A 72,089-nucleotide genomic window follows, 5' to 3' on the forward strand; every position below is an offset into this window, starting at 1 on the left:
ATGTAAGTTTCTCAACCATATTTATGTCTTTGATATTGTTTATTCAAAAATAGTTGACAACTAATTTGTATTGTCAGCTTATTTCGGTGCAAGCAAACATGTCTAGCGCTTGGTAGACAGGACCTACTACTGTCCCGGGGCTGAACTAAACTACGAGGAGCTAAGTCATTATGTTTCATGGCTTGAGGATCTTGATACCGTCAAGACAAATTTTCTTCCTGGACTTAGAAATCTTAATACTGAAAACGTGCGACCAATAGTGTTCGTCATGAACTACGGTCACATCTATTTAGGAAGGATGGTAAGATTTTTACTATTTGTCCTCAGTGCATCTTTTCCATACATTATTTGTGAAGCTAAACTTCATTGCTAAGTATGTGACCATACGATGTTCTTCAACAGGGACTCCCGATGAATGTTGTGCCTTATGGGATCGAGACTAAAGGTACCATGAGTATTATTAGCTTACGGCCAAGATATCCTACATGTTACTTTAGTGCATTCAAGATCAGCGATGAATGCTTAATAGTGCAAGACTGGACCAGATATGTGATAGGGGAGCGCAGACAAGTACTAGGGGGCAGCAAACAGATGTGCTACCCAAAATTAGGAGACAGGTTCATCTGCATGCTCCAACTTGATCAAGGAGGAGAGCTACACATGTTTTATGTTGTTTTACCTAAGAGAGAGCAGCAGGAGTGATTAGCTAGAAATGAGTTTGAGGATGATGATGTGCTACACTATTACTATGATGATAAAATAGCTAGTGTTGGTGGTAATGACTGATGATTATTATTAGCTAGTGTTAGTGGTGATTAAATAAATATTGTTGGTGCTAATGATTATGATGATGATTAAATAGCTTGTGCTGGCGGATTAGATTCAAGTGGAGGCAACACGTGGTGCACATCGAAAGTACTACTAGTCCAAACTAGATCAAGTTTGGATTAGTAGTATACTTTTGACATGCACCACATATTGCCTCCACTTGAACCTAATCCACCTTCATTTGACACACTGTTATGGACATAATGATGTAAACCTCATAACTGGTATTGTACCAATATTTGTACGATGGCGCATAAATACACTAAAAATAAAAAAATAAAAAAATAAAAAAACAATACTAGTAGCGATGGAAAGAAAACACGCTGCCAGTAGTTACATTAGCAGCAGCGTGGGAGTGAACAAGCGCTGCAGCTATTTGTCCTAGCAGTAGCGCGTGCGGCACGCGTTACTGCTAAGCAATAGCTGTAGCGCCTTATTAGTAGCGCGCCTACCCGCGCTACTAGTGAGCACAAAACTAGCGCTACTGCTAGGGTTTTCCCTAGTAGTGCATCCATCGGCTCGATTGATCGGGGTACTATTCATCTAGCGACAACGGCCTCTACTACCACTGGGTCCTGTTCACCCAGCACCCACTGGGAACTGTTCATCCAAACTCCCCAACAATGCTCACTGTTCATCCAGAGGCAGCATCGATCAGTTTCAGTTAGCAGTAGCAGTGAAGAAATCACTCAGGTTCAGTTAACAGCAAGGGATCGATCGATCGCTCGGGTTCAGTAACGCGTAGCCTGCAGTGCAATCGCTCGGGTTTAGTAACGCGTAGCCTGCAGTGCAATTGCTCGGGTTCAGTTAGAGCCCAACGCCTCGCTCGAGTTCAGTTAGAGCCCAATGCCTCGCACACACGCACGTATGTACGAGAGAAATGCGCATCGCTCGGCCCCCGACCACCCACCGTAACCAGGAACTCCTCGAAATTTTCCTCGCCCTCGCTTCTACCACGGTTTTTCCGTCATGGACAACCCAAAGAATGTCATGCAGCTGCGTCTCCGGCCCGCCCAGGACGAAAAGCCCATTTTTTGTCATGATTTTTTGTCATAGAAGTAGGACCCCACCACATCTATGATTATACTGGATTTTGTCACAATTATCGTCATAGAAGTGTCATAAGTATGACAGAATTTTTTTTCGTTCGGCCCAAAATGTCACGGATGTGTCTTTTTTTGTAGTGCATGTGTAATCCTAGTACCCCTGGTGTCTATATAAACCAGGGGGTTAGTCCGTAGAGGCTAGAACAACAACCATAATCCTACTAGCCTAGGGTTTAGTTCATCTGATCTCGTGGTAGATCGACTCTGTAACCATCTTATACACTTTAATATAATCGAGCAGGACGTAGGTTTACCTCCCCTAGAGGGCCTGAACCTGGGTAAACATTGTGTCCTTCATCCCTTGTTCCCCATTGATCCAAGATCCACAGCTCGGGACCCCCTACCCGAGATCCGCCGGTTTTGACACCGACACAGGGGGTAGGCGCACCATGGTGGCTCGTGGGGCCTATGAGGCTCTGTTTGACCTAACTCCTCCTCTATAAATTCTCAAAAATCATGAAACCAACAGGGAGTCCACGAAATACTTTTTCCGCCACCGCAAGTTCCAGAACCACGAGATCCCATCTGGAGGCCTTTTTCAGCACTCTGCCGGAGGAGGATTCGATCACGGAGGGGGCTCTACATCATCCTTGTTGTCCTCCAATGATGCGTGAGGAGTTTACCACGGACCTATGGGTCCATAGTTAGTAGCTAGACGGCTTCTTCTCTCTATTTGATCTTCAATACAATGTTCTCCTTGGTGTTCTTGGAGATCTATTTGATGTAATGACTTTTTGCGGTGTGTTTGTTGGGATCCGATGAATGTTGAGTTTATGATCAGATCTATCCATGAATATTATTTGAGTTTTCTCTGAACTCTTTTATGCATGATTGTTATAGCTTCATATTTCTTCTTCGATCTATTGATTTGGTTTGGCCAACTAGATTGATTTTTTTTGCCATGGGAAGAGGTGCTTTGTAATGGGTTCGATCTTATAGTGCTCAATCCCAGTGATAGAAAGGGACATGGCACATATGCATTGTTGCTATTAAGGGTAAAAATATGGGATTTATTTCACGCGTGAGTTTATCTTGTCTATCATGTCATCTTGCTTAAGGCGTTACTTCATTTTTTCATTAACTTAATACACTAGATGCATGCTGGATAGTGGTCGATGTGTGGAGTAATAGTAGTAGATGCAGAATCATTTCAGTCTACTTGTCTCGGACGTGATGCCTATATACATGATCATTGCCTTGGATATCGGCATAATTATTTTCTTTTCTATCAATTGCCCAACAATAATTTGTTTACCCACTGTATGCTATTTTCAAGAGAGAAGCCTCTAGTGAAAACTATGGCCCCCGGGTCTATCGTTTATCATATATCAAAACCAAAAATACCTTGCTGCAATTTTCTTTTATTTATTTATTTATTTATTTTTATCTGATCTATTAGTCAAAAACTATACAATTTAATCTTGCTCGTAACCGTCAAGGGATTGACAACCCCTTGTTTGCGTTGGGTGGCAAGTATTTGTTGTTTGTGTGCAGGTGTTGTTAACGAGTCGTTGTTTAGTTCTCCTACTGAATTGGTAACCTTGGTTTCATAACTGAGGGAAATACTTATCTCTACTATACTGCATCATCCTCTCCTCTTCGGGGAAATCCCAGCGCAGCTCACAAGAAGCACCAGGCACAACCAATAAATGCCAGACCTTAGGTTTTCACCCAGAAAATCACGACTCGATACTCAAAGGAGCACCACCAACAAAGAAGTCCTCCAGTGCTGCCGCCGCGAGTTGCAGAGGCTACTACTACAAGTCATGTACCACCAGGCTCACAAGAACTCGTGCTAGGTCTGGACGGGAACATATCCCGCAAGCCAAGTCTGAACAACTGCCTGTGAAGCAAATTCATCATCGCACCCAAGACCCCGTCCTCGTCATTGCAAGTCCTCCAATCACACGCCATGGCATTCTCCGCATGTGTTGATCCCTTGGAAATCTTGGTGCGGATATGTCCCAAGGTGTCAACAAAAAAGAGCTTTGCGATACCCGGGAAGCTAGTTATGCTGATGTTGCGGGTGCACACGACCGACCCCTATCCAATAAGGTATCCAAAGAGTGCCATATATGCTAGTCCTTGTTTTCCTTTCATGAATAGGTCCGGAACTCACCAATGGTCAGATCAAAGAGGGCTGATCACAGGTAGCCACGTGGTCTTGTTGGTCTGACCAAGAACAGGTGAGCCGGCAACCACCCCCATCCCTCCTGGATGGGTTGTACCAGCGAAGAAGCCCTATCCCTGGAGCAGAGAGAGTACCACATCCATCAAAGTTGTGATAACCCACAAGTATAGGGGATCACACCAGTTTTCGAAGGTAGAGTATTCAACCCAAATTTATTGATTCGACACAAGGGGAGCCAAAGAATATTCTCAAGTATTAGCAGCTGAGTTGTCAATTCAACCACACCTGGAAACTTAGTATCTGCAGCAAAGTGTTTAGTAGCAAAGTAATATGATAGTAGTGGTAATGGTAGCAAAAGGTAACGATAGCAAAAGTAATATTTTCGGTAAGTTATAGTGATGATAACCATAGCAACAGAAACGTAAATAAGCGAAGAACAATATATGGAAAGCTCGTAGGCAATGGATCGGTAATAGATAATTATGCCGGATGTGGTTCATCATGTAATAGTCATAACCTAGGGTGACATAGAACTAGCTCCAATTCATCAATGTAATGTAGGCATGTATTCCAAATATAGTCATACATGCTTATGGAAAAGAACTTGAATGACATCTTTTGTCCTACCCTCCCGTGGCGGCGGGGTCCTAGTGGAAACTAAGGGATATTAAGGCCTCTTTTTAATAGAGTAGCGGACCAAAGCTTTAACACATAGTGAATACATGAACTCCTCAAACTATGGTCATCACCGGAAGTGGTCTCGATTATTGTCACTTTGGGGTTGCCGGATCATAACACATAGTAGGTGACTATAGACTTGCAAGACAGGATCAAAAACTCACATATATTCATGAAAACATAATAGGTTCAAATCTGAAATCATGTCACTCGGGCCCTAGTGACAAGCATTAAGCATAGCAAAGTCATAGCAACATCAATCTCAGAATATAGTGGATACTAGGGATCAAACCCTAACAAAACTAACTCGATTACATGATAAATCTCATCCAACCCATCACCGTCCAGCAAGCCTACGATGAAATTACTCACGCACGGCGGTGAACATCATGAAATTGGTGATGGAGGATGGTTGATGATGATGACGGCGACGAATTCCCCTCTTCGGAGCCCCGAACAGACTCCAGATCAGCCCTCCCGAGAGAGTTTAGGGCTTGGCGGCGGCTCCATATCGTAAAACGCGACGAATCCTTCTTCTTTACTTTTTCTCCCCGAACACGAATATATGGAGTTGGAGTTGAGGTCGGTGGAGCTCCAGGGGGGCCACGAGGCAGGGGGGCACGCCCAGGGGGCAGGCGCGCCCCCCACCCTTGTGGCTAGGGTGTGGCCCCCCTGGCCTTGATTCTTTGCCAGTATTTTTTATTATTTCCAAAAATAATCTCCATGGAGTTTCAGGTCATTCCGAGAACTTTTGTTTCTGCACATAAATAACACCATGGCAATTCTGCTAAAAACAGCATCAGTCCGGGTTAGTTCCATTCAAATCATGCAAGTTAGAGTCCAAAACAAGGGCAAAAGTGTTTGGAAAAGTAGATACGACAAAGACGTATTAACTCCCCCAAGCTTAAACCTTTGCTTGTCCTCAAGCAATTCAGTTGACAAACTGAAAGTGATAAAGAAAAATTATTACAAACTCTGTTTGCTCTTGTTGTTGTAAATATGTAAAGCCAGCATTCAAGTTTTCAGCAAAGATTATGAACTAACCATATTCACAATAACTCTTAGGTCTCATGTTTACTCATATCAATGGCATAATCAACTAGCAAGCAATAATAATAAATCTCAGATGACAACACTTTCTCAAAACAATCATAATATGATATAACAAGATGGTATCTCGCTAGCCCTTTCTGAGACCGCAAAACATAAATGCAGAGCGCCTTTAAAGATCAAGGACTGACTAGACATTGTAATTCATGGTAAAAGAGATCCAGTCAAGTCATACTCAATGTAAACTAACAGTAATGAATGCAAATGACAGTGGTGCTCTCCAACTGGTGCTTTTTAATAACAAGATGATGACTCAACATAAAAGTAAATAGATAGGCCCTTCGCATAGGGAAGCAGGGATTTGTAGAGGTGCCAGAGCTCGATTTTGAAATAGAGGTGAATAATATTTTGAGCGGTATACTTTCATTGTCAACATAACAACCAAGAGATGGCGATATCTTCCATGCTACACACATTATAGGCGGTTCCCAAACATAATGGTAAAGTTTATACTCCCCTCCACCAACAAGCATCAATCCATGGCTTGCTTGAAACAACGAGTGCCTCCAACTAACAACAGTCCCAGGGGGAGTTTTGTTTGCAATTATTTTGATTTGATTTGCATAAAGCATGGGACTGGGCATCCCGGTGACCAGCCATTTTCTCATGAGTGAGGAGCGGAGTCCACTCCTCTTGAGAATAACCCGCCTAACATGGAAGATATGGACAACCCTAGTTGATACATGAGCTATTCGAGCATACAAAACAGAATGTTTATTTGAAGGTTTAGAGTTTGGCACATACAAATTTACTTGGAACGGCAGGTAGATATCGTATATAGGTAGGTATGGTGGACTCATATGGGACAACTTTGGGGTTTATGGGATTGGATGCACAAGTAGTATTCCCGCTTAGTACAGGTGAAGGCTAGAAAAAGACTGGGAAGCGACCAGCTAGAGAGCGACAACAGTCATGAACATGCATTAAAATTAATCAACACCGAATGCAAGCATGAGTAGGATATAATGCACCATGAACATAAATATCGTAGAGGCTATGTTGATTTTGTTTCAACTACATGCGTGAACATGTGCCAAGTCAAGCCACTTGAATCGTTCAAAAGAGGATACCACCCTATCATACCCCATCACAACCATTTTAATAGCATGTTGGCACGCAAGGTAAAGCATTATAAGCTCCTAGCTAATTAAGCATGGCATAAGCAACTATAATCTCTAATTGTCATTGCAAACATGTTTATTCATAATAGGCTGAATCAGGAACGATGAACTAATTATATTTACAAAAACAAGAGAGGTCGAGTTCATACCAGTTTCTCCCATCTCAATCAGTTCATCATATATTGTCATAATTGCCTTTCACTTGCACGGCCGAATGGTGTGGATAATAATAATAGTGCACGTGCATTGGACTAAGCTGGAATCGGCAAGCATTCAATAAACAGGAGAAGACAAGGCAATATGGGCTGTTTTGTCAGATCAACAATAATGCATATAAGAGCCACTTTAACAGTTTAATTAAAGTCTTCTCCTATCGACCCCCAAAGAAAAGAAAAGAAAAAAACTATTTACACGGGAAAGCTCCCAACAAGCAAAAAAAGAATAAGAAATCTTTTTGGGTTTTCTTTTTAATTACTACTACAAGCATGGAAATTAAAGCTAGCTAAAAGCTACAACTAATTTTTTGGTTTTTCTTAAGGTTTATTAAACACACAAGAAGAAAGTGTAAAAAGGAAATAAACTAGTATGGATATTACAATGAAAAATTATAAGCACCGACAGCTAGTAATGAGTGTGTGAATATGAATGTAATGTCGGTGAGAAGTACGTACTCCCCCAAGCTTAGGCTTTTGGCCTAAGTTGGTCTATTGCCACGGATGGCCTGGCGGATATCCAAAGTTGTAGTTGGGGTCGTACTAAGATGCAGCAGTCATTGCATCGTGGGCTGCAGGTTGAAGGCGAGCTATCTCAGCCCTCCTCTTATACTCTTTCGCCTCCTCTCTGGTTATAAAATATCTCCCTTTTTCCTGAAAGTCAAAGAAAGTAGAAGCAGGGAGAGCGACGTGATAGGTGTGTCGCCTGTCAAAGATTAGTCGGTACTGGAGGAACTGAATGTTCCTCTCAACAAAATGATGAAAAACCATAGCCTCATAATCCAAACAAGTAGGAGGCAACTCAATATCATCCTCACGTATGGTTATACCAAGAAAATTAGCTATACGGGTTGCATAAATTCCACCAAATAAATCTTCATTAAATCTATTGTGATGCAACCTACATGCAACAATGGCTCCCAAATTATAAGATTTATCTCCTAACACAGCACTCATAATAATACTGAGGTCAGGGACATACATGTGGCATGATTCATCTTTACCATTAATGCATCTACCTATGAAGAGAGCAAAATAATGTATAGCATGAAAATGAATGCTCCCTATGGTAGCTTGTGCTATATCTCTAGATTCCCCCACAGTTATACTAGCTAGAAAATCTCTAAACTCATATTTGCGAGGTTCACTAGCACTACCCCATTGTGGAAGTTTGCAAGCAGTGGTAAAATCCTCTAAGTCCATAGTATAAGAATTTTCATAAAGATCAAACAGGACAGTTTGAGAATTGCGTGGAGATGAAAATTCAAAGCTCCTCACAAAGGAACTAGGGAGATAGTGGTACTGACGACACTTTTCTGCCTTGAAGCTCACAAGATCAGCATTACGCAAATATGCGTTAAATTCTTCCTTAATTCCTGCTCGATCCATGAAGTCCTCTGAAGGCCATTCACAAGGCCACACTGGAGCGTCCCTTGGTGGCTCATCATCAGCATCACGCATTGCAAGCCTGGGTCCTTATTTCCTTGAAGAACCACCTTGGTATATTTTCCTAAACATATTTCTTCTTCTGAAAAATTTCTGAAATTTTTAGTAACTTCAAATAAAAGTGAACCAAACTCAACAAGATTGATAGCAACTACTCCTACAAGTGCCTAGAGCCTATATCATGCATTAGAACAACTTGGAACCATATAAATTTGACATGCAAGCTCAAGAATAGGGTCACCTAAGCAGCAAAAATATGCAATGAATAAAGCACTAGAACAAAAACTAATTGGACCATTGGAGGAGTCACATACCAAGGAACAATCCCCCAAAGCAGTTTTGTGAGAGGTGCTTTGAGCAAGGAGATCGAAAATCGTAGCAAAATGAGCTAGAACTCGTGCTTGAGCTGGATGGTGATTTTTTTGGGAGGAAGAAGAAGTGTGTGGGTGCAGGAATAAGTGGAGGGGAGCCACCATGGGCCCACGAGGCAGGGGCGCGCCCAGGGGGTGGGCGCGCCGTGGACCCTCGTGGCCAGGTGCTTGCTCCCCCTGATGTGTTCTCAGTGCCAGCTATTCTCAAATATTCCAGAAAAAATCATATTTAAATTTCAGGGCATTTGGAGAACTTTTGTTTTCGGGTTATTTTTATATTGCACGGATAATTCAGAAAATAGACAGAAATTACTATTTTTGCTTTATTTAATATAAATAACATAAAGTAAAAAGAGGGTACAGAGAGTTGTGTTTTCTAACTTCATCCATCTCATGCTCATCAAAAGGAATCCACTAACAAGGTTGATCAGGTCTTATTAACAAACTCATTTCGAATAACATGGAACCGGAGAATTTTCAAATAACACTAGGTTACCTCAACGGGGATATGGACATCCCCAATAATAAGAATATCATATTTCTTCTTGACAGTAGGAAGAGGAAATTCAAAACCTCCAAAAATAATCGATGGAATTTTTCCAATAGAATTGATACTGTGGACTTGAGGTTGTTTCCTCGGAAAGTGTATCGTATGCTCATTACCATTAACATGAAAAGTGACATTGCCTTTGGTGCAATCAATAACAGCCCCTGCAGTATTCAAAAAGGGTCTTCCAAGAATAATAGACATACTATCGTCCTTGGGAATATCAAGAAGAACAAAGTCCGTTAAAATAGTAACGTTTGCAACCACATCAGGCACATCCTCACAAATACCGATAGGTATAGCAGTTGATTTATCCGCCATTTGCAAAGATATTTCAGTAGGTGTCAACTTATTCAAATCAAGTCTATGATATAAAGAGAGAGGCATAACACCAACATCGGCTCCAGGATCACATAAAGCAATTTTAACATAGTTTCTTTTAATGTAGCACGGTATAGTTGGTACTCCTGGATCTCCTAGCTTCTTAGGTATTCCACCCTTGAAAGTATAATTAACAAGCATGGTGGAAATTTCAGCTTCCGGTATCTCTCTCTTATTAGTAACAATATATTTCATGTACTTAGCATAAGGATTCGTTTTGAGCATATCAGTCAAACGCATATGCAAAAGGATAGGTCTAATCATTTCAGCAAAGCACTCAAAATCCTCATCATCCTTTTTCTTGGATGGCTTAGGAGGAAAAGGCATGGGTTTCTGAACCCAAGGCTCTATTTCCTTACCATGTTTCCTAGCAACAAAGTCTCTTTTATCGTAACGTTGATTCTTTGATTGTGCGTTATCAAGATCAACAACAGGTTCAATTTCTATATCATTATCATTGCTAGGTTGAGCATCAACATGAACATTATCATTAACATTATCACTAGTTTCATGTTCATTACCAGATTGTGTTTCAGCATCAGAAATAGAGATATCATTTGGATTCTCAGGTGTTTCAATAACAGGTTCACTAGAAGCATGCAAAGTCATATCATTTTTCTTTTTCTTCCTTTTAGAAGGACTAGGTGCATCTATATTATTTCTCTGAGAATCTTGCTCAATTCTCTTAGGATGGCCCTCAGGATACAAAGGTTCCTGATACGTCTCCAACGTATCTATAGTTTTTGATTGTTCCATGCTATTATATTATCTGTTTTGGATGTTTATGGGCTTTATTATGCACTTTTATATTATTTTTGGGACTAACCTAGAGCCCAGTGCCAGTTTCTGTTTTTTCCTTGTTTTAGAGTATCGCAGAAAAAGAAAATCAAACGGAGTCCAATTTACCTAAAACTTCACGGAACTTATTTTTGGACCAGAAGAAGCCCACGGAGTATCGGAGATGGACCAGGAGAGTCCGGGGCTGCCCACGAGGGTGGGGGCGTGCCCACCCCCGGGGCGCGCCCCCCGGCCTCGTGGACAGCCTGGAGATCCACCGACGTACTTCTTCCTTCCATATATACCCATATACCCTAAGAACTTCGGGGAGCACAATAGATCGGGAGTTCCGCCGCCAGAAGCCTCTGTAGCCACCGAAAACCAATCTAGACCCATTCCGGCACCCTGCCGGAGGGGGAATCCCTCTCCGATGGCCATCTTCATCATCCTGGCACTCTCCATGACGAGGAGGGAGTAGTTCTCCCTCGGGGCTGAGGGTATGTACCAGTAGATATGTGTTTGATATCTCTCTGTCTCTCATGTTCTTGAGGTGATACGATCTTGATGTATCACGAGCTTTGCTACTATATTTGGATCCTATGATGTTTCTCCCCCTCTACTCTCTTGTAATGGACTGAGTTTTCCCTTTGAAGTTATCTTATCAGATTGAGGCTTTAAGGATTTGACAACACTTGATGTATGTCTTGTGTGGGATACCTGTGGTGACAATGGGGTATTCTATTGATCCACTTGATGTATGTTTTGGTGATCAACTTGTGGGTTCCGCCCATGAACCTATGCATAGGGGTTGGCACACGTTTTCGTCTTGACTCTCCGGTAGAATCTTTGGGGCACTCTTTGAAGTACTTTGTGTTGGTTTGAATAGATGAATCTGAGATTGTGTGATGCATATCGTATAATCATACCCACGGATAGTTGAGGTGACATTGGAGTATCTAGGTGACATTAGGTTTTTGGTTGATTTGCGTCTTAAGGTGTTATTTTACTATGAACTCTAGGGCTGTTTGTGACACTTATAGGAATAGCCCAACGGATTTATCGGAAAGAATAACTTTGAGGTGGTTTCGTACCCTGCAATAATCTCTTCGTTTGTTCTCCGCTATTAGTGACTTTGGAGTGACTCTTTATTGCATGTTGAGGGATAGTTATATGATCCAACTATGTTATTATTGTTGAGAGAACTTGCACTAGTGAAAGTATGAACCCTAGGCCTTGTTTCAACGCATTGCAATACCGTTTACGCTCACTTTTATCATTAGTTACCTTGTTGTTTTTATATTTTCAGATTACAAAAACCTTTATCTACCATCCATATACCACTTGTATCACCATCTCTTCGCCGAACTAGTGCACCTATACAATTTACCACTGTATTGGGTGTGTTGGGGACACAAGAGACTCTTTGTTATTTGGTTGCAGGGTTGCTTGAGAGAGACCATCTTCATCCTACGCCTCCCACGGATTGATAAACCTTAGGTCAGAAATTTGCTACTGTCCTACAAACCTCTGCACTTGGAGGCCCAACAATGTCTACAAGAAGAAGGTTGTGTAGTAGACATCAAGCTCTTTTCTGGCGCCGTTGCCGGGGAGGTTAATGCTTGAAGGTATATCTTTAGATCTTGCAATCGAATATTTTTGTTTATTTTTTTAGCACTAGTTTAGTTTATAAAAGAAAACTACAAAAAAATATGGAATTGAGTTTGCCTCATACGCTTCATCTTTTTAATGTCTTTCGTGAGAATAAGGATTCCGATAATTATGCCGAAGTGTTAGAAGAAGAATGCATTAAAATGTTTGGCACTAAATCATTGTATGATGAGCATGATTGCAATGTTGTTAGTATGAATTCCTTGAATATCCATGATGCTAATGATATGCAAAGCCACAAGTTTGGGGAAGCTATGTTTGATGAAGATGATATTTTTTGTCCTCCAAGCTTTGATGAGCAAATTTATTATGATGAAAGAATGCCTCCTATTTATAATTATTATATTGATGAAAGTGGAATTGGAGAGGTCATGACTTTATTTTGTGATGAGCCCACTATTTTGGAAGAGGTTCCAATTGATTATGAGAACAAAGTTGCTATCTATGATGATTATTGTGATGACTTGTATGCTATAAAGAATAACGATATCCATGAAACTTGTCATCATGATTTTAGTTTTCAATTGTATTATGCCTCACATGATAATTATTTTGTTGAGTTTATTCCCGCTATTCCGAAGGAGAAGAATCTTGCTTATGTGGAGAGTAGTAAATTTTCTATGCTTGTAGATCATGAAAAGAATGCTTTAGGTGCTGGTTATATTGTTGAATTCATTCATGATGCTACTGAAAATTATTATGAGGGAGGAACATATGCTTGTAGGAATTGTAATAATATCAAGTTTCCTCTCTATGTGCTTAAAGTTTTGAAGTTATGCTTGTTTTGCCCTCCTATGCTAGTTGATTATTGTTCCCATAAGTTGTTTGCTCCCAAAATACCTATGCATAGGAAGTGGGTTAGACTTAAATTTGTTATTCATACTCTTCATGATGCTCTCTTTATGTTTCAATTCTTATCCTTTATGTGAGCATCATTGAAATCATCATGCCTAGCTAGGGGCGTTAAATGATAGCGCTTGTTGGGAGGCAACCCAACTTTATTTTTGTCCCTTGCTTTTTGCTCATGTTTAGTAATAAATAATTTATATAGCCTATTTTATGATTGAATTTTTATGTTTTAATTAGTGTTTGTGCCAAGTAGAACCGTTGGGAAGACTTGGGGAAAGTCTTGTTGATCTTGCTGTAAAAAACAAAAACTTTAGCGCTCACGAGAATTGCTGCCATTTTTTATTGGAGAGTGCTATTTAGTTAATTCTTTTTGAAGATGATTAATAGATAAATTCCTCAGGTCCAGCGATATATTTTAGAATTTTTGGGGTTCCATAAGTATACGTTTGATCCAGATTACTACAGACTGTTCTGTTTTTGACAGATTCTGTTTTCTATGTGTTGTTTACTTATTTTGATGAATCTATGGCTAGTAAAAGAGTTTATAAACCATAGAGAAGTTGGAATACAGTAGGTTTAACACCAATATAAATCAATAATGAGTTCATTACAGTACCTTGAAGTGGTGTTTTCTTTTCTTTTGCTAACGGAGCTCACGAGATTTTCTATTTTGAGTTTTGTGTTGTGAAGTTTTCAAGTTTTGGGTAAAGATTCGATGGATTATGGAACAAGGAGTGGAAAGAGCCTAAGCTTGGGGATGACCAAGGCACCCCAAGGAAATATTCAAGGACAACCAAGAGCCTAAGCTTGGGGATGCCCCGGAAGGCATCCCCTCTTTCGTCTTCGTTCATCGGTAACTTTACTTGGAGCTATATTTTTATTTACCACATGATATGTGTTTTGCTAGGAGCGTCATTTTATTTTATTTTGCTTTGCTTTGCTTTCTGTTTGAATAAAATACCAAGATCTGAAATTATTAAATGTTAGAGAGTCTTCATATAGTTGCATAATTATTCGACTACTCATTGATCTTCACTTATATCTTTCGGAGTAGTTTGTTGTTGCTCTAGTGCTTCACTTATATCTTTTTAGAGCACGGTGGTTGTTTTATTTTATAGAAATTAATGAACTCTCATGCTTCACTTATATCATTTTGAGAGTCTTTAGAACAGCATGGTAGTTTGCTTTGGTTATGAAACTAGTCCTAATATGATGGGCATCCAAGAGGGATATAATAAAAACTTTCATATAAAGTGCATTGAATACTATGAGAAGTTTGGTACTTGATGATTGTTTTGAGACATGGAGATGGTGATATTAGAGTCATGCTAGTTGAGTAGTTGTGAATTTGAGAAATACTTGTGTTAAAGTTTATGATTCCCGTAGCATGCACATATGGTGAACCGTTATGTGATGAAGTCAGAGCATGATATATTTATTGATTGTCTTCCTTATGAGTGGCGGTCGGGGACGAGCGATGGTCTTTTCCTACCAATCTATCCCCATAGAAGCACGCGCGTAGTACTTTGTTTCGATAACTAATAGATTTTTGCAATAAGTATGTGAGTTCTTTATGACTAATGTTGAGTCCATGGACTATACGCACTCTCACCCTTCCACCATTGCTAGCCTCTCTAGTACCGTGCAACTTTCGCCGGTACCATAAACCCACCATATACCTTCCTCAAAACAGCCACCATACCTACCTATTATGGCATTTCCATAGCCATTCCGAGATATATTGCCATGCAACTTTCCACCGTTCCGTTTATTATGACACGCTCCATCATTGTCATATTGCTTTGTATGATCATGTAGTTGACATCGTATTTGTGGCAAAGCCACCGTTCATAATTCTTTCATACATGTCACTCATGATTCATTGCACATCCCGGTACACCGTCGGAGGCATTCATATAGTCATATTTTGTTCTAAGAATCGAGTTGTAATTCTTGAGTTGTAAGTAAATAAAAGTGTGATGATCATCATTATTAGAGCATTGTCCCAGTGAGGAAAGGATGATGGAGATTATGATTCCCCCACAAGTCGGGATGAGACACCGGACGAAAATAAATAAATAAAAGAGGCCAAAGAAGCCCATATAAAAAAAAGAAGAGAAAAGAGGCCATAAAAAAGAGAAGGCCCAAATAATAAATAAATAAATAAAAATGAGAGAAAAATAGAGAAGGGGCGATGCTACTATCCTTTTACCACACTTGTGCTTCAAAGTAGCACCATGATCTCCATGATAGAGAGTCTCCTATGTTGTCACTTTCATATACTAGTGGGAATTTTTCATTATAGAACTTGGACTTGTATATTTCAATGATGGGCTTCCTAATGCCCTAGGTTTTCGTGAGCAAGCGAGTTGGATGCACACCCACTTAGTTCTTTTTGTTGAGCTTTCATACATTTATAGCTCTAGTGCATCCGTTGCATGGCAATTTCTACTCACTCACATTGATATCTATTGATGGGCATCTCCATAGCCCGTTGATACGCCTAGTTGATGTGAGACTATCTTCTCCTTTTTTGTCTTCTCCACAACCACCCTTCTATTCCACATATAGTGCTATATCCATGGCTCACGCTCATATATTGCGTGAAGATTGAAAAAGTTTGAGAACATCAAAAGTATGAAACAATTGCTTGGCTTGTCATCGGGGTTGTGCATGATTTAAATATTTTGTGTGGTGAAGATAGAGCATAGCTAGACTATATGATTTTGTAGGGATAGCTTTCTTTGGCCATGCTATTTTGAGAAGACATAATTGCTTGGTTAGTATGCTTGAAGTATTATTATTTTTATGTCAGTATTAAACTTGTGTCTTGAATCTTATGGATCTGAATATTCTTGCCACAATAAAGAAAATTACAAGGATAAATATGTTAGGTAACATTCCACATCAAAAATTATGTTTTTAACATTTACCTACTCGAGGACGAGCAGGAATTAAGCTTGGGGATGTTGATACGTCTCCAACGTATCTATAATTTTTTATTGTTCCACGCTATTATATTATCTGTTTTGGATGTTTATGGGCTTTATTATGCACTTTTATATTATTTTTGGGACTAACCTATTAACCTAGAGCCCAGTGCCAGTTTTTGTTTTTTCCTTGTTTTAGAGTATCGCAGAAAAGAAAAATCAAACGGAGTCCAATTGACCTGAAACTTCACGGAACTTATTTTTGGACCAGAAGAAGCCCACGGAGTATCGGAGATGGACCAGGAGAGTCCCGGGCTGCCCACGAGGGTGGGGGCGCGCCCCCCTGCCTCGTGGACAGCCCGGAGATCCACCGACGTACTTCTTCCTTCCATATATACCCATATACCCTAAGAACTTCGGGGAGCACAATAGATCGGGAATTCCGTCGCCAGAAGCCTCCGTAGCTACCGAAAACCAATCTAGACCCGTTCTGGCACCCCGCCGGAGGGGGAATCCCTCTCCGGTGGCCATCTTCATCATCCCGGCGCTCTCCATGACGAGGAGGGAGTAGTTCTCCCTCGGGGCTGAGGGTATGTACCAGTAGCTATGTGTTTGATCTCTCTCTCTCTCTCGTGTTCTTGAGGTGATACGATCTTGATGTATCGCGAGCTTTGCTACTATATTTGGATCCTATGATGTTTCTCCCCCTCTACTCTCTTGTAATGGTTTGAGTTTTCCCTTTGAAGTTATCTTATCGGATTGAGTCTTTAAGGATTTGAGAACACTTGATGTATGTCTTGTGTGGGATACCCGTGGTGACAATGGGGTATTCTATTGATCCACTTGATGTATGTTTTGGTGATCAACTTGCGGGTTCCACCCATGAACCTATGCATAGGGGTTGGCACACGTTTTCGTCTTGACTCTCCGGTAGAATCTTTGGGGCACTCTTTGAAGTACTTTGTGTTGGTTTGAATAGATGAATCTGAGATTATGTGATGCATATCATATAATCATACCCATGGATACTTGAGGTGACATTGGAGTATCTAGGTGACATTAGGATTTTGGTTGATTTGCGTCTTAAGGTGTTATTTTACTACGAACTCTAGGGTTGTTTGTGACACTTATAAGAATAGCCCAACGGATTGATCGGACAGAATAACTTTGAGGTGGTTTCGTACCCTACAATAATCTCTTTGTTTGTTCTCCGCTATTAGTGACTTTGGAGTGACTCTTTGTTGCATGATGAGGGATATTTATATGATCCAACTATGTTATTATTGTTGAGAGAACTTGCACTAGAGAAAGTATGAACCCTAGGCCTTGTTTCAACGCATTGCAATACCGTTTACGTCACTTTTATCATTAGTTACCTTGTTGTTTTTATATTTTCAGATTACAAAAACCTTTATCTACCATCCATATACCACTTGTATCACCATCTCTTCGCCGAACTAGTGCATCTATACAATTTACCATTGTATTGGGTGTGTTGGGGACACAAGGGACTCTTTGTTATTTGGTTGCAGGGTTGCTTGAGAGAGACCATCTTCATCCTACGCCTCCCACGGATTGATAAACCTTAGGTCATCCACTTGAGGGAAATTTGCTACTGTCATACAAACCTCTGCACTTGGAGGCCCAACAACGTCTATAAGAAGAAGGTTGTGTAGTAGACATCAGTTCCTGGGTCATTTTACCACCTCTAGTCATAACTCTAACAACATTATCATTTTTCTTACTATTTAATTCATTGAGCAAATCATTCTGAGCTCTAAGTACTTGTTCTACTTGAGTTGCAACCATAGAAGCATGTTTACGAATGAGTTCAAGTTCACCTTTAACTCTAGACATATAATCACCCAAGTGTTCAATCATATAAGCATTTTGTTTTAATTGTCTACCAAAGTAAGCATTAAAGTCTTCTTGCCTAACCATAAAGTTATCAAACTCATCCAAACATTGGCTAGCAAACTTAGTAGGAGGGATTTCAACTTTATCATGTCTATAGAGAGAATTTACCTTTACTACCTGTGTCGGGTTATCAAGACCATGTGTTTCTTCAATAGGCGGTAAATTAAGACCATGTATTTCTTTAATAGGAGGTAAATTCTTAACATCTTCAGCTTTAATACCCTTTTCTTTCATAGATTTCTTTGCCTCTTGCATATCTTCAGGACTGAGAAATAGAGCACCTCTTTTCTTCGGAGTTGGTTTAGGAATAGGCTCAGGAGTTGGCTCACGAAGTGTCCAATTATTTTCATTTGTCAACATATTATTCAATAGAATTTCAGCTTCATCCGGTGTTCTTTCCCTGAAAACAGAACCAGCACAACTATTCAGGTAATCTCTGGAAGCATCGGTTAGTCCATTATAAAAGATATCAAGTATTTCATTTTTCTTAAGAGGATGATCAGGCAAATCATCAAGTAATTGGAGAAGCCTCCCCCAAGCTTGTGGGAGACTCTTTTCTTTAATTTGCACAAAATTATATATATCCCTTGAGGCAGCTTGTTTCTTATGAGCAGGAAAATATTTAGCAGAGAAGTAATAATTCATATCCTGGGAACTACGCACACAACCAGGATCAAGAGAATTAAACCATATCTTAGCATCACCCTTTAATGAGAACGGAAATATTTTAAGGATATAAAAGTAGCGAGTTCTCTCATCATTAGTGAACAGGGTGGCTATATCATTTAATTTAGTAAGATGTGCCACAACAGTTTCAGATTCATAACCATAAAAGGATCAGATTCAACTAAAGTAATTATATCAGGATCAATAGAGAATTCATAATCCTTATCAGTAACAAAGATAGGTAAAGTAGCATAAGCAGGATCATATTTCATTCTAGCATTCAGAGTTTTTTGTTTAAGCTTAGCTAATAATTTCTTAAGACCACTTCTATCATTGCAAGTAAGAAAGTCTCTTTTAGTTTCTTCATCCATAACATAGCCCTCAGGCACAACAGGCAATTCATATTTATTAGGAGAGCCTTCATCATCACTTTCATCAATATTATCAGTTTCAATAATTTCATTCTCTCTAAACCTAGCAAGTTGTTCATCAAGAAATTCACCAAGTGGCACAGTAGTGTCAAGCATAGAAGTAGTTTCATCATAAGTATCATGCATAGCAGAAGTGGCATCATCAATAATATGCGACATATCAGAATTAATAGCAGAAGCAGGTTTATGTATCACAAGCTTACTCAAAACAGAAGGTGAATCAAGTGTAGAGCTAGATGGCAGTTCCTTACCTCCCCTCGTAGTTGAGGGATAAATCTTGATTTTTGGATCTCTCAAGTTCTTCATAATGATAAGCAGATATAAATCCCAAGTGACTCAAAGAATAGAGCTATTCTCCCCGGCAACGGCGCCAGAAAATAGTCTTGATAACCCACAAGTATAGGGGATCGCAACAGTTTTTGAGGGTAGAGTATTCAACCCAAATTTATTGATTCGACACAAGGGGAGCCAAAGAATATTCTCAAGTATTAGCAGCTGAGTTGTCAATTCAACCACACCTGGAAACTTAGTATCTGCAGCAAAGTGTTTAGTAGCAAAGTAATATGATAGTAGTGGTAACGGTAGCAAAAGGTAATGATAGCAAAAGTAATATTTTTGATATTTTATAGTGATGATAACAATAGCAACGGAAAAGTAAATAAACGAAGAACAATATATGGAAAGCTCGTAGGCAATGGATCGGTAATAGATAATTATGCCGAATGTGGTTCATCATGTAACAGTCATAACCTAGGGTGACACAGAACTAGCTCCAATTCATCAATGTAATGTAGGCATGTATTCCGAATATAGTCATACGTGCTTATGGAAAATAACTTGCATGACATCTTTTGTCCTACCCTCCCGTGGCAGTGGGGTCCTAGTGGAAACTAAGGGATATTAAGGCCTCCTTTTAATAGAGTATCGGACCAAAGCATTAACACATAGTGAATACATGAACTCCTCAAACTATGATCATCACCGGAAGTGGTCCCGATTATTGTCACTTCGGAGTTGCCGGATCATAACACATAGTAGGTGACTATAGACTTGCAAGATAGGATCAAAAACTCACATATATTCATGAAAACATAATAGGTTCAGATCTGAAATCATGACACTCGGACCCTAGTGACAAGCATTAAGCATAGCAAAGTCATAGCAACATTAATCTCAGAACATAGTGGATACTAGGGATCAAACCCTAACAAAACTAACTCGACTACATGATAAATCTCATCCAACCCATCACCGTCCAGCAAGCCTACGATGGAATTACTCACGCACGGCGGTGAGCATCATGAAATTGGTGATGGAGGATGGTTGATGATGACGACGTCGACGGATTCCCCTCTCCGGAGCCCCGAACGGACTCCAGATCAGCCCTCCCGAGAGAGTTTAGGGCTTGGCGGCGGCTCCGTATTGTAAAACGCGATGAATTCTTCTTTATTTTTTTCTCCCCGAACACGAATATATGGAGTTGGAGTTGAGGTCGGTGGAGCTCCAGGGGGTCCACGAGGCAGGGGGCAGGCGCGCCCCCGCCCTCGTTGCTAGGGTGTGGGCCCCTGGCCTTGATTCTTTGCTAATATTTTTTATTATTTCAAAAATAATCTCCGTGGAGTTTCAGGTCATTCTGAGAACTTTTGTTTCTGTACATAAATAACACCATGGCAATTCTGCTGAAAGCAGCGTCAGTTCGGGTTAGTTCCATTCAAATCATGCAAGTTAGAGTCCAAAATAAGGGCAAAAGTGTTTGAAAAAGTAGATACGACGGAGACGTATCAAGCTGCAGTCTCTCTGGGTTAACAACCCTGACCTCTAGCGGATCTGGGCAGAGACAAACCCAAGGCCGGCAACCACCCGGTCTTAGACAGTAGCGACCATGGACGGGCGAAACAGATGCGACCTCACTGCAGATGGCGAGCTCCAGGCCGACGTCCACCCGATCTGGACAGTATGGAGCACCGGCAACGACGCATCACAAGCGCTAGGGTTCGGGAGGAGCAGAGTGGGGAGAGGAGATGGGAAGGAAGAAGGAGTGGAGTGGCCCCGCCGCCGCCAACCCACGTCGAGGCTTCGCTTGCTAGGGACTACCAGTGGTGGCGAGGGAAAGGGCGAGGGAGGGGGAGCCGGTGGCGGCAAGATTGGGGTCCTCCCGTGTCGCCCTGGGGACGACGCGGGGGCCAGGCGGGTCAGGCTGTCTGTGTTAGCCCTTAAAATACACATCTACCCATAGATTTTTCCATAGCCGGGTAAAATACATTTAATAATACTAGAATTTTTTAGTTATAAGGCTCAAGTAGTACAATACTGCCACTAGGTCCAGAACGCGCCCAGCAATTCATTAGAAAGGACATGGGTGAGTCCGCGAGTCAAGTGGGTACCATGCCTGTGTGAACGTAGCAGCGAAACGCGGACGGGGTGAGGAGGGTGGGGCTGGCGAGGCGGACGACGACGACCAACCCCCCGCACCCGCCCGCGCCGCGGAGCGGACCCGTACGGCCGTTGGAGTAAACCGGATTTGATAGCGGCCGATACGTCCGCCGCGGTGGCCGAGTAGGAGAGAGAAAACCAGCGGCCTCGTCGACGGGCTAGCCCACACGCACGCGGCGCAGCCCCCCAGGGGAGGAGAGAGAAAGAGAGAGAGAAAAACCAGCACCACGTCGGTACAAAACGAGGCCAGAGGAGAGAGAGGGGCGAAGAAGCAGAGGTGTGGGGGAGAGAGAGAGAAGGGAAGAGAAGAGACGAGGAAAGTGTTGGCGGTGTGCTCGCGCCATTCCATCCCCTCCCCTCCCCGCGACCCGGCCCCGCCGGATCTCGCCGCCGTCGGCGCCGGCTCCCCCTGGGCGGCGCCGCAGCCGCGCCCCCGATCGGCGGCCGCGCCCCCCGCCCATGGTCGTTGCGCCCGCGTGGGCGACTCGGAGCGCGTGAGTAGGCAGGCGCCACGTGCCACGGGGCGCGTGTACACTCGGCGGCGGCCATGGCGGACCTGGCTTCCTCCTGCAAGGTAGGCGCACACCCGCCCAGCCCGCCCCGCTGCCAATTCGCCCCGATCTCCCCCGATTTCTCCAGGAATTCGACGCGGGTGGGGGAATTCGAGCCCGTGCCCCCTCCTCCTCAATCGCTTTGACTGCGTTTACTGCTGGTGGTAGCGATGGATGTGGAACTGCCGGTACTTCGGAGTCTAGTTTTGGTGTTAATGAGGCAGTGGATTAGTTGGCGTCAGTAGCATCGAGTGGCGGGCGCCCATTCCTGCTGTCTGGGGTTGTCACAGGTGGGTGGGGGTTGAAGTTGAAGGTCGCTGCTGCCTGCCGATGCTCTGGCTGGGTGTTGTCGCAGGAGGGGGGTCAAGTTGAAGATTGCTGCTGCGCGCCAATGCTTCATATGGCATGTTTCTGTAATAATTTGGCTCCGTGTGTGTCTTGATGTTGCAGAGGTCGAGTGGTTCTGCATTTTTCTCTCTGCATTAATAAAGTGCCTGCGGTATAAAGGGAAGTATCTACCGATGGATTCAGCAGAGCCTTTAGCGTGTGCTTTTACTTGTTTGTACTCGCTTGACTCGTCACACATGGGTTGGTCCAGTGTCCACAATCATATAGGAGTGAGTTTTCAGGAGTCCTTTGTGTTGGCCTAGTCTTAAAGTTGACATGAGAAAATAGTTTGCTAGTTTGGATTAATGTATTCCATGACAATTGCATAAGTAGGATTAGTTGTACTAGTGGGTTGATATCTTAGTTTGGATCCATGACAATTACTTGAGCGAGATTAGCTGTACTATGCTCAAATCCACACACAATCATCTCTCTGTTAAGTACTGAAACATGCTAGGCCTACAAAGAATCTACATGGGCCCCTTCATCCCCCTATTATCATAATCCTCCATGTCAGCTTGCCTGTAAAAATTTTAAGTAACCTTTTGTAGATGTAGCATTACTCGTACGGAGATGCCCCCCAAGATTGGTATGCATGTCTTGCCAAAAATGAGTTGCCAAAAATGAGTTGCTTGTGCCACTTTAGCTTTGACCTTTTCCATTGTCCATCGCAGGATAAACTGGCATACTTTCGAATAAAGGAACTCAAAGATATCTTGCACCAGTTAGGCCTACCAAAGCAAGGAAAGAAGCAGGTTGGCAAATGTTGTTGCTCTCTTAATTATTTCCTGCACTTTGTTTTGCCATCTCTGTGAAGTTTGTTTTCAACTATATGGTGACCACATGGTGTAACTTCCTTTGCTGGGTGTTCATTATACTTCATAATACATATTCTTGTAATTCCTAAGGGCACTTGAGACTGGGAGCATGTCCTCGTGAGCAAAACGATAATTGTAGACATTAAAAAGATCCAAAAGACAAACAAATGTATATGCTGAAATATTTGATGCACACAATTTTATGCGAAAATATGTCCATTTACGTTCCTGAAAAATATACACATATAGTTTCTACATCACCCTTCATACATTGTATATGTAGTACACAAATGGTATCACACGCATGCCTGAGAATTCCAAATTAAAAGCAGTTGATTCAATTTTTTAAACCTCTCATAAGTACAGAATCCATACTCTGCAGAATATGTCCTTTGAATAATGCTATCAATTTTATATTTTCATTATCTAATTCAGTTTCCTCATCTGGTCACAGGATCTTATTGACAGGGTATTGGCACTGTTATCAGATGAGCAAGGTATGCATGTCTGTTGTTTGTATTTCCCTTCTCTGTATCTTGATTGATTGCATTTTACATTTTCACGGGATAGCCTTACATTTTATATTATGCTAAAGCCAAAGTTTCTTTTTGCACACTGCTGTTTCCATCTTAAGCCCCCTTTCTTAGTTTCCATTTTGGTATTTGATTAACCAATTCTGTTTTTTCGATCAGTAGACTGGCTAGTTAACTATTTGATGTTATCTTTGTCTCAATGTCATACATTTCTTCATCTCGAATGTTGTAATGATTTATACTTTCCTGAACTACCTGCTAAGTTTTTGTTCTGTTATCCTGTTGCAGGTCAAAGGCATCATGGGTGGGGAAGAAAAAATTCTTTCACAAAGGAGGCAGTGGCAAAAATTGTTGATGATATATACAGGTTCAATTATATTGTTTTATCAAATTATCTCTGTAACAGAGCAGTGCAGATATTTGAGATAAAATTATTGGTGCTTCTTTTTGAGGTATTTATGCTTTCATTAGCAGGAAAATGCAAATCCAATCTGCTCCCGATCTAGCCACCAGGTCGCACACTGGATCAGATTTGTTCCGGCCTAAAGATGAAGTCAACGACTCCTTCCAGCCACAGCCGGTGACTAAGGTCCGCTGCATTTGTGATAGCAAGTTGCTAAATGATAATATGATCCAGGTATTGTAGTTGTTTTCCTCTCTTTTTTTTCCCTTGAAAAGACGACTGTGACATGAAGCAAAGTTCTTATAGTTTCACAAGTTAGTTCAGTTTTTTGTGCTGCCCTCCCTTTTTGAGAATTTTACTGTGCCTTTTCTGCAGTGTGAGGATGATCGATGCCACGTGTGGCAACATATGAGTTGTGTGCTCGTTCCAGATAAGCCAACTGAGGGTGTTGGCCCTGAAGTTCCACCCCATTTCTACTGTGAATTATGCCGACTAAGTCGGGCAGACCCGTATGTCTTGCTTCTCCTGCTTGCTCTTTGTCTCTTTTAGCTCATTTTTTTATCTGATATACACTTTTATTTTATAGTGCATTTATGTTTCTTAATCATTATGTTAGTCACTACTCCCTCCGTTTCTAAATATAAGCCTTTTTAGAGATTTCAAACAGACTACATACGGAGCACAATGAGTTAATCTACACTGTAAAATATGTCTATATACATCCGTAGGTAGTTCGTATTGTAATCTCTAAAAAGTCTTATATTTAGAAACAGAGGGAGTAGAATTTAACAATGAATTCTAATTGGAACTTTGAAAGCGATTAACTCGCTCCAGATAGTACCTTCCATACAATTTAATTTATTAAATTGGAATGCCTGTTGTGGTAAATAAATCTGATCACTTTCTTTTTTTGTGTCTGATCAACCATAAGTTAGTGTCCTGATACAAATGCCATTGAACCTGCCATTTCATTCCTCTGGAGAATGGAGTACTTTTGGGAATGAAGTTATTCATGCATCAGGCCTTCTATATCTTTTCATTTATTATTTGAACTGCTATGCCCATTCTATAACTGGTTAAGTTAGGGGTTCCTAGAATGTTTCCATAAGTGTTGATTGGCTAAGTTCATGCTGTGCTTACTAAACACCAACTTATTGCTGCTGGGCTTTAATGTACAGGGTGTTTTATTTCTTGTTGTACTTTCTTCTTTTGTGTCTGATCAACTGTTAGTGTTCTGATACGAATACTATTGAACCTACCATTTCATTCCTCTGGAGAATGGAGTACTTTTGGGAATGAAGTTATCCATGCATCAAGCCTTCTATATCTGTTCATTTATTATTTGAACTGCTATGCCCTCTGTTCAAGTCAGGGGTTCCTAGAATGTTCCCATTAGTGTTAATTGGCTAAGTTCACGTTGTGCTTTATTTAAATAAATAAATCAGAATCTCGAACGAGTTGTCCCTTGAAGGAGTGTCGAACTTTGTAAATGTAATTAGGGCATCCGAAGTTGGAAACTCTGAATAGCATTATAGAAGTTGACCTCCATATCATGCACTGTTTATGTCCAGTAGAAAGCATTATTTAAGCTGAAGTACTTGTTTTGTTGTGTTGTGTTTTAGGTTGATGCACTTCCCCTGCTTTTTTTGTGTGGTCTGGAAAGTGGAATTTTCACTTGCTGAAGTTTCAGACTTCTAAATTTGCAGGTTTTGGGTCACTACAGGAAATCCATTACCACCTCTCAAATTCATGTCATCTGGTGTTGCAAATGATGGGTGAGTATAAGATGAAATCTTGTTACTAGTCGCCAGCATGTATACCATTATACATGATGTTTCCCTTCCCTCTTTCTGAAAGAAGAAAACAATTGGAAAGAGCTAAAAAGCACGGATACGGAGACATGGACATGGCAATATGCATACGGGGACATGGGATACGGCATTTTCCAAAAACAGCCAATCGGGGATACGACAAGCATATTTTTTTTAAATATACCATATAATAGAGTTAAAACAAAAAAATAGTGAGAAACTGAGATGACATCAGAATACTGCCCCATTTGTTGTCTCCCTTTTCAAGTGTTCAGTGATTGAATTAAATTAATTGTTCCTCCAGACCCGTGTCATTGCGATTGCAACTTGCAAAATACATCAAAAGCTAGTATTAGAGACTGAAGAGGATGCAGGTGCAACTTTCTGAACATAAGCCCACAGAGGATATTTCAGATCTACAAAACCAGGCTGCCTTTCACTCTCACCCACGTATGGTATGTTACAGGCGGTGGCGCTCCCAGATGCCATGCTACCTAACAGCAAGCAGCAACAACAATCAACACTCAGCAACAGCACGAAGCCAAGAACAGCAGGAAAGAGGAGAGCGGCTGGGCTTTGGGGGATGGCAGCATGGGGAAGCAAGAAGCATGTAGCACAAGAACAGCACGGGAAGCAAGCAGCAGCAGCTCGACAGCAAAAAATCGAGTCACAAAGAGATAAAGAGGTCGAGGTTACCTGCTCGAGCGTGGTTGCCGTTGAGAGGAGTGCTGCTGTGCTTGGGGGAAATGGCTGCGGTCGTGTCAAGGCGGTGGCGGTTGCAGCAGCGTCGAGTCCAGGCAGCGGCGGTGTGGTCAGCTGGATGCTGGATCAGCTCGTCCCTTTTCTGGTGCTTGTGTGTGCGTACCTGGCAACAATAGAGTTTCTATCGTGTCGTTACTGTGGTCCAAAGTCCCACCGCGTCCACAGCGTATCCCCATCTTATCCCTATTTTTTTTAATTCGGAAAAGGTGGGCTACTGTGGGATATGTGCATCCCGGTGTATCGCCGTGCCCCCCCTCCCCCCAATACTAGGATGCCAATTCGACTGTTTCTGCCTTGTCCATGCTTTGCTGGGAAAGAGCACATTCTCACCATATTTGATTCTACTTTTAGGACGAAATGCATGGTAGATTGTATTGCTTTGTTTATTTTCCCAGGGATGCCCGTTATGCTATTATTATAGACAAGTAAACACAGTTCATTTCTTCCAATTAATAAGTGCTGGTTCATCCAACACAATCATATATATTAGTGGGTTGCTCCAGTTGAATGACAGGCCTGGCGCAGTGGTGAAGTACTCCCCACCTGTGCCAAGAGGTCCTGGGTTCGACACAGCCTCCCTGCATTGCACTGTGCAGGGGCAAGACTTGCCTTGTATAATCCTCGTGTGAATAGTGTCTCTACTGTTTTCCCATGTTCCGAACGGGGCCTTGTATGTTGTACAATGCTTCTTAAATGTTAATTTCTCTTGCAATGTTAATCTGCCGTATATTACTAAGGGTAATATATAGGTACACCTTTATTGTAGGGTGATCGATTACTGCAAAGTAGGGATGCAAGCGGGGCGGGCTAACGAACAATACCATAGTTCAGACATAGTGTTAATTTTAGACAAGTAATGAGCAAATTATGAGCTTATTGATGAGTTTTGCGGGATGAAGCGGGATGCCACTTGCACCCCTACTGCATAGTGATGTGCTTCATTGTCTGGTTTAAGATTTTTGTGTTACTTGTGATATAAACTTGTCCTTATTGCATCCTCACATTGCCACTTATCTGTAGAACAAGTGTACTTCAAACCGTGGAGAAAACCTTCCAACTTTCTCGAGCGGATAGGGAAACAGTGCAGAGATCAGAATATGATCTCCAGGTATGCTCTCCTGAAAAGCTAATTTTTGCATTCCTGAGTTCTGAGTGAAATCGCCCTCATTACCGCGAGTGTAGTTTACAACTTGGTAAACACCTGTGTAGAGAAATTGGACAGTGACAACTTGATGTAGAATCTCGTACCTGAAGGTATGCACATATTGCGGTTGGAATAGATCTAGAATAGTTGGTGAAGACAAATGTCATAGCAGTACTTCAGTGACACTGCTTAATTCATGTTTTGCTTGATTAAGAATGTAAAATGCTAGTAGGTGTTGTATAGGACATATATTTGAGTGCTGTTACAACTCGCTGAGGATGAGCATCCACACCAAAGAGTTTCCTTAATTTTCTGGATTCATTCACTTTCTTCCTTTGCTTTTTACATAGATATATACACAAGCATACATGGACCACTTGGGTTAAACTACACAAACTCAACCGGATGGAAACTAAGAAAATCAATCTAATATTTAGCAACCGACAGTCAACCTGGCAATCTGGTCGGGTTTGGTCGGGTCAACCTCTACCAGACCCATACCCGAATACTAATCGGGTCGATCATCCACCCACAACCCTACCCATGGGTTTGATTCCAGACCCATGCCAAAACCCATCGGGTAACCTGACCCGATCGGGCACCCATTGGGTCTGAGCTGCACCAACATGCAGTCGAAGGGCCGACCACTGGCTGGAACTTCAGCCTCCCCTAAGCCTCCTATTATAGCGGTGCTCCTGCTTGAGTCCCACTGAGTTTACGAGGTGGTACTAAAACTACCGTGTACGCGCTGTTTGCTGCGGCTGTAGGTAGCAGCAATTAACATGGGCTGGCTGGCCCATGGCCTGCTGCATGTCTCACGGTCTTTCACAATTTTGTAATCACAAATTTGGTCGTTGAGAAAGTTTGAATGGGCTATGGGCTGCTGCCAATCTGTCATGGCCACATGACGTGGGATGCAACGTGGTAGGGAACTAGGGATGGTGGACCTTGGATGCTTAGAAGGCATGATGATATCACGGCATTCTGCCTATTTTGTTAGACAAATCGAGATAGATGTCATATTTGTTAGACAATTATAGACAGCAGCCTGTGCAGATGTATTTAATTATTAATATACTAAGGGCGACCCATCAGGTAACCCACAGGGCACAAACCTATGCCCATACCCTACTCACGACTAATCGGGTTACCCGTGGGTAAGACCCATGGACGAAGACGGCGACCCATACCCTATCCATTTGGGTTGGGTGCCCATGGGTCAAACTGCCGGGTTGAACCGACAGCAACTACAGTGAACAGTACACTTGAAGCTACAGTAGACACACCATAGTTCTCAGTTTGTAATGTGCCATGCTTTGGGCAAAGGAAATTAATACGACATGGTACCGCTATACCTTTACGTACCTGAATTCTGAAAGTCTTCCTCGTTTTAAGATACTGCTATGTTACATCCGACTAATCCGGAAGAAATGAGTATATGTCTAGGTTTTAAGGCATCTGGATTCTATCATTGAATTTAGACTTACAGGAATATTATATTATCCCATGCATTTTGTTATTGAATCATGAAGGCAAACATCTGAGGATAAAGGATAAGTTATGTTCTTTATGTAGAAAAAGCGGCGGGGGTATCAGTAATCTATATGGTTCACTTGCCTTTTTTTTGCGTTATTGGATAGTTTCATGTTTACCATATATAGATGCTATGCTAGTCTCTTGTATATGTAGAGGAGTGATTCTCTTAGAAGTTTTAAGTTTGCAGATATATTCTGATATCAGACTATATATGTTGGTCTGCAGTACTGTCTTATTAACCAGAGGATGTTTTATGCACAGGTTTGGTGCATTCTTATGAATGATAAAGTTCAGTTCAGGATGCAGTGGCCCCAATATGCAGAATTGGAAGTGAATGGTATTGTTGGCAATTTATAACTAGGCTTGAGGAATATTTTTGAAATGCATATCAGTTCAGTTTGCTTATATCCCAGACACTGCTCTAACATATGTGCTAAATCTGAGTTGTATAGCCTTGTAGGTTGTGTTTTACATTGATCATTTCGGAATTAAGGGTTAACAATGTGAATGTCGTTTATCTTCTCCATTCATTCAGGTTTTGCTGTACGAGTAGTGACCAGACCTGGTTCTCAGTTGCTAGGCATAAATGGACGGGATGATGGGCCATTGGTGAGTTCATTCTTATTCTGTTCCTCTACTTACACTTTCATCCTTGTCTTGAATAAAAGGGTTAACGAAAAAGTGTTACATTTGGACCAGCAAGCTTATGTATGCCTGTGAGTCTGTGACCACAATTCTACTTGCAGCAACACTTGGTCAGGCTGTGCACATGACCCCCCCCTCTCTCTCAGGGGATGATCCTAAATGTCTGTAACCGGCCCTCGGGAGTAACTCTGTGCTATGAAGGTTGATGCTGCAACCAGTGGGCATACCCCATGAATGGTCCAGCATGTCCATAGCATGCAGCTTACACTTTTGGACTTACTTGTACTAAATGAATTAAACCTGGAACACTACAGGTTCTATGTTCGGATCCAGCAAGCATTATATCCTAGCACAGTTGACTGCAAACTGCCAACACAACTTCACTTGTGCAATTGTGCCACATTGGCCAACATGAGTAGGGCATGGTCTTATGATTTTATAAGCTGTGTTGAGGGTCATATCATCCATGGACCAACATTAGTTTTAGGTTATGTTCCGTCATGTCATGTTTACGATGAGTAGGCTTGCAACTTTGACCTTCCTTGAACATCCAAAATAGCTTTGTTTATAAGTGCAAATAGTTTTTGATCCAGCGTCACAGAAAGTACTACAAGTGAATTTACATACATATATGAGGTAAATGGTGAACTGTAAGACGAACAACTGTCTATACACTAATTAATAATATTATGTCCCACACAAGAATTTAACTACATGGCCCTGGCACAGTAAGGCATCACTTTCGCGAAAGACTTAATTAGCTTGGTGATATTGGTCAGGTAGACCTATCTTGCTACAGCCGCTGTCGGATTTCATGAATCAACAACTGGAGTTGGATAGTCTAGGTACAAAACTGGCAGCATACCACATCCATTTTCATGTTGGGACCAATCAGTGTGGTATATTTTGGTGACGGATAGAGAACCTTTTGTGTATGAAGAAACATTCTGCATTTAATCATTACATTAATACTGTTTGCTACATTTTTACTTTAATTCTTTGCCCAAGTTCTTTTTGTCATGGCTTGAATTTGCCATCCTTGTATTTTGCAGATAACCACATGCAGTAGAGAAGGAACTAACAAGATCTGCTTACGAAGGGTTGATAATCGAACATTTTGCTTTGGAGTCCGAGTTGCTAAGAGGAGGAGTGTTCCTCAGGTTTTGACTTCACTTATCAATTTAGTTGAAATGATTGGTAGTACGTGTTTCCTTTTCCTGTTCACTTATCTCAGTTGCCTTTGTTCATTTGACTGGACTATAGCCCCCTTTTAAGGAGGAACTTAGCTCGGTATCATCGCAAAGATGTACAAATTGAAAATGCCATCACATGTGAGGCAGACTAGTGAGCCATGGAGCCACATGTCAGTGACACATCGATGTTGTTTTCCAACTCGAGTTGTCTTTGCGATGGTACGGAACACTTTGTGCCCCTTTATCAATATATCCTGAAGAGGGACATGTGCGCACCAACTGATTGTTATTGCCCACCATTCCTCTGTATATGTGTCTGGCTGGAATGTTCATCAATGATCGAGAACGACACATAATTTGAACTTTCTCACAAGAAGGAAACATGAAGTTCTGTAATTCATCACAAGCCTGAACTACTCCCACATTTTTGTTTTTCGTTTGACGATTTGTACTTTCAAAATCTTCTAGATGCTACTTTGACAGTTCTTGTTTTGAAATGACTTGTGACCATTACTGTTAGTTTTTTGCTACTTCACGTTACCAGCAAATATAAGTTTAACAGTAACTGTTAAGAATTATTCTAAATTTGGACATTGACCCATTTTGATAGTTTTAAATGTGTTGGTGATCAAACTTCGGAAAATAGGATGGGATGGACCCTGTTACAGAAACTGCGAACATCTGCCATTGTATCCTCCACCTGGAACAGATTTGACCCCTAATTGCTGCCAACATCTGCCACTGAAAAAATTGGATTACTTTTGCAAATTGTTATTTTGTCCAGTGAAAAAACTCTACCAAACTAAATATTTCTGGTGTTTCTTGAACAATTTTTCTTTTGGTTTTAGCATCTTGTAGTGCTCCACGTTTTTATTTGAATGAGTTGTTTCATTACCTTCCCACTTGAGACAACTTGATTTGCATTCTGACATTACATAATTTCTTGTTGCATTACCTTTCTGTTAACACAATAATTGGTATCCAGGTTTTAAATTTAGTTCCAAAGGAAGCTGAAGGTGAGTCTTTTGAGGATGCTCTTACTCGTGTTCGGCGCTGTCTCGGAGGTGGAGATACTGCGGAGAATGCTGATAGTGACAGTGATTTGGAAGTGGTTACTGAATCTGTTACAGTCAATCTTCGTTGCCCTGTGAGTTTTCATGCGTCTAACTGTTATTGTTATTCTTTTGCTGACTCAGCATATACTTGTCAGTCCTGTAATGCCTCGTGGTTAGTAATTACACGCTGTCATTTTGCTAATATTCCTTGCTCAGTTAGGCCTTGTACAAAGTACAATCCAAGGTGCTTAGTAAAATAAACCAACTTTTTCTCAAGCACCAGTACTTATCTCTATAGGAGGGGGGCCTAACTAAGCGTCTATCCTCTACAAACTAGCACCGGTGCTTAAGAAAAACTGGTTTATTTTTCTAAGCACCTCCCTTAAGCACCTTGCATTGTACAAGGCCTTAGCAGAGTAGTTTTAGGCATATAGATATGGGTACTAATATTGCATCTTTCAGAAGCAAAATTTTTTTTTTGTTATGTGTTTTCTTTGTCAATGTATGTTATGTCTACCTTTATAAGCTAAGGGTATATTTGGTTTGTACCCAAATCACCCTACCTGTTGTTTTGCCATGTGCTAAAATTCGTCCTTTGTCTTGGTGTTTCCAGTTTTTGGCATGCCCATATGGCCATGCCCTTTGCCCACTTCCAATGCTTTTTCTTGCCAATCTTGGACAACAAAATATTTCTTGTATCGTATGCAAGATCTGAAACCAATCTAACAATTCTAATATATATTTTCAGAATAGTGGATCCAGAATGAAGACTGCTGGAAGGTTCAAGCCTTGCATTCACATGGGTTGTTTTGATCTCGACACCTTCGTGGAACTGAATCAGCGGTCACGCAAGGTTAGACTTTGCGCTTATAAGTGTACATCAACACTTGTGTGTGTGCATCCAGGAAGTCAAGTAAATATAGAATGCTGTCCGTCCATGTTTAGTGATTTTCTGCAAGGTGGCAGCCTATATTGTGGCATAAAATTTGTTTGGTATGTCTTGTATAGGTCTCTCTGATTGCTCTCTTCTTGCATTTCTGCAGTGGCAGTGTCCAATATGTTTAAAGAACTACTCTCTTGAGAATTTGATGATTGATCCTTACTTCAATCGGATTACTTCTCTGGTAGGTCTTCATCATACCTTTGGATTTTTCTTGTTGTTGGATTTTATTGCTTTTGTTTATTCATTTTTCTTTATGATGCAGTTGCGTGATTGTAGTGAAGATGTCAATGAGATTGATATTAAGCCAGATGGATCTTGGCGTGTAAAAGGTGATGTACCAACTAGGGAATTATCTCAGTGGCATATGCCTGATGGCACGCTCTGTATCTCGAAGGAAGATAACAAACCTGGTGTTGAGAATTTTAATGAACTCAAGATAGAAGGTACTTCTGATGGCCATAAGAGTTTAAAAATTGGAATCAAGAGAAAAAATGGAATTTGGGAAGTTAGTAACAAAGCAGATGACAAGAAGCCTTCTGTGGTAGGAAATATCACCCAGAACAATATTACTTTCCGTACTCCAAACACTTTCCCTATGAGCAGTAGTCCTACTGGGAGTTATAGAGATGGGGAAGACACAAGTGTTAACCAAGAGGGCAGTATGCATATTGATTTATCATTGAACAATGGCCATGAGTTTGAAAGTTTTCCTCTCAATTTTCGCCAAACATATAATACCGAGGATACATCACAACAACTTAGTGCTGGAGATGTCATTGTTCTTAGTGATTCTGATGAAGAGAATGATACAATTGTTTGCCCACCAACTGTCTACGACAATACTACTGCGAATGACAGTGGTTTTCCTTTTGCCACTAGTGGTGCTGGATTTACTGGAAGATACCAGGAAGATGCTGGCGTTGGTACTAGTGGCCTTGGTTTATTAAGCAACAATGCTGATGATTTTGAGATGACTAATTGGCAAATGCCCTATTCCCAACCGGAGCAAGGCTACCAGTTTTTCGGGGATGGCACCGCCGATACTTATGTTGGTTCGCACAATTCCTTTAGCATTACACCAAACGACTATTCCCTTGATTGTAATGTTGGCATTGAGGAGGCTTCTGTAGCTCATGATCTTCCAGTTTACCGCAGTAATAATGAAATGCATGGAAGTTTGGTTGATAACCCATTGGCTTTCGGTGGTGACGATCCTTCTTTGCAACTTTTTCTTCCAAGTCAGCCTTCTTCTGCTCCCCTTCAGGAAGAACCAAGTGAGCGTGTAAATGCATCAAATGGGGTTCAGTCTGATGATTGGATCTCTCTTACGCTCGCAGCTGGTGGAGGTGGTAATGAAGAGCCTGCAACTGCTAATGGTTTAAATTTGCAAGAACAAATACGGTCAAATGAGACAGGAGTGGAACCATTAATTGACGCCGGTTTGTCTCCCTTTTATGCATCCAGTTTTCCTTTCTTGTATCCTCCATTTCAGCAGTTGAAGAGCATATAGCTTTTTTAGTTGAACTGCAAATAAGCTGACCTTTCAAGTAAACCATACCTTAGAAACAGCTGTCCTTTTGTCCCACTTTCTTGTTTGTCCTTAAGATTTGCCAAAAGTTCTTCCCAAAGTGAAAATAAAGTAATCCTACTTTCTTAAGAAAGGGTTTATGTTTCTACTAGTCTAGTTATGGTTAACTGTAAGTTGAAAGTTGCCATCCTTCCCCCAAATTTCTCCTAGTTTTGAAGTTATGTTATCCTAACCCACCCACCCCCCCCCCCCCCCCCCCCCCCCCCCCAAAAAAAAACTCGGCAGATGCTTAGTAGGAAACAGTGATCTGCAGTGTATGTTCATCTGATAGGAAAATATCAGTTGGATGTTGATCAGAGTTGTAAAGAGACAAGTTACAGTCCATTTAAACCTTTTGTATCATGAATTGAACTGGATGTGAGATTTTTAATCTTCCGACCTTTTGTCTGCTAATATTTGTTGCTCTGTATACCCACCTGTATCATCTTGTATTTATCAGCAGATGAATTCAATTGTTTAAATTCCCTTGTGGTACTAGCATAATTATTTTCCCCTAATTTTGCAGCTTCTGTGCTTCCAAGCACAAACAATGACAGAGATGATGGAGCTAATTTAAACCCAAGAAGGATTGACCATATATTTTCTCATCCTCGCCAGCCTCGGTCTCGGTCGGTCCGGCCTCGACTTTGTTTATCAATAGATTCTGACTCTGAGTAGATTGGACATTTAAATGGGATAGCTGAGTTTGCATTGATTTGGCAAGGCCGCCTTCCAGAAATCCTGATTTTTACCGAGGTTATCAGGTTCTTCTGGTTGATGTAAAGAGAAACACAAACATAGATGCTGTCTTGCCTCACCTGGTCGACAAACTTCCAAGTGTTCCATGGGGATCTGCACAGAGGACTCTGATGGTGAGCTTAACGAATCAATCATCTATGTCTGCAGTGTCCAATTTCTTTCGACAGGCAGTCCTTGCACTTTGTTTTTGTGGGATTCAAGTGGTTACTTTGTAACTAGGCATGTTTTTAGAAGAAAAAAAACATGGCATGGAGGATATTTCTGCATCTCTGACTTAAGAATGGCATGCAACTAAGTCCAAATAGAAAGCAGAAGTTCCAAAGTAAAGCATGATAAGTAGAACCAAAGTCTGCTGCCAATTCTTGTTAGTTCCAAAGTAAAGCACGATAAGTAGAACAAAAGTCTGCTGCCAATTCTTTTTAGTTGTGCAAAATGAAGCGGATAAATATGCTCTTCTAAAGATTCTTTATGCTTCGGTTTGCTTCTGAACTTCCATTAGTTAGCCTGTTAGGTTTTATTCCCTTCCTTTTTTAAAATTTAACTGGTAGATTGGCTAGCGGAAGACATAGCCAGTGTTTTTTTAAATTTTGGATTGTCTAACGAAGCTAATATTTGACCGAGTGGCAAACTGTATACGGTTTTGTCACAGATGCTTCATCACCATCTAAGCTGTATAATTTATGGGCAGTAATTCAAATCTCAAATAAGCAGTAGTAATTAATCTGATCACATCTAAGCAGTAGTATGATTTGAACATTCTATATAACAAGAATCTCTCTTCTTTGTTATGCTAATATTGTTGAGGGCCTACTGGTGAAGCCATAGGGTAAAATAGCAGAGGAATTCATGAAGTTTCTTAAACTAAATTATTTACCATGACATGGAGTTTTTTCAACTAAATTATTTAACACGAGTTCATCCATATATTTATTTACCTGTTCATGTAATTATTAGAGATCACTTATGTATTTCTATTCCTGCTAGGTTGGTATAGAAAAGTTTTCTGACTGGGGATCAAGGATAATGTTGCTACTGGAGCAGTTTGTACATTTTTTGACCTTTACTGGACATAAGGGAATAGGGAGGCCACCCTGGATGCAAGTCTATACATGTGGATGTTTGTGTGTACCATCATTGTATTTAGGGTTTGAGGCGCTAATTTAGATGTTCGTTACCTTGATGTTCTATGGAGAATAAATTATTATTTCTGAAGTGGCGGTCAATAAACCGAGCCCTTCAGTGTTACTTGCTGCTGTTGATTTATCTGTGCTTTGCCAAGCATGAGAAGTGCCTGCCAGGTGTTGCATTTTCTTCGGAGTTCTCATGCCGGCATAACCTCAGTTGTTGCATGCAGGCTTGAGCGGGTTGATTATCTCATGCCAACGGGCAACCATGGCCTCTAATGGCAAGCAAGCTCATTTCCATCTCAGTACTGGTGTCACAGGAGCAGGCCTGTGCATTAACCAGTTTGCTTTGTCAAAAATGGAAACCTGCCTGTCGTGATATCCTAGAGAGTTTTGCTCCCAAATTTTGCAGTACTACATTGTGGTTTTGTGCATATACTTGCGTCGACTCATCACATGAGGTAAGTTGTAAATCGGTCTTGTTGCGCTCCTGTCATCGGACCATCATGATGGGCGGTACATGCATTGCCAAAATTTGGGTGCCCTCTTTGCCTTGTGATGTATGGAGATCGGTGCTGATGGGCAATAATCACCCCCATTAACGTTGTAACGACAGACGTCGTTACGGACATGCACCGTGGATATTGCCATGAGTGCATGGTAAAAAAATAATCCAGGGTGGAGATAAGAGGCCAAGGCAAGTCGAGTCATGGAAGCGCATCACTGCGCTTGATCTACTGCTGTGCTGCGGGTCTCCATGGGACGGTTCTGTGCTGATTGTTAGGAGCCTACTCCTAGCCAGCCAGCATCATCCGTTGGTGTTGGTTTGGGGCAAAGCCGCTGTTTCCAAAGAAAACCCGATCATGATGAACAGCGCTTGTAGATCTCGAGATGACATCCACGAGACTTGCCGCCTCTCGTGCCGCCACACTGGAGCACACCAGTACGATACAGAATAATCTAAAACAAAAGGTAAACTATACATGCCCTCTCATACACACACACACCCGCTGATCTGCAGTGTCTGCAGGTCAACTAGTGCGCCCTCCCACGCACGTGTGCACGACGCACGGTCGGTCGCTCCGCTGCACTATGAGTGTTTAGTCGGTTCTCACGCCATGCTCCCAAGTCAAACCTCGCATCAATCCCTCTAATCCTTTTCTTTTCTTACCGCGGTTGGTTCAGAGCACAGGCTTCTCGTGTAATGTACTCCTACTAGTGTAACGTAACGTGGCTTGGATTGGATCAGAGGCGTCGCGGTCACGGATTCTTTGGCCCTGCAACTACGAGGAGCTCGCTGTAGCTCTCGCGAAAACGAGATGGCTGCTGCGAACAGGGGCGCGAGAGTGATCGCTGCCCGGAATCTCCTTCGCACAGGGGACCTGTTATTTCTGCAGCCCAAACATGGGCACGGTTACTCCTAGCTAGTACCAGTAGTACATCTGCTGCCGGAGTGGGCGGGGTAAAAAGTTGGGAGGCACAGTCGAGTGAAGCAGGTGCGCGAGTTGTGTTTAATACATTTGCAAGGACAAAGCTCATTCATGTACTTAACAGTATACCAGTACATGTACTATGCCAGATTATTGGGTATAGTACTGGTGCTGCCACAGTGGCACCAGAGACGGTTGGATTTAACAGACGCATCGTGGCTACACCCACACAATTTGCGTAACAGTGGTAGATAAACAAGTAGTGGTAGCAGTGCTAGTGGCAGCAGGAGAAGATTTACAGCGTGGCTAGGTACGTGAATCTTTTTACAGGCATGGATGGATGGACGGACGGAGAAATGAGAATGGGGAATTACAGCTTTACTTACCGTGCTAGATTTAATCGACAGCGACAGCAACAAAAGGAAAATACTACTACTAGTATACGGGAAGCAGCCAACTCGCTCAGTGACCGGTCAAAGCCACCGCAGCGGCGGCGGCCGCCGGCGACATCTGCGGCGCGTGCCTCCGCCGCCCGCTGCTCCCGCCGTTGGCCCAGAAGCAGCCGGACGGCGCCCCCTCGGCCCCGGCACCGGTAGACATCTTCGCCGCAGCGGTCGTCGCCGGCTCCGACTTGCACCTCTGCAGCACCAGTGGCCGCGCCGACGAGCACCGCATCTCTTCCGCTTCGTCTTCCTCCTCCTCCTCGTCGTCGTCGGCTTCGTGATCTTGTTCGTGCGGCTTCTCCTCGTCTTCCTGCGTGGATACTGCCATTTCTTGCCGCTTCTCGTCGTTGCTTTCCACCGCCACCATGTCCGGCTTGCGCGGAGATGGCGACGCCCGTGGTGACTGCAACATGTCCGGCTTCCGCGGGGAGGGAGACGCCCAAGGGGACACCATGTCCGGCTTGCGCGGAGAGGGGGACGCCCAAGGTGACACCATGTCCGGCTTGCGCGGGGAGGGGGACGCCCGAGGTGGCGTCGCGGCGATCGACTCCGCCGCGAAATCGGCGGCCATTTCCTGGACCGGCGACGGCGCGGCGCCGGCGGCGAACCTGGAGGTGAGCGGGGACGAGCGGTTCTGCGGCGCGGAGCGGCAGCGCATGAGGAGCAGAGCGTTTTTGGGCGGCGTGGTGGTGGCCGACGACACGAGCTCCGCAGCCTCCCCCTCCTCGCACTCTTCCTCCTCCTCCTTGCCACCGCTGTCGGTCCCCGGGTCACTCGCCTTCTCGTATCTCTCCGCCGAGCCGAAGGCTCCCGCCGACTTGTCGTCCTCCTCCCCCTCCTCCTCGGCGCGGTCGCTGGCCGGATCCGGCGGCTTGGGCGCGGCGGCGACGGCCACGTCCCTGCTGCTGAACACCCAGGGCGACCGGCGGGTGCGCTCCGCCTCCGGCGGCGGCCCCTTGCGCCGGCGCGTCCGGTCGAAGTCGAAGAGCCCGCCGCAGAGGAACGCCTTCTTGAGGCACCGGCAGTAGCCCCTGGCCTTCTCCTTGGCCGGCGGCGGCGGGGGTGGCGCCGCAGGCGCCCCCTTCTTGCTGCCCTTCTTCCCCTTGCGCATCCGCACCTGGCCAATGCAGGTGACCTTGGGCGACGACGGCTCCCCGTCCGCCCCCGCCGCCGCCGCCGCCGCGCGGGTCCGGCCCCGCGACACGAACATGGGCGACGTGGCCGGCGCGCGGCGCGACCGCGCCCCGCGCCGGCTCTTGCTGAGCAGCAGCCGCGCCAGCCCCGGCGGCGCCGGCAGCTGCGGCTTCTCCGCGCGCCCCGGGCTCGCCGCCGGCTGCTTCATCCCGCCGCGCGGAGAGCAGAGCGAGCGAGCGAGCGAGCGGAGGATGGGACTACGGACTAGCAGCTAGCTAGCGTCCAGTGCGTTGCCGCCCTCGGTTTTGTTGGTCCGCCGAGCGGTGGAGCAGTTATAGATGGGCCATTGGTTGGCGGTGGCGCGGGCCATTAGTCCACTCCACCCACTAACTATGATTAGTATAGTACTAGTAGCAATATTACTGATTAGGGAGGGTCTCTAGTTAACCCGGTTCTCCATGTCTTAGGATTCTCTGGCCCTGTGACTCTCCTGTGAATGTGCCTTACGTGCCAAGATTCCGGCTCACAAATTCCACACCTCTTTCTTTTTCTACTGGTGCAAATGTCTCCATTAGCCAGTAGAAGTGGAGTTTGCTGCAAGGCACCAGAACGGCAAACAAGTCGAAGCTACATTTACATGCGAATGCAACGAGCCAACAAGGGCATATTCTTTTTTCTGGAGGAAATTATCTGCCTAACAACACCACCATCTAGTCGTAGTACTCCTAAATATTTTTGAATATCTTTCTACGTGCGAATGCAACGAGCCAAGAATGAGGACATGTTTTTTCCGGAGGGAATTATTTGGTTGAATAAAACTGCACCATCCATCCAGTAGTTGTATTTTTGAAATGAAACCAAACAAGCGGTACACGATCTGGGTGATGTGGGCATTTATTACAGTTTCGTGGGCTTGTCCCCCCTTGCGGGGCCCAGCGTCGACCCATCCGTCCTTGAGCTCCGACCTCTCCTCTCCTCTCCTCTCCTCTTAGGAGAAGGAAGGGTCAAGCTGGGGGAAGAGTGTGGTGCACTCTGCTTCTGCCCTGCTGCGGCACTGTGAACACGAGTTGTCCGTACCCCCCCAGCGGTGACAGGTGAGGGAAGGTGGACGGCTGGACGTGATCTGATGGATCGAGCGCTGAATCTCTTGGCCCTCTGCTTTGCCTTCCTTCCTGCCGTCCCATCTCTATTCTTTTCTTCTTTCTGCTCTGCTCTGCTTTCCTTGATTTCATCGTCCGACAAAGCTTCTCTCGTCTCACATCAATCGCTTCGTCCATTCACTCACCCGTCGCCCTCTGCCCCTCTCCCAGGCCCCATGATGATGATCAGGGGCAAATCGATCGACAAGTGCTATATGCACCCCGTGCACCTCTCAGCCAAACACGTTGAGCGTCGTAGATCGTGTGCAGACATTATCATCTGGAGAAAACCGGCGCAGTTTGACATGGTGGTGTGGAAGTTCTGAAGGAGATGCAGTATGCGTTGTGTTCAGATGAAGGAGATACTCACCGTTTGTCAATGCTTGAGCAGAGGAAAGGCTTTGCGCAAGCATGTCAACCGTGTCGGCAACCAAAGCTCTCCAGCGTATGAGCCGGCCCGTGGGGTTTCGGGGTCCGCGGAGCGACTGGATGGATCCCTCCTCCGCCTTTTCACCTCGATTTCGACATGACGGAGGCATCGAGTGCGTAAAATAATGGAGGCAGCGCACGAGCGGTGAACCAGCCATGGCAGCTTTTCACCTCCCTCCACTCCACTCCACATCCACCTCTCTCTCTCTCTCTCTTGGTTGTTATACAATTAAGAGATTAATCGTGGCGGGTCTCTGGTAACCTTTTGGGTTTACGCAGGACGGAACGTGTCCGTGCGTGCGCGCCTGCGCCGCGGGAGATCAGAGATGCCGCTGATTGTTTAATCATGCGCTGTCAGTCAGGGTAAGCACGAGCAGAGCAGCCTGCCCGCGCCGTGCGTGGGCGCTATCTCTCTCTCTCTGAGCTGTTGCCATGTGGATGGGGATGGAGCTCCCTCCTCCTCCTCCCGTGGGGATCTGGTGCGTGCTGTGGTGGGTGTGTGTGCGCGCACACGCGCGCGCATGTGGACTCGCGTTGAATAATGCGCACACAAGTTGGCATGCAAGGCTATGACTTCTTTAGCAAGCAAGTTTGAGGAGACAGATGGGAGAATCTCCGTTTGAATTTGGAGATTCCTCATACTAGAATTCTTCGCAAGATGGGATGTCGGAAATTCATAGCATTCCAGAAAACCATTCAGTGCCCTTGGATTGAGATCCAATCGTCGACACATCTCCTTCCACCTTTGTATAGCGTCATTCCTATGCCGCCCACAATCTTCAGCCTAACCGTATGCCTCCGCCATCCAGCCCTTGGACACGTTTTGCCACCGCATCGACCATCCCTCTCAACCCCGGCGAGATTTCGTCGGTGGCGACATCCCTGGACCCGAACATGTCAAAACCTTTGACTCGCTACCAGTGATAACACCACGTCTTCACTGTCTATCGGCCGTTCTTACCTCGCAGTTGCCGGGAGGTCATATCCGGCTATGGCCTTCCCGTCTCGTGCTCGGGGCTGCACTTTCCACTCTCCAAGAATCGACTCGTGAAGAATAGTAAATGGGGAGACCAAAAGACCCCCCCCCCCCCCCCCCCCCCAATCGGAGATTAAATTACGAGTGCACTTTCCACGCGGCAATATTGACAAGATGACACGTTAAGTACAATGCAGTATGTTATACTTTTAATTCTGATTAGTTCAATCTGGCATGTATAAGGACATGATTGAGATGAAATTCAACCCACTTATTGCTGCAGTGCCCACATATATGAGTATGTGACGCCACATCACATGAACAAATGGTAGTGCCGATTCCAGATGGCGGCCATGGGGACATGGATTGCAAAGGATCCAAGAACATTATCGTACTAGTGGCAGCCAACATGGATCGGATAAATGCATGTGCATGCATGCACGCGTACAAAATTCATTGATTCTGGACCGTGCATGGGCCAAGGCCAGTACGTTTTGTTGCGCTAGTCCGGGGCAGCGTCACGAGCTGTCTCTGACAAATCACGGCACCACCACCCTTTATTTCCGCAACTTTTTCCTTGTGCTGCATTGGTTTGAATGTTTTTGGCGGATCATGCATGATACTAGTGTTATTTGCTCTTTTGATGAACCATCTTATCTCTTCTCCCGTGAGAGGACCTCCCGCGCCGTAGCTTTGTCAAAACCCTATCTAGTACGGCCGATCACCTCCTTTGCAAAGTTTTTGCATGGCAATTCAGTTGACATGGTTATCCCTCAAATAAATAAATAATTCAGTTGACATGGTTTTACGTGAGAAACAAAAGTGTGGAACCACACATGAGTAAAGATGTCGACGATGTCCGGTACCTCGACACCGGGGTGTCGAGCCATATGACGGATTGACGGGTGACACAACGGTGTTGGTAGAGCTGAACCGGTGTTAGACGTACCAAGGTCCTCAAAAAAAGGTCCTCGGTGTTTGGCTCAAAAAAAAAGGTCCTCGGCGTTTTCCCTTGTGCGGACTCAGCCCATCAACGATGACTGGACCAGGGTAAACATAGGCCAAGGTGAAATACTCTACAAGTACAGTTAATTTGGCGAATCAACCTCTGGTTGGATGGTTAGGAGGACAGTAGTACACCTAGCCCAGCAGGGTTCAAATCCTGATGCTCGCATTTATCGTGAATTTATTTCAGGATTTTCTACGATGTACATTCAATGGGAGGAAACTTTCTCGTCGACTACGAGACGCCTATGGTGACTTCGTAAAATCTCTGATCATTTCCTGTCGTAGGAGTCCATGGCGCCCCGCGGCGGTAGGGTGTGGCAAAGCCTGCGTGTGCCGGCAGATTCTATAACAGAAACTCGACGAAAATTTACGATAGGGTTTCACACCCTACCACCGGGACATCTGGCGGCAGGGTCCCCTGTGACCGCAAATCGCAAATATTTTGCGGTAGGGTGTGAGAACCTACCGCCGTAGTCCCTAGTGGTAAGGTCCTTTGCTCACTTACTTTTTTAGCAGATGTTGATCATTTCAATTACAGAATATGAATGACTGTTCAACACAGCAGTAATAGTTTTTGCAAATCAAAATATGATTATCTCACACATTAGAACATGCATCACACATCAACATGTAAATGATAGTTCAACATATCAAATAGGTTCACACGTTAAACATAGTAAATAGGTAGCAAATCGACAATACCAAGTAGTTTGACATAGCAAACAAGTCCTCGTTCACAGCTCAACACAACTGGTTTAACTAAGCGAGTTCAACATGACCATATCACTTGTTCCTACCCCTCTTGGTGGTACGCTCCTCGTTTCTCTTCGAGCGGATTTCATCCGGCTTCTTCGTGTGACGACGAGGACGCTCTTTCTGGAATGGGGTTGGGCTCAAAACATCCTTGTGTGGATGAGATACCCTCTTGGCCTGGGTTGGCTGAGTCGGTGGAGGTCCGTCATCGTCGTCGTACTCCTCCTCCTCATCACCTCCTTCGTAGGCTTGCTCCTCTTCCTCTTCTTCCTTGTCATCTTCTCCCTCTTCCTCCTCAATAACATGGGATGACGAGGCGACATGGGTAGAGGAAGCTCCGCCAGCATGGCTCGATGAAGCGATGTCACGCATCGACCCTCCATGAGAAGGAACATGGACATCGGCCACGCGCGAGCGCACCCATGCATACCCACTATCTTACGACAACGGTTCATGAACTTCTGCAATAACAAACAACCAAGAACATACAGATCAACTTTAGGGTTACAAGTAAACTATAACATGGATAGGAGGCTCGATGTTACCTTCATCATTTCCCTCAGCTTGCTGTCAGATTCCATGGTTCTGGGGTCATACGCAAGCGCGCTCGAGCCATCAATAATGCTTCTGTTAAGCTCTGAAGCCTGCACATGTAAGCATCATTTGTAAGTCAGTGACATTGACTAAAGCAGTTTCATCCAACCGCTGACAGCTCAAAACAATAGATAACACTACTTACCATTCTGTTCATCAGGGGTGCATACTCCCTGAATTCACCTTTGAGCTCTCTGAGGTGGTCACGGCAGGCTTCATCCTCGGAGTCATCCTCCTCCAATAATGCGACATCGGCTGACGTCCACTGTGGCCTCAAGCACAGACGGTACTTCACGCCATTGTCATACCTCTTTATGTGTTCATGGTACGTGTCCCAGTCAACTGTTCTCCTCTCTACGTCTTTGCGATACCTCCTCTCATCCCACGCTTTCACGTGATCCACGTGCTCATGCCCCCAGTTTGTGATCGACTGACAATTCTTCATACTCTTCCTGCAAGGCATAAGAAACAATAAAAGATAAAACTTCATGATAACGTCGAACAGAACGTAAACATGGCAATAGAGAACAATGTCCTCACCAGTGAAGGTCAAAGCCACTGGTGTCGGTGGGGCGTGCCGGTGCGGTATTTTGGAAGATACCAAATTGTGTAGCCACACATGCTGTGGTAAGTGCCACATGATGGTGTACACGCATATCATTGGCACAATGCACCGCCAAGCAAGTCTGTCCTCGTAGCACATCACGTTGAGCTCGAACCCCCATTCTCGGTCATGGTACAATCACCATTTAACCTACAAAAAGATTGGTAAGAACCATGAAAGTGTCTACAAAAGGATTGCTAAGCTAGTTGGTATACCCGGTAAGCTGACAGGTTGTCCCGCTTGTTGGTGAAGACCTTGTTCAGCGTACTGGCCTTGCCCGTGTAGATCTTCACCTTGTCCCAAGCGTACACGGTGGTCGTTTATCGAGCACTATGATACGTCTCCAACGTATCTATAATTTTTTTATTGTTCCATGCTATTAAATTATCTGTTTTGGATGTCTTATATGCATTAATATGCTATTTTATATTATTTTTGGGACTAACCTATTAACCTAGAGCTCGGTGCCAATTCCTGTTTTTCCCTGTTTTTGAGTTTCACAGAAAAGGAATACCAAACGGAATGAAACCTTTGCGATGATTTTTCTTGGACCAAAAGAAAACCAGGAGACTTGGAGATGAAGTCGGAGGAGCCACGAGGCGACCACAAGGACGGAGGGCGCGCCTAGGGGGGTACGGTGACCCCACCCTTGTGGGCCTCTCGTGCACCTCCTGACCTGATTCTTTCGCATATATATTCCCAAATATCCCCAAACCACCAGAGGCATCCACGAAAACACTTTTTCACCGCCGCAACCTTCTGTACCCGCGAGACCCCATCTAGGGACCTTTTCCAGCAACCTACCGGAGGGGGATTCGATCACAGAGGCTTCTACATCAACTCTATTGCCCTTCCAATGAAGCGTGATTATTTTACCACAGACCTACGGGTCCATAGCTAGTAGCTAGATGACTTCTTCTCTCTCTTTAATTCTCAATACCATGTTCTCCTCGATGTTCTTGAAGATCTATTCGATGTAATACTTTTTTGCGGTGTGTTTGCCAAGATCCGATGAATTGTGGATTTATGTCAGCTTATCTACGAATATTATTCGAATCTTCTCTGAATTGTTTTATGCATGATTTGATATCTTTGTTATTCTCTTCGAACTATCGGTTTGGTTTGGCCAACTAGATTGATTTTTCTTGCAATGGGAGAATGCTTAGATTTGGGTTCAATCTTGCGGTGTCCTTTCCCACTGACAGTAGGGCAGCAAGGCACGTATTGTATTGTTTCCATCGAGGATAAAAAGATGTGGTTTTCATCATATTGCTTGAGTTAATTCCTCTACATCATGTCATCTTACTTAATGCGTTACTCCGTTCTTTATGAACTTAATACTCTAGATGCATGTTGGATAGTGGTCGATGTGTGGAGTAATAGTAGCAGATGCAGAATTGTTTCGTCTACTTGACACAGGCGTGATGCCTATATTCATGATCATTGCCTTAGATATCGTCATAACTTTGCGCTTTTCTATCAATTGCTCGACAGTAATTTGTTCACCCAGCGTATTATCTGCTATCTTGAGAGAAGCCTCTAGTGAAACCTGTGACCCCCGGGTCTATTTTCCATCATATAAGTTTCTGATCTACTATTTTGCAATCTTTTACTTTCCGATCTATAAACCAAAAATATTTACTTTATCATTTATCTATCTCTATTAGATCTCACTTTTGCAAGTAACCGTGAAGGGATTGACAACCCCTTCACCGTGTTGGGTGCAAGTTGTTTGATTGTTTGTGTAGGTATTCGGTGATTTGTGCGTTGTCTCCTAATGGATTGATACCTTGGTTCTCAAACTGAGGGAAATACGTATCTCTACTTTGCTGCATCATCCTTTCCTCTTCAAGGGAAAAACCAACACAAGCTCAAGAAGTAGCAGGAAGAATTTCTGGCGCCGTTGCCGGGGAGATCTACGCCAGGTCAAGACATACCAAGTACCCATCATAAGCTCTCATCTCTTGCATTACATTATTCCCCATTTGCCACTCATTTTCCTCTTCCCCACTTCTAAAATGATTTTCGAAAAGATTTGCCCTTTTCTTCTCCCTCTTTCCATATGCCTTTTGCTCGTTTGCTATCTTTGATTGTGTTTCCATGTGCCTTCAATTTGCTTGCATCTTTGCTTGCTAAAAATCTATTGATATGGATCCACTTAAAGTTTTCTACTTGGATCATCTTCGATCCATATGTGCTCGTGCTGAAACCCCAACTAGTTTAGTTGAGGGAAAATCTTTAGATGATCATGCTCATTTTGTGGGTCATCATTTGTCAAAAAGGGGAGACTCTTATGGAATCAAATAAATTGTTTGCTATGTTATGCTTGGAATCTTTGTGAACTTTGTGATTTTACTTGTTGCTCTAAGAGCAACTCTAGCAGACCCCGCAAAACGCTGGCCCGCAAAACGCGTTTGCAGTTTGCGCAAAACAGCTTTTGCGGGCCGGCGCGGGCTGGCACAGATGCAGACCCCCCAAACGGATCCGTAAAAAAGTATATTCGTGGAATATGCTTTTTTACAGGTCGGCTATGCGGGTTCTGCTCGGACACCACCGTGACGACCCGCAAACAGATAAACTGCAAATCTCGCATTTGACATAGGATTTCACAAACAAGTTCAAATTCAAACGACATAAACAGTTTTACGCTCAAATAGAAGCCAAGTTCATTACGGCTAACGCAAAAGAGGGCCCTGCAAAAGGTTTGCGCCCATGTCCGGCATCATCTGGATCGATATTCACTCCGCGACATCGAGTCCACCTTGGAGTTCATTGGCGCCACCGAATCCACCTCCGGCGCTTGTTCCAACTCCCGCACCGAAATCATCCACATTGCCACCATATGGAGCGGAGAAAACATCACCGGAATTGTAGCACGGACCGGCCGACGCCACCATTCTTCTCTTCAAGATTTCTCTCCTTGCCATATCATGCCATGTTTTGGTGAGGTCGTCCATGTCATTGCGGTTCATTGACATGATCTTGTTCTCTTCGGCGAGCAACATGGACACAGATTTGTTTTCGGCGGCGCGTGCTCTTCTCTCCTCGATGGCAGCTTTGCGCAGCCCCTCTTCCTTGAGCAACTACCACTTTTCTTGCTTCTCCTTCACCTTCTTCTCGGCCAACTCTTTCTTGATCTCCAATGATTTCAACAACATCGACTCGTTGGATTGCAACATGGCATCAATCTTCTCCCTCAAGCTTGATGCTTCTTGCTCTCTCTTCATCTTTTCCTTGGTCTTCTTGTCACCATCAGGCTTGTGCAAATTTCTTGGGCCATCATCATCCTCATCTTCATCCATGTTTGTAAGTGAGACTCTCTTTGGTGGGGATTCTTTGTCGATCAACTTCCACTTCTCGCACTTTTGGAGCAACTCCCAATAATGCTCTAGTTTGAAAAATTTGCCTTCCGAAGCTTCCATGTCCTTGTATCTATGTTGAGCAATCTTGTCCTACACAATGTGAACAAAGTGATACAATCATTTCTCATGATGCAATATGATGATGCACAATTTGAACAAAGGCAAAACAAACTCACATAGTCAGACTCCACGATGCCACTTGGAGGTGCATTGCATACTTTCTCCAAGAAAGCTGCCCAACGGCTGCACATAGGCTTGATGTTCTCCCAACGCCCTTGAAGCGACCGGAATGTGCGTGGAGTCCTATTGGGATACTTTGCCATAATGCGGAAGTATTGATCTTCGATCCTTTGCCAATATCTCTTGAAAGTTTGAGATGTACCCGTGCATGCATCAAGAGACACCACACTCCATGCTTGAATCAAAGCTTGATCTTCCAAGATCGTGTAGTTCTTCGATCTTATGCTTTTCCTTGTTTTTGCTTGCGATTGCTCAAACGCTTCCGCTTCGATCTCCTCCAATTCGTCCGCACAACCATGATCATCCACGCCGCCCTCCGTTTCATTGTACTCGAATGGTTCGAAAGGGGCTTGATCAATGTCAACCGCATTCGTGTCCAACAAGTTCACGAACTCGGTTGTTGCATTGTTCGAACCACCGCTATAGCAAATGATAACACACTACAAAAAAATACACTTCCATGATGATACGTGTTTGTCACAGTAGGTCGCTTTTTTTGTCATGCATGTACATCCATGACAAATTTATGATAGAATCAAGATAGTCATACCTGTGCTGTCGTAGAAGTGTTCCATGACATTACCAAAATTATCATCACGGAAGTGTCCACTTCCATGACGATAAATCGCGCGTCACAGAAGTGCTTTCGTCAAGGGTGACCAACACGTGGCATCCACCGTAACAGAATGCCGTTAAGCGATCGGGTCGGGTTTTGGATCCGATAACTCGTTAACAGCCCCGACCAATGGGGATTTTCCACGTATAAAATCATCATTGGCTGGAGGAAACACGTGTCGGCTCATCGTTGGGACAGACGTCGACCACTCATTGGACGGAAGGCGCCTATGATACGTCGACACATGGCACGGCCCAACAGAGGCCCATTCCTATGAAAAGGCCGACCCGTTTTACTTGGTCAAAAGCTGGCAGGCCGGCCCATGGAAAGCCTGTTAACGGCCTATTCAAATATAGCCCATTTATAGCCTGCTAACCCAAGGCCCGTTACGCCCTATCCGTATTAGGCCCAGTAGTGTCATCTGGGCCATCCAATATGATTCCAGCCCGTTTTCACTTCTAGCCCATGTATGGCCCATGACGTCTTTCGGCCCATATGAGGCCCTATGTAACTCTTGGCCTACTAACGACCCGTGGTGAAACTGGCCCGTAATGAACAGTGTATCACTTTACACCCATTAATGGCCCGTGGTGAAACTGGCCCGTAATGAACAGTGTATCACTTTATACCCATTAACGGCCCGTTATTCCGTTGGGCCGTTTCCAGCCCATGTTATCTTTCGGCCTTCTCAGAGCCCATTTATTCTTGGGCTCATTTCCAGCATTCGTTTACTTACGGCCCGTTACTGTCATTTTCTGCTTGTGGGCCAAATTCAGCCCGTGGTTACAGTCGGCCCGTTTGTGGTCCGTTAATACGTTGGGCCGTTTTCATAGCGTCATCAAATACGGCCTATTAACGATGCCCCATTATGGTCGGCCCATGAACGGACGATTCCAACTCTAGCCCGTTTACGACCATAATGCGGCCTGTTATTGGCCCATGTTTGGCCATCGATCATACTGCCCGTATAAGGCCCATTGATGATACGGCACGTAGAAGGCCCATTGTTTCTATGGCCCGTAGAAGGCCCACTGTTTCTACGGCCCGTAGAAGGCCCACTGTTTCTACGGCCCGTAGGAGGCCCAATGTCACTACAGTAAATATTAGCCCATGGTTATTGTGGCCTAGTTTTAAAAAATAGGTTATTGCAGCCACTAGCAAACCGCGGAAAAAGAACTGCAATGACTAGAAGCAAACAAATAAACCAGACAACAAGGAAATAAATAATAAAGCAACTTACGCTAGGCTATCACGGCTATCACACATATTACATCCACTGGGCATCAAAGTTCGCCACCAGTGCAAATAAACGCGCCGACAAAAGAATATACAAAACTGAGAGCACTTCAGAAGGCACTAGGCCTGGCCAGGTCACCCCCCAAACAGCTGAAGAAGCTGAGTAGACCTCAGTTGTGTCAACGATAGATGCATCAACACTAGATTTAAGGTATGATGGTGCGCACGGCAGTCCTCTGACATCTACATTGCATCTTTGACTTCAAGTCGAAGCTGAGCTGAAACAAGCCTTTCCACTTTAAGTCGAGACTGAAGAAGTCGAACTGATTGAGGCAGCGACTGCACAGAGGTTGTCTCACACCTGCTGGTGAGTAGCTTCAACTCACTGTCTTCATCAAGACAGGACCTTGGGGTCATCTCGTTGTCCTCAAGATGGTTTGGCTCACTATCTTCCCTAAAGTTCTGCCTGGTGTAAGAGATTCGAGTCTGAAAGAGAAACAAGGAGACACTAACAGGTTTCACAATTATATAAGCAAATAAATGGATCTGTTCTGCATAAGGAACATGTTTTTACAACTACAATTTTAAACTGGTAGTTGTTGCAAACATCCAATCAGATGTAAACAGCAAAGCAAACAATAGTGGAGGAAATGATGCCTACCCAAATCTATACTAGAACAAAGTTTGAAGGCTTGAGAAGGATGAACTTACATTACATGTTAACACGGGCTGGACAAAGCCCTTCTCCATGTTGATGGAAGGATAATTCAATAAATTCCCCAAAGAAAATTCTTTATAAGCGTTGCCATTATTCTACATTTTGCAAAGAGTAAATATAGATCAAATAATATTGGAAGAAACAGAGGATAATGAAGCTCAGGTGCAGACTGATGATACATAATCAAATAGCAATTAATTAAGTACATCGTTACAAGGCAAAAGGGAGAGAGGTACTGACAAGAGCAATGTAGAGCCCATTATTGTTTTGAGATCGTATGATCCTTTGAGCAAGGAGATTCATCTGAAATTAGTTTTCATACAAGAGAGAAGGTAAGGCACAAGCAAAAATTTAGGAGTTCAAATTTTGAATTGATATCATAGACAGTACCTGACGCTGGGCTCCCAGCAGTTCTAATAGGGGTTTGGCCACTGGAGTAGGGGTAAAGTGTGGTCCAGTTGGGCCTGTGTTTTCTGTGGCTGCTGATCTATCTGATTTAACAGGTATCACTACCTTTTCCAAATACCTAGTTTGTACTCCTTGATGACCTGCACTCACCCTCTTCCTTTTGGACACCTATTACAAAAGAATAACATTTGACTGGAAAAACATAGTGTGACGACACATGGAATAGGTACAGAAAGTGGATAGGTATGACATATACTCATATATGATACTTAAACTAAGCAGATGGTGTAACAAAGTAGAAGTAATGCAAGAGGTCAGAAGCAAAATATGTGCGACCAATACAACTTTGCAAAGTTAGAGCAAGCACCTTGATGGGTGAATAAGATAGGCCATCCTCCACCATGCCAAGTTTGTTAGGCAGTGGATCATTCCGCAATATTCCTCTCGTGCGCCCATTCTCATATTCATTTTGATAATGTTCAATATCTGACATGCATGAAAACATAAAAACAAGTGAGATTTTCTTTGTAATGCAGAAGTGATTCTAATCCAATACTGCCTCCCTGTAAACCCCTTTGTGCTATATCTGCAATTCTTTTAAAAGATGCCATGCATGCTGTAATTTGTTGTGTGCATTAATATAATGTGGCCTACTACTCAAAATATGAGAGCTCCAGAAGTGATGACACTTCGCAGATGATAGCTTCAACATATAGTAAAGAAGAACAAGTCGACCTGACTTGACAGATTCAAAATATACTAAGGGAGAACAACTCGACCTGACCAGTCGACCGCAAGAGAAGAGTATCATCTTAAAGAAGAGCAGAAGAGAAAGCAAATTGAAGATATTACAAGTCTTTTAATACAATGTCAGTTGGCCACCCATGATGAACCAGAGCGCACAGAGAAATACTATTCTTTCCGGTCTCTCCATATGTGGCTCACATGCATTTCGAAACTAAAGTAGGAACATTTAGCTAACCAATTAAACATCTCTCAGTTTTACTAATATCAGCAATAATATCAGATATGAATTTGTACAACTAAGCTTGTTTAGCTCGATGGGTGGAGCAGTGCTATTACGACACGAACCACGTAGGCTAATTGTGGTCATCATAAAATGGGGAAAACATAAGAATGATGAGTACAATGTTGACCGTGGCAGTGGGATGGCAGATCTGAAGCTGCAAACCGCGCAAAGGGTAGTTAGCAACCGATGTTTGCTTTGAAATAACAACTAAGATTTGGTATGGACAAGAAAGTACGGCCAACAAGTGACAAAGAAATGCAATTATGCTGTCTCTCTATATGCCGCGACATGCATTTGGAAACTCAAGTGTGACCTTTAGCTAACCAATTAAATGTGTCGGTTAACTAATATCAGTATCATATCACAATCATATTTGAACAACTAAGCTTTCGAATTCTGAGTGTTGTGTTGTTTAGCTTGAAGGGTGGAGTAATGCTAGTACGACAGAAAGCACCTACGCAGATCATAGTAGAGTAGATAAAAGGGGAAAACCCTAAGCATCAAGAGAAAAATCAGGAAAGTGGAACTAGCTGGACCAGTGGGTGGCGCACATGCTTTTCTAAACGAATATAGGAACATTAGATGACCAATTAAACGTTCTCTGTTTTAGTGATATGAGCATCATATCAGATTTGTATTTCAACACGTAAGCTTTGGGTTGAGGTCTTGAGGAGCAGTGCTAGCACGACACGAAGCACCTACGATGATGGTAGTGAATATAAAGGGGGGAAACCATAAGCTTTACGAGTATAGTGCCCGTGCCATGGCGGATCTGAAGGTGCAAACCAGACAAAGCTACTTCGCAACCAATGTTTGCTTTCAACTAGCCACTATGATTTGGTACGGACAAGAAAAGTACAGTAAACAAATTACAATCTATTTTCCGGGTGAGATCAATAACTTAAGCACATATGGAAGAGTACCACCTCTCTTGCGACGCCGTGTAGGCCTATGCTGATATGTTGAGGGTGCTGTGGGTGCGATGGCTGTCGGTGGCGGGGAAGAAGACTTTAGACGGCAGACGGCCGGGTCGGGAGATATATCCTGTTGCCATGGACGAGGCGGTCGTAGGAGCGGCAACGACAAGGTGGACGACGGCGCCGATGAAGCGAGAGGAGGCGATGAAAGGATGCTGGTCCAGGGCCGTGGATGAGAGACGTCCATCTCTTGCAGTGGACGACGGGGTAGGGGTAGCGGCTCCGGCAAGGTGGAGGATGGGGTGGCGGACGGAGGAGGCTGGCCGCAGTGCGGAGGTTGTCGTGCCGCCGATGGTGTATGAATGGGGAAATGGAGGGGAGGGGGGGATCTCAAACTTTAGGACGCGCTTCTCTGAAATGGGGGAAATTTACGAACTTATCCCCCGTTTAAAATTTCGAACATCGCGTCGGTTGGGGATAGGAAGGTAATCTCGCATCTCCCAAATATTTACCGGTAACTATTTTGGGCGAGGAGAGGGTGTTTTGACGCCCACGGTGTATGAACGGGGCTGACAGGTAGGGCGGTTGTGTCACGTCTGATGGAAGTTACACATCTGCCCCTATTTAAAATATAAGCCTACATCGATTTCGGACGAGGAGAGTTTGTTTTACCGCCCACCGTGTATGAATGGGAAAATGGAGGAAGAGACACATGTCTTTCAGACGAGCTTGAATCAAATGTGTTTTGCCGCCTACGTTTGGCGCCCACCGTGTCTGAATGGGCTCAGAGGCCGTCGTGTCATGTCTGATTGAAGTTACTAGTCTACCCCTATCGACGGCAGTGTAAATCCTGTCGATAAGGATGTCAAGTGTCAGGGCTAGACAATAATTTCCATCTCGCAAACACTTGCTTCGAGCACCCACAAATTATAGTGGGTGTTTAGCCGCTTCATTCAAAACTTGGGAGAATTAGCATTCACGTTTGTCCTGGGACCTGGCAAACTAAATTCAAATCCAATTTGTATTCGATTACGAATATCCACAGATAATTATACATTTTGTTATTTATTTCTTCAAAACCACAACAAAGATTTATTCCACCTTTATATATGATTATGATTTAGAAATGTCGTGATCTTCGAATTCAGTAGGTTGGATACACTCTGAGTCAAACAGTTATTTCATCCAATACAATATGCTCACACGACAAACAGTTCACCTTATGTCAATCATACAAGTTCTGAGGATTACCTCGCCTAAAAAATTTGGATCATTACAACACATGGACAACATAGGGGGTCTTGCAACATAATCCATTCAGAGACATGACACAACATGCAAGTACAATAATCTAATGAAAATTTGAACTGGTATCTAAAGAAGAACCGGGATTATCTTGGGCTTCAGATAGCAGAAACAGCAGGACCTCCTCCGTCTTCAAATGCAACATTCTTACTTCCTCCAATTCTTGGGTTGCTTGCATAATGCGTGCCGCTAATTCCGTAATTTCCAGCCTCAAGATAAATATTACCTCATTCATGGCAGCCACACCATCTCTTTCTGCCTCTAGTAGAGCCTCAAGCACTATAATATCTGTGCTCAGACTGCTCTCCGGCGGTGTTGCCTCTGAACTGCTACCATCTGGTAACATGGATGGCGCACTGCTTCCACAAATAGATTCTGGGGTTGTACATTGTGTCCTAGTGTGAACGGCATCCTGAAAGGTTTCCGCTGGACATCAGTAAGAGATAGTTATCGTATGATCCAGACAGTAAGCTTACATGGTAAATGACAGACGAATTATTGCCGAGCATGGCAAACTATATTTAAATGGTTCGAAGCAGCATCAGCCGAAAATAAATTAAAATGGTAAGATGAAACTAGGGATGTAAGTGGCAAACAAACGAAATCCGCCAGTCCCATCTAGTTAGTTTTTGCTACCTCCCTAGTTCATTTTCCTCAAAAAAACAAAAACTCTTTTGAACTATCATACCACTAGTGGACTTTAATCGGGATTAAACCGGACCCAGTTGACATCCCTAGTTGAAAGGGAGTGTACAACCGCTATATTTAAGTTGCCAAGGCATCTAAGCAGTTGAAATAATCTGAGAAAGCACTTAACAGTGTGGCCTCATATAAACTACGAAGACAGTCATGTGATGAAGTTGAGAGGAAAAGTTAAGGAATCAAATGAAATAGGCATGCATTTCTTTATGATAGTACAGCAGGCACTGCTGACATATTGGCCAACTCAGGTATAGTGTAACAACAAATAAGCATTCGAATCAAGTAATACAACAAAGCAGACAACTGAACTATTTGTAATTCGGTAGGATTACACGTTGAGGGCACAAGCCAAGAAAGCAGCCCACTCGCATTACATTTCACATGTACTAAAACACACTGGCTTACCATATGTTGCTGTGAAGCCTAGCTGATGTTGCAATGTTCTTTGAAGATATCGTCAGCATCCCGTGGTTGCAAATCTAGTTGTTATAGTTTATTCTGCACCATCTATTTAGGTAAAATTAATTTTAATCGCATGCACTGGTCCAAATTGATCATCAATGGTTCATCTAAACTAATGAAAGAAGGGTGTGTGCATACACGACAATACTCCCTCCGATTCTTTTTACTTTGCGTATAACTTTTTCTCAGTTTTCTCATATTAGTCTGCGCGTTGCCGATTCCTAGCGCTGGTTTCCTTTTGTGCCCCGCCCCATCCGCCTCTGCCCTAATTAATTGGCAAATTAATCCAGAAAAATTAAACCAGTGCCCTCCTTGGTATGCGGGTCAAGAGTTATGGGCAGAGTAAATAGAATCGGAGGGAGTATATCTGCTTCCCTCTATTTTTATGCTTGTTCGAGGTGCCAGCCACAAAAGAACAAATATTTTGCTTGATGGGGTTGGCAGCTCCATAATTAATAGAAGCATCAAATTAGTCATGCAACTTGGGAAGATCAAGAACACACAAACAAGTAATGAACAGAGGCTCGGAGCAGTGGTGTAATAGCTAGCATCAGAAAATGTAGGGTAAAACAAACAAAAAGCAGCGGAACCACATGCTAGTTTGCTGATGTGTAATTAAGCATAGAGAACATTAAGCAGTCTGATGGAACCAACAGGTGGCATCAGAAGAAAACTAAAGCATATTAACTATATGTGCACTGGTATGTAATTTAGCACATGTAACATGTTCACTGCCAGAAGTATGGCCCTACAGGTGCAAGCAGAATAACGCGTCTCATGAAAAACTGAATGATGCCCTGAAGAAATTCAAAGGTGCGGTGCTTATGCTAGGAAAGTGAACGTAGGCGCCGGCCGTTGGATGATAGTACCTGATTCTCAGCGGCGTATGGGTATCGTTGTCATACTTGATAGCTAAGGATCGTCGATGGTGCTCGTGTTGCGGTTGAGTTTGGGCCGGTTGTCGCTGTCGCTGAAGCAGCTCCGGTGCTACGGTTGCGGCGCCTGTCGACATACAAGAAAGCTCATCTGTGGTAATGAACAGTTGCATGATAAAGAGAAAAATCGAAGGAGTACAAATCGAAATAACCTGATGAGGCTGCGGCGTCGGTAAAGCAGGGCCGGTGGAGTTGAATATGGCATCCGTGGAGCGGGTCCCGGTGCAGTGGACGAAGGCTTCGGCGGGCGCGTTGTACAATGCTTTCGGTGAGGCGGATCTGTTGCGGCGGACGAGGGCTTGTATGAAGGGCCAGCGAAGGGGCAGACGAGGGAGTCAGTGAAGGGCCCACGCTGTGGTGGACGAGGGCGCCGGTTAAGCAGATCCGGTGCGGTGGACCATGATGGCGGTCAAGGAGATCTGGAGCGGTGGACAAGCCAGTCGCTGAAGCGGCTCCGGTGAAGTGGTGAGCTGGCAGTTGGGGGTTCCAAGGTGCGGAAGGTAGATCCGGCGGGGTGTGAGGTCCACCGCTGCAGCGGAGGACTAGATTCGGCGGCTTGCCGTGGTTGGGGTGGGGGTCGGGGAGGGGAAGGGGAGGGGCTCTGGGGAAGAATGTTGGGGGCAAAGAGGGGAAAACAATGGAGTTACCAAAGCAGCCCTTTTCCGTTCATGTGGTAGGGGTAAAACGGGAATATCGCAGGGCTAAACTTTCGGGCGCGTGATATTTCGATGTGAGCGGGAAGTTTGAAAGCTTTTGTCACCTAAAATTATAAGTATTCTGCTCTCGTACGGCCGACTATGATATCATGGCCGACAATTTGTTTGTTTTGCACGCAAAAAAATGTGCAAGTTCTGAAAATCAATGTCTCCAACTCGAAACTTAGATTGTCCATTCAATTCAAATATGGATCATTCAGCTACTACAAGAAAATACCATCATACGGTCCAATTCAAATGAAATTCCAAATGTGTTTATCCTAAATATGATGACAAAAGCAAAAATGTGTATGTGTATGAATAAAGTGGATGATTATAAAGTTTGAACATGCCCATATGTGTATATCTCTAGGTTTGATATATGAATTTGAAATCACGAAATCCCGGCTTAAAAAATTGTACCTCCGTTTAAATGAATTACAAAAGCTAATGATGGAGTCGAATTCCAAAATTCCAATCTTAGGTTTGTAATTCTGGTACATCAAGGTATATCACGCATGTTCAAAAGTATCGTTATCTCATAGTACAAACTGTGAAACAAATTGATCTACCATGAGTGCACAATATCTCAATTACGCTAAAGTCCCTCAAATATAGACACCTCACTCTTTATCTGAAGTCAACCCCCCCACCACACACACACAGACACACAGAGAGAGAGAAGTCGTTCTCTCCCCCAAACACCAACACACGAGCACATTAACACACCTCTCTCTTGTAAAGTCCGGACCCCAACATAGGTCTCTATCACTTTGTCTCTCGGGCATGCACACATCTCTTCCCTCACTCTCTAGGTCTCCCGCTATCTCTCTTACCCAAGCACACACACTATGTAGAGTGTATATTTCCCATACACACAAAATGTCGACCCAAACGTCTATCTCCCTAGTTATGTGGTTCTCGCGCACTCACCTCGCGCACTCACCTCACACACCACCCCCACTGCAAACAAGCACACTTTGTCTCCTTGTGCACCACTCTCCTCTTTCTATCTCTCCCACATGCGGACCCGCCCCAGCTCCTTCCCTCTATACATATATGTCGTGACTCTTTGCATAGCTCCCTAATGTATAATCGTTCTCGATTTCGCACATTGTTCTCTACACCATCTATTCTAGCTCTCTCATGAAGTCCCTATCACACACACGATGACTCGCTTCCCTTGCGTCTCCGTTCATAGGCCAATTTCGGACAACATCAACATTGTCTCCCTATCTATACGCCATTTATGGACACAAACGACCCCTCTCGCCCCCTCTCTTCCTCTCTCTCTCTCTGGCGCTGGCTCTCTCTTTCTCTCGCTCTCACACCCCTTTCCCCCACACACACTCGACGTCTCTTCCAAATAGTCTGCTCCCCCCGCCCGCACCCGTGCTATCTCGCTACTACACATGTCACACCATCCCCCCTTCCCTTATACTAGGTTTACATCATCAGTGGTCTCTCTACTCCACATACACTCGCTCCCTCTCACACACAAACGCGTGCACAAACACACACAGACACGCACAAACACCCATTTACCTGGATCCTCATCTCTCCTCATGTCTGCATGTGTATCTCACACACTCACTCTCTAATTATGTATATGTGTCTCCACGTTACACAACACAAAGCCCCATGTACATGTCTCTCTCTATCCTCCACACACATAGACACAAAGAATCTGTTATCATTGCCTCAGTCTCTAACATATCACACACGCACACACACACACACACACTCTCTCTCTCTCTTGCAAACACGCTCAACAAGGGTTTCCCCATGAATAACTTACCGTCTATTCATGAATAGTTGTGGCAGTACGACGAACACGAGACGTGAAAAAAATAAATCTAGACGTGCTTAGACCACCTAGTATGACTACTAGGACTAGAGCAAGCCAAAAAGCGCGCCGCCGTCACCCCCTCCTTGTCGACAACGGGAAAATCTTCGTTTTACACAGTCGAGAAGTCATTGTGCTAAGGGCCCACATGCCGAGGCGTTGAATAGAATGTAGATGCTAGTTTACGGAAGCAAGTATCAATAATACGTTTGTATCTCCATACTTATATTTCTTCTCTTATAAAAAACCGAGTTGGTGATGATGGTACGTGTGCCATCTTGCAATATAGACCGTCCGATCTATATCTGACGGATGGAAATTAAACTAAAAGATACCCGCACCCCTCTCCACATTTGCAGATAAGGCCTTCCCTCGTTCATCCTTATCTCCAAAAAACCTCATTGTTGAGCAATTAAGAAAGGAAGCCTCTCGAACAAACTGGCCTGGTGGCCGCTGCCGGCGTCGTCAATCCCCATGCCTCCGCTTAGTTCGACCACCAACCACCACCACACCCCACTCCTCTTCACCTTATCTCATATTTCTCGAGATATCATTAGTTTTTACACATGGGATTACTCCTGCAAGGGTCAATCACAACAAGTGTTTTATAAAAAAAATGCATCTTGATGTTCCGTGCAATGCACGGATCTTGCTAGTACTCCTACACAAGACTAAGTTGGTGATGCTGGTGTGTCTGCCATCCGTCGTTTCTGACCATTAGATCTACATCTAATGATTGTGAGGTAAGTTGTTGCCTTTTCTCACCAACATGCCACTTGTCTACCAATTTGCAGAAAAACTCATAATTAGTATCTTAAAACCAACCACATCCCTCCCTGACCTCACCAAAACAGCCCAAGGAATATATTCTAATTGAAACATAATATATCTCTAGTGACATATGTATATCAAAATTAGAGTGTTTTGTACCAAGTTTGTGAATAAGTATTATTCTAATTATGATTCGTTGCAACGGACATGAACATTGCTAGTATTTCCAACCATGCATTTCTTTTCCTAGTATTCCATAGTTTCGAGTTTTCCATCAAGATATTAGTCATTCATGGTTGATATTTACTTTCAATCATGTACACATATGCTCTATGTAACTAGCCTTGCTTATTGGCTTACAAAGCTTAACTTTCACTCCTACTTACAATATGTAGAGTATTTAACAAAAAACTACCACTTTCAACCAGCCCTAGGAGGAATCTATTGTACAAAAAATAGCAAAAACATACTCAAAATTTCTTAATCCACGCCAAAAACTACCTAGTACTCCTACCAATTAGGTTTGTTTAAACCCATTTATGACAGGGTTGGCCCACATGTCCGTACTGACGAGGCAGCTTAAACCAACACATTTTGTTTGACCATTGACACGAGGGACCCACATTTGACCTTCTATCCTGTTATTCCCCCTCAAATCATTATTTTTCATGAACATTACTTCAAACAGTACTGATGCGTGTTCGTCGGTGGCGCCGGTGATGAGCGAGTTGGCCGCCGCTCCGCCGGACGGGCCAGACGCCGCGCTGGCCTCCGCACGGGTTGGCAGGCTGGCCCGAGCATGACTCACGAGCGAGCAAACCGCCGCGCTGGCCTTCGCTCGAGCCAGATGGCTGGCCTTAGCGCGGCGCGCACGAGCAAGCCACCGCGCTGCCTTGCCAATCTAGCTAGCAAACCTTGCAGACAAGCAGCTGGGCGGAGCTATCTTGGCTAGCTAGCGGCCGCGAGCGCCGGACGGAGCTTGCATCCGGGCTGCCAAAACATGGGCTCCGCACCGCTGGCGGTTTTGACCTCGCCTTCTGCCGGCGGCGGTAGCTGCGTCCCATGGCCGAGGATGACTAGGTGGACGGGCCGGAGGTAGGAGGTCACTCGAGGATTTTTGTTGGTAAGAGCATGTACAATGGTTGATAAGGTAGTCTTATCTTAAGTCTGCCACGTATGCAAGTGGTAGTAGCTTCTTGGCATTTTAGTGGTTTCTTGCATTATTAGAGCAAGTACAATAGAGCTGAGTCAGCGGGCTATAAGAAATAAACTACTACTACATGTTGTCTATAAGATGGGCTGTAGATGACATGGCACTGGCTTATAGCCAGCAGCTGACTATACTATTAACCATGCTCTTAGGGGTTTCTTGTAAGGAACAATGTACGTACTACTAGCGACAAAAGGCGATTCTGGTTGCGTTGTACTCCAACGAGTACTACTAGTGGTCGCGGGAGTGTATACCTCGTTTTGTGGGTTCGATCCCGGGCGAACGCATGGCGGCCTTTTAAAAAAATAGTACTACTACACTTCACTGCGAGCCAATATTTTACACGGATAGTTTGAGTTTTGAAGTCAAACAGACGTGCGGCCCCACAATTTGGGTGCACTGGACAGCCTAGCCACATGAACGGGTTTTCCTTCCCAGCATCCCGTGGCTCGCGTGCTCGCCCTAGCCGCACCTCGCTTGCAGCTTCCAGCTAGTAGCATATTTAAACTAGCGCCTCCCAATTAAGCCTGAGGAGCCAGAAAAGCTTGGCGGGGCATTGGGAACTGTGCAATATGGCTCTGTATGTAAAGTGCTCTACTACTACTCTGTAGCTTGTGGCGTTGCATGCATGGACTTCACTCCATTATTGACTCTATTATAAAAGAAATTCCTCTTGCCGTATTTTTTTTGAAACGGAGGCAAAAGCTTTGCTTCATCTCATTCATAAAGAAGGAACTACTAACAAAGTTCGACGAGATCCATTACACCTCCACAAATGGAAGCGAAAAGCCTAGTCTCGCTGTATCAAATAACTCAAATGTTCTGCCCCCGCAGTAACCGTCGCTGATAAACAGGCTGCTAGTGTGTGCGTGAGAGGAGCGGCTGAGTAGGCCGGCTACGTGAGAGGAGCGGCTGAATAGAGCACCGAGAGTACCCACTAGGCCACTACGCAGGTGTACTTCCCCTGCATTGATAGTACATCGATGGTTCTAGAGAACAATAGTACCCTCCACTTCCAACTGTAGCTCCTTGGCCCTGAGATTCAAGAGTTCAAAACTGGTGCACTATACTAGACTAGACTAGAAGTACAGTACATCGCACTACTAGTTGAGAAAAGTAGTGCTAGTACTGCTACAGTACAAGTACGTACTCCTCCGTCACATAATGTAAGACGTTTTTTGACACTAGTTGGCGTGTACAAAAAAATGGCAAAAACATATCCAAAATTTTTTAATCCACGCCAAAAACTACTACCTAGTGCCAAAAATTTCTTACTAGTGCTATTATTTACAGTATAATGCAATCCCATAACGTTCCATAATCCCTTTCTTTCAAAAAAATCACTTCTGGAGAGAAGATTGCTATCTCCACACGAGCTTCTCATAGGCCAGCGCCACTGCATGCAGTCATGTGAGAGAGAGGGAGACATCCATGCAGCATGCAGAGAGAGGAGAACGCGGGCGGACGGCCAATGGGCTGCATGGGGCATTTATAGCTGCTAACTCCTCCCATCCATGCGCCAGGGGTATTTCCATCCAGAAAGCATGCAGCGAGCCCCTGCCTTGGTATCCGGGTCTGTTCTTATGCGCAGAGTAAAAAGAATCGGAGGGAGTACTAGTAGTAAATAATAGCCACACCCCTTCGTTGAGGAACGATCTACAGTTGGAAGGGACGAGGCCCTGCGGTTACTACGCTCTTATCTCCTCCTCGCCAGTTCCCCTCCCCCCGAAGAGAAGGCAGTTCGTCGCTGCTCCCATGGATTCGCCAGGCGGTTCTCCTCCTCGTCGGGGCTGGGAGACCTTGGACGACGATCCTGTGGGAGAAATCGCACGCCGCTCCGACGTCCTCACCGCCGCAAGACTCGGTGCTTCCTGCACCAACTTTTTCAAGATGCTGCTTAAACAGGCCATACTTGTTGGTCTTCCATGCATCCTCGAGGAGAAGGTTCTTCTATGGGACAATCCTTCGAACAGTCCACCGCTCCCTGGCCATTGTTGCACGTTGAATCCGCTAGAGTTGCCGATGTTGAGAGGTAATCGGATTTTGTCCGATGAGCAGGTCAGTAATGGAGTTTGATCATGTAGTACATAGTTATTCCATTTCCATGCCGTAATTTCTCTGCTGCCCACTGTCTTATATATAGGTCCGGGTCGGTGCCAACAAAGATTGGCTTGCATACCTCCGGCCGGATACCACCATCATTTTGCACAACATCCACAGCAGTGCGGCCGTTCCGGTAGACCCCTTCTCCACCATTGGGATCGGTCTTCCGGACTGGCTGGGCAAGAATACGTATGATGATGCCTACATGAGATTGAAGAAGATAGCAATTGCGGACCCGCCGACAAAGCGACGTGGCTAAGACGATTACTATCTCATCGCGGTGTTCAACATAAGGATTGCCATCAATGCAGGAGGCAATAACGGCAGAGGCTGGCGCATGTTGGCGGCGGCAGATTTGTACCCCTACACGTTCGAAGACGCCGTGCGCCATCTAGGCCACATCTTCGCGGTGACAAGTCACGGGACTTGTTTCATCTGGTTGACATCCTATGGTACGGGAGATTACAAACGGAATGCACAAACCATCATTTGCATCCCTAATGGTACTCCATTATTTTGCAGGGACCAGTCATCCCCCGATCAAAATAAGATCGCCGATCCTGGATGTGCATTTGCATCCGCGATTCGGTCTAACCTGGAACCTTGTAGCTGACTTTGGCATATTGGGATCAACTATCTTAGCAGTCGTTACCCATGGTACCATTGATGTGCAACATGGTCACATAATCTACCATGATCGGGCCATCACCATCTACCCAGGTATTCCATTTTTAACCCTCTCGCCTTCTCTTTCATTGTTGTACTAGTAGTATACTTTGTAGTACTAGTAGGAGTACTTTTTACCTTGGAGGACGCGTATAGCTAGCTAGGCCCTTGAAGACTTGAACCCACTAGCTGCCACCATTTTTGTTTTTCCATGTCTTACTATCTCATCCATGTAGCCAAGAGTGGCTATATATAATAAGCCGGTTATTTTACTTCCTCTATACCGGAGTAGTACTATTTGCTGCACAGTATTACTGACCGCCACATTTGAGCACAACATTATTATGCATGGACCTTGACTATGTACGTCACCATGTGTCCAGATCTGGGATGCCGCATGTACTAGATGAACGGCGCCGAGTTCAACCCCCGTGATGCTACGTGGGTGCCGAGGAACACTCTTGGAGAGTACTCGCTTTTCATCGGGGACAACTACCCCATTGTGAAGTGGATGCCACCTTCCATGCACGACACGGAAGGCCTGCCGTTCATGAAGCATGGTTGTGTCTTCAGTGCGCACCGCCGGATGAACGACATGCTGGGACACGCTATCCCTGATTTATGCTGCTTCAGCTTGGATGAGTCTCCATCGTATGGAACCGGACTAGAAAGCTGCGGCAATGATTCCCATTGCCCACCGCTATGGACCGTGCCACCCATGAAGAACACCTGGGACTGGAACCTGGAGGAGGACATGTAGCCCATCTATAACGTGGATGTGGAGTACGGTAATTGTGGACGGTAGCGCTGTGAATATATGTAGACTAGTCATGCACAAATTTATCACATGAGTTGGAGATGAACTTGTGTGGCATACTGGCATTTGTCCTTTAGAATTTATTACTAGTAAATGTGTTATGTGTACGTGCAACTTGTGTGGTTGTTGCACGGGCTCCAACACGCTCTTTGAGAAAAAAAGGTGACACAACTTTGGATATACATGACGTGGCGGCATCATACAGTAGCATCGTTCGCTATAGTTGTACTAGTACACTCCTACTAGGACGACAACTCCTATAAAACCTTGCGCTTGGCTCTTTGCCTCTTCGGGAGGTTCAACAGTTCGTACTCGTGTGAACCTTGCACTTGGCTCTTCGCCTCTTTGGAAGGTCCAACAATGATGATACTATAGTACAATATGCTTTTGGCAATCTGACACCGATTGAACTCCTGCACGTCCACCGCAAGGGCGAGGGCGAGGGAGAGGGAGAGGGAGAGGGCGCTATAGTCAAAACCCTCTCCTCGTCCTGCGAACCACCGCGCACGTGGGCGAGGGAGATGCGTAGTAAGCAAGCTTCTCCTCGTTCGGCGAGTTGACGGGACACATCAAAGCAGTACTAGTAATAGTAGTAGTAGTCCATACTACGTCCTTTCTGATTAATATGGCTTAATTTGAAACGAGAAAAATACACTGGCGGTCAACGTATGTAATAGTACGCTCTTTACGGTCACTATATATAGTTTTGCGGCGATTATGCGATCACTAGCTCATCGTAGAGCACCGTATTGCACCCTACTGACCGGCCACATAGTCGACGTGGCACTTTGTTGACTGGTTAAATTGTCACCTGGTTTCTGGGTCCCACCTGTCAGTTGCAGAGCAAAGAAATCAGTTAAACAAAACTTTACGTAGGCGCGACACGAGTCCAACCCTTGCGCGTGAACCGCCCTGGCTGTGTATGTGAGTGCATGCACGTGTCCTCCCTCGGTCTTCCAACAAAGAGTGTACTACATGATGTACATCTACACTTCCAATGTGTTTAGACTTTAATCTAAATCGATATTGATTGACTAATGCACCAACTTGTGCTGTAGGTATAGGCTACATGTCTATCCTTAATTACAGCATGCAACGACCTTCATTTAATCTCCTTATCTCAATGGTCGCATGCACACATAAGTCTGCTACTTTTGGGCGTTAATTATGCCCTGATCAATGTGTAAATCTCTAAATATACAGTCTTTCACGGACATAGGGAGTAGGTTGAGCACTTGAGCGTGAGCGTGTGTGTTGCGTCGTGTGCTGTGTGCCGCATGGGTGCGTGAGTGTTGCGTGTGTCCATGTGTACGTGTGAGTATTGCATGTTGCATGCAAGCATGCATGCATGGGGCTTACTCCCTCCCATTGACATGTCCATTTGGCTATAGATTTCAACAAGTGACTAGGTACGGAGAAAAATGAGTGAAGTGAGCATAGAGGCATAGGGATACTGTAGAAAGGAAGTCCTCGCGATCCATTTATTCCCCATCTCGGTCAGAGAGAACTATTCAACTAGTCTTCGCAGCGAAGTGACAATACACACTGCAGCAGATGGGACACATAATTAATAAGCTGAACCAGCGTGTTGGTGTTACTAAATCAGTTGGTTATGTTTGGTAGGCTCAAGTCATTGAAAGCATGCACATCCCACATATCTTCTTGGTTGATATGCCACAAAACAAAAAACGAGAAGGGAGTTAATGTACGGTGCCTAAGTGTTTTGGGATTATTTGGTTTTCGTAAGGTGACTTACACACCTAGACGGAGGGAGTAGTAGAATTGAGATTGAATGCAGTTTCTTCCCCGTCTTCCACTCTTCTTCCTCCTCTCTTCCCCATCGTCAGTCGCACACCATTTACCCCCGCTCACTGCTCGCCCGCCCGCGCCATCTTCCTTGGTAGCTCGCGCGTACCATATCCCCCCGCTCATTGCTTGGCCACATGAGGAGAAGCTTCTTCGCTCGCCCGCCCGAATCCACTTCCCCGCTGGCTCGCAGGCACCGAAAACCCCAATGGCAGAACCGACTGACACGCAGAGCCGCGATTGGAATTCCCTCCCCGATGTTCTCTTGGAGCAGATCTGTAGTCGTATGGACCTACTCAGCACCGTCCATCTGGCCGCATGCTCGGTGTCTTTGTACCGTCTACTCGTCTGCAATCGGCCGGCTCTTTTCAAGACACCCTGCTTGCTGATGCCCGATCCTCGCAGGTGGCCCAGACACTGACTTGACGATCCCATGGAGGTTGCCGTGGTGCCCCTCGACATGCTACCACTACCCGTCCACCTGTCCTTCATGCGCGGCCACTACTGGGTGGGCATGAAGGCCAACTGGATCGTCCTCATCCACCACACCGGTAGTCCGTGGCGTCTCGTGGATATCTACACCCAACGAGAGATCAGCCTTCCATCGTTGGATACCGCCGCCATCGAGCCTCGTGGCCCGCCGGACACTCCTGCCTACTACGCACGAGACGCGTCAAGCTTTTGGCTCGACCTCTGTTTGCAGAAAGTTGTAATCTGCAAAGTGCCCACACCATCAGAAGACTACATGGATTGCAAGCTCATTGCCTTGTTCAACAAGGGATTAGTCTATCTGGAATCCGGTCGCCATACATGGTTATGGCTCATCATCAATCCCGTTGAGGAAACATTTCTGTCTGATGCTATAGTGCACGATGGCATCGTTTACGTGGTCGACGCACAGATTGGCTACCTATATTGGTGGAATCTATCGTCGTGTAATTATTCTATCTCATCTCATCTTTACCTTATAAATACAACTGCCTGTTCATTTGTTACAAATTTAGAATGCATATCATGTCTATAACCACATCATTGCTATATGTTCCTCTCATTTCCTAGATTTTTATTACCACACATGTTATTGTTAGAGTTGATATGAGAACAATTGGCATCTAATGATTGTTAGAATACATATTATGAGCATAACATCATGATTGCTATATGTTACTCCCGTTTACAAGATTTTTATAACAACGCATGTTATTGCTTAGAGTTGATATGAGAACAGTAGTAGTAAGTGCTATGGTAGAATATGAGTAGGCGCTGTCATAGCTGTTTTCCTCCCATTGTTACATGATGTTTGAACCATGACATATTGCTAGAATATGAAAGCCATTGGCTTATTTTTTTTAACTTGGGGTATGATTATGACCATGGCATTGCAATTCTCTGTCTATGATATGTGTCACTGTTATAATAATCTTAATTCCACACATACTCTGAACATGATTGTTTATTTTTGTCCTTTTGGTCTCCAATTTGAATTGTTGCAGCAGACGCAAATGCGCCGGCCTTCATGATTCCAGGACATGGAATCATACCAGCCGATGGGTGGTGGTTTATCGCTCGTTCACCTCACGGCGGTCATTTGATACTCATTCACATGTACCAAATTGACCAAACCATTACATCAAACCACATGCAGTACAATGCGTGGGGCATTCGTGACATTGATGGCTATGGCTGCTTCGTGTTCAAGAAAGATCCCAGCTCCGTTGGGCCAGACGTATTCAACTGGAGGCGGGTTTACAGCCTCGGCAACCACTCCTTGTTCCTCGGGCTCAATTATCCGATCATCCAACCAATCATCGATCATATCACCAACGATGATTACTGTGCTATGCAACTTCCATTCGCGAGGGGGGGCTGTGTTTACACATCATACCATGGGTTTCATGAATCACCATATCCAGAGATTCGTCGACACAGCTTGTTGCCAGATAATCTTCAGTGTGTGAAAGGCATCAAGATTCCATGCAATGGATGGCTTTTGCAAACCCGACATGCGGCGATGTGGTTCATGCCAACAGCAAATATGCACAACTTGATTCGTGCTGACTGAGCCATGTATTCTGCTGCTGTAGCACGACCCTCTTTTGTTGGATATTATGTACTGTTGTTAGTTTGAAGCACTCCTCTGGTTTGAAGGATAGATACCTTCCTGGGATCAAGTGCATCCTAACTCACCTGCGTAGGATGTACTGATAATGATGATGGAGATGCTGTGCAAAAGCCATATATATATATCAGTTAGGCTTCAAGTGCGTACTTGTTAGTTAAACCTATGTATAAATCATGACACTAAATATGACTAGTAATAAGTACAGTAGCAATACTAGTATACGTCGGTCAAATTATTCATCATGTCCACACATTGAATTGACGTGACAACACGCTGCGCGTGAGGTGACACAAGAATCCCAGCGGCGTGTTCGGGTATTCTGGACTTCATATTTGGAGTACCACTTATCTGTCGAAATCTTTCATCATTCACTTAAAACAGTCGATTGATCATACATTGAGTACCATATAACTGGAACTACCGATGCAAGTCGAAGAAGGATTGGCCCGTGCTGCCGGCTGGCGTCAAGTTCGATCCCACAGATCAGGAGCTGATCAAGCACCTTGAGGCCAAAGTGAGTGCTAACAGCGCAAGATTTCAGTCTCTCATCGATTTGTTCATACCAACCATCGACAGCGAGCACGACATATGTTACACCCAACCTGAGAAACTTCGAGGTAAGACACCAATCGGCCGTCTACTTGCACAAACATATTCCTTTGTTTATAGCTCTATTTTTCTTTTTAGACACAGACCTGGTGAAGCAATTACAATCTGACAGTTAATAAAAAGTGAAACAAGTGACTGCAACATGCCAAAGATTTTATGAAAATGCCAACTAGGTACACTAGAACCTGTATTCCACAATACTGCAGGTATCACACTGAGTGGCCTAAGGAAGCATTTCTTCCAGCGCAATTCCAGGGCGTTCAAAAGGGGCGCGTGGACGTGTCGGAAGATACAGTCGGAGTGCGGCATGCACGCGATGTGGCACAAGACCGGCAATACCTTGCCGGTGATGGTCAACGACCGGCAAACGGGCAACAAAAAAGGTTCTGGTGCTGCACACCAACAAGAACTTCGACCAGCAGAGGACCAACTGGGTGATGCACCAGTACCACCTCGGGGACCTGGAGCAAGAGAAGGAGCGGGAGCTGGTCCTCTGCAAGATTTTCTACCAGACGAACACTAGGGCCAGGAGTAAAAATATTATAAGTTAGTTTGGTATTGGTAGTTACTACCTTGTCGTACGCAAGTTGGTATTGTTGTTAACGATCTTTTGGTATGAACTTGCATTTGCTTCCAAACATCATGCCGAGGGTCGACGTGGATATAAAGCTGAATCATTTGTTTCGAAACAAATTTTCAGGCACCTGATTTTTATTTGATGGGTAGCATAAGCACCCGCCGTTCAAATTCCCAGTTCTCCGATTTTTTCGAAACAAGTGCATGCACTTATTATCACGATAAAAAAACAATATTCGTGATGCCTCCCAGTTATCAGTCTGTACATGCAGAATTCTCTTGTTTATTGAGCACGTATATTGTTTTTTCAGGTTGAGCAAGTTTCAACTGGGCTGTAGATTGCCCAGGGTTGTTTTATTTTTAACAGGCCCGGCCCTTGACGACAACGGGGCACAAAGATCCAACAAGTATCTACTGGCCTCTAGCCCGCCAGCGTTAGTTATATTTTGTCTTACAACATCCGCAGGCAGTTTTTTTACTGAATCAAACACACAGCCCAGTTCTATTTTCCTCTTGAAACGCTTGTCCTACATCTGTTTTCTAATCTCTACCTATAGTTTTACTAGTTCATATATACGTATCATTATATTGAAAACACATAAAATTACCTTTTGATATTTACATCCTTATTTTTGTTGTTTTCCCACCCAGCGCTGATTTTTTTACCACTGTTTTTCCCTTAAACCAACTAAATTGTCCCACATCTTACTTGCTTACAAAAACAAATCGATTTTTTTGTCAAATCAATAAGTTCTTAAAAAATGTTTATCATTTTGGGATTACAACAGTTCGGACTCCACCGAAATATGCAAAATAAGGTTGGACTTTTTGACCGTGGTCCTGGGCGGTGACCGTGGTTCTGTTGCCTCCCGATGAACACGACACATTCTGTTGCCTCCCCATGAACACGACGCATTTTGTTGCCTCCCCATGAACACGACGACAACGCTGTTTCTCCGTTCCGACCCAGCCATGTACACGAGCCCTGGCCGTACGTATGCGCGAGTAGGCGTTCGAGACCCCGCCCGTATGTACACATACGTGGCCGTATATTATTTCTTGCACCCTGGCCCTTGTACGTACGTGTACATGCTACATGCACGCCTCTACTACGACACATACGCGCCTCTACTACGACACATGCGCGCCTCTACATCCACCGGTATATATGTACGTACACGTTCGCGACCAGAATGACAACGCTACGTACGCTTCGTCAAGGTGGGTCCCGACTGTCAGACACTTCCTTGCCTATGAAGATGTAGCTGGTGGGTCCCAGTAGTCAGGGGGGCGAATCGTTTTTTTCCCGGACGCATTTCCATGCGTGCGAAGATGTAGCTAGTGGGTCCCAGCAGTCAGGGGCAAACGTTTTTTTCACGAAATACGGTGGCCCGTCCGGTGGGTCCCCGCTGTCAGGTGGAGGAATAATTATTTTGCACGTAATAAGGATGCACTTCCTTGCTGCGGCCGTGGACCCAGCTGTCAGCCTCTCCACATATAGTCCACGTCCGATGGAAGCCGTTCCTTGACCATGTTGACCACGCTGCACCGAGAGCACCAGGGTGGTGGATGACAGCGAGGCCTAGGAAGGGGG

General features: G+C 44.2%; 2 protein-coding genes across 7 annotated transcripts; one reads left to right on the top strand and one right to left on the bottom strand.

Moving 5' to 3' along the window:
* The first annotated feature begins 21,775 nt into the window (after positions 1-21,775).
* On the top strand, positions 21,776-37,250 carry LOC125546066 (E3 SUMO-protein ligase SIZ1). Of its 5 annotated transcripts, none has more exons than XM_048710214.2 (17): positions 21,781-22,176; positions 23,215-23,295; positions 23,813-23,855; positions 24,180-24,258; positions 24,363-24,528; positions 24,670-24,803; positions 26,001-26,069; positions 27,888-27,975; positions 29,809-29,884; positions 30,083-30,156; positions 31,245-31,352; positions 32,371-32,532; positions 33,189-33,293; positions 33,484-33,564; positions 33,646-34,822; positions 35,477-35,822; positions 37,064-37,250. In XM_048710214.2, exons 1-16 carry the CDS (start codon positions 22,150-22,152, stop codon positions 35,626-35,628), a joined length of 2,622 nt encoding a protein of 873 aa, XP_048566171.1. In that variant the 5' UTR covers positions 21,781-22,149; the 3' UTR covers positions 35,629-35,822; positions 37,064-37,250. The 5 variants fall into 5 exon arrangements, with proteins under 5 accessions (XP_087402918.1, XP_048566171.1, XP_048566157.1 ...); XM_048710200.2 differs by lacking the exon at positions 37,064-37,250 and adding an exon at positions 36,694-36,954 and having other exon boundaries at positions 21,782-22,176; XM_048710222.2 differs by lacking the exon at positions 37,064-37,250 and adding an exon at positions 36,694-36,954 and having other exon boundaries at positions 21,782-22,176; positions 24,366-24,528.
* A 1,276-nt stretch (positions 37,251-38,526) lies between these two features.
* On the bottom strand, positions 38,527-40,306 carry LOC125546088 (uncharacterized). 2 transcript variants are annotated; one of them, XM_087546801.1, is made up of 2 exons: positions 39,235-40,306; positions 38,527-39,192 (listed from the first exon to the last, which is right to left on the bottom strand). In XM_087546801.1, the coding sequence occupies exons 1-2, from the start codon at positions 40,046-40,048 to the stop codon at positions 38,726-38,728; spliced, it is 1,281 nt and encodes a 426-aa protein (XP_087402927.1). In that variant the 5' UTR covers positions 40,049-40,306; the 3' UTR covers positions 38,527-38,725. The 2 variants fall into 2 exon arrangements, with proteins under 2 accessions (XP_087402927.1, XP_048566190.2); XM_048710233.2 differs by having other exon boundaries at positions 38,527-40,262.
* Positions 40,307-72,089: the final 31,783 nt, after the last annotated feature.

Source organism: Triticum urartu, chromosome 1A, assembly GCF_056163025.1.
Source record: "Triticum urartu cultivar PI428250 chromosome 1A, HENAU_Tu73, whole genome shotgun sequence".
Taxonomy (NCBI): domain Eukaryota; kingdom Viridiplantae; phylum Streptophyta; class Magnoliopsida; order Poales; family Poaceae; genus Triticum; species Triticum urartu.

Coding starts and splice junctions, on each gene's coding strand:
- LOC125546088 (XM_048710233.2), bottom strand. CDS start 40,048: ATGAAGCAGCCGGCGGCGAGCCCGGGGCGCGCGGAGAAGCCGCAGCTG.
- LOC125546066 (XM_048710214.2), top strand. CDS start 22,150: ATGGCGGACCTGGCTTCCTCCTGCAAG. Junction 23,296..23,812: donor CAAAGCAAGGAAAGAAGCAG/GTTGGCAAATGT, acceptor ATCTGGTCACAG/GATCTTATTGACAGGGTATT. Junction 29,885..30,082: donor TGCAGAATTGGAAGTGAATG/GTATTGTTGGCA, acceptor CCATTCATTCAG/GTTTTGCTGTACGAGTAGTG.